This window comes from Danio rerio, chromosome 16, assembly GCF_049306965.1.
Source record: "Danio rerio strain Tuebingen ecotype United States chromosome 16, GRCz12tu, whole genome shotgun sequence".
Taxonomy (NCBI): Eukaryota; Metazoa; Chordata; class Actinopteri; order Cypriniformes; family Danionidae; genus Danio; species Danio rerio.
In genome coordinates, this window is record NC_133191.1 from 25069105 (window position 1) to 25141193 (window position 72089).

The 72089-nt window shown below is 35.2% G+C and overlaps 4 protein-coding genes across 13 annotated transcripts in view; 3 read left to right on the forward strand and 1 right to left on the reverse strand.

Moving 5' to 3' along the window:
* Window positions 1–11645: 11645 nt before the first annotated feature.
* rps27.2 (ribosomal protein S27, isoform 2) lies at window positions 11646–23574 on the reverse strand. 2 transcript variants are annotated; one of them, XM_073924728.1, is made up of 4 exons: window positions 23446–23574; window positions 19607–19715; window positions 15305–15415; window positions 11646–11923 (listed from the first exon to the last, which is right to left on the reverse strand). In XM_073924728.1, exons 2-4 carry the CDS (start codon window positions 19623–19625, stop codon window positions 11895–11897), a joined length of 159 nt encoding a protein of 52 aa, XP_073780829.1. In that variant the 5' UTR covers window positions 19626–19715; window positions 23446–23574; the 3' UTR covers window positions 11646–11894.
* On the forward strand, window positions 22777–32643 carry rab13 (RAB13, member RAS oncogene family). Its single transcript, NM_201329.1, is given in 8 exon segments — window positions 22777–23296; window positions 23860–23920; window positions 26089–26149; window positions 26291–26368; window positions 26724–26813; window positions 26986–27051; window positions 27407–27457; window positions 31871–32643. Coding segments are annotated over 8 exon segments (603 nt in total). The 5' UTR covers window positions 22777–23172; the 3' UTR covers window positions 31943–32643.
* Window positions 32644–33910: 1267 nt separating this feature from the next.
* On the forward strand, window positions 33911–58433 carry fam189b (family with sequence similarity 189 member B). 6 transcript variants are annotated; one of them, XM_005158145.5, is made up of 14 exons: window positions 33911–34813; window positions 35749–35805; window positions 35955–36062; window positions 36951–37064; window positions 39671–39778; window positions 39896–40056; window positions 42161–42260; window positions 42647–42719; window positions 44499–44778; window positions 47890–48215; window positions 48306–48374; window positions 50559–50728; window positions 54616–54750; window positions 54854–58433. In XM_005158145.5, the coding sequence occupies exons 1-14, from the start codon at window positions 34586–34588 to the stop codon at window positions 55100–55102; spliced, it is 2178 nt and encodes a 725-aa protein (XP_005158202.1). In that variant the 5' UTR covers window positions 33911–34585; the 3' UTR covers window positions 55103–58433. The 6 variants fall into 6 exon arrangements, 4 of the variants coding, with proteins under 4 accessions (XP_005158202.1, XP_009290571.1, XP_009290572.1 ...); XM_009292296.4 differs by having other exon boundaries at window positions 44550–44778; XM_009292297.5 differs by having other exon boundaries at window positions 35955–36057.
* A 2573-nt stretch (window positions 58434–61006) lies between these two features.
* nbn (nibrin) overlaps window positions 61007–72089 on the forward strand; it is a 49145-nt gene continuing 38062 nt past the window's right edge. For 3 of the 4 annotated variants that reach the window (XM_073924943.1, XM_073924944.1, XM_073924942.1), the window contains exons 1-5: window positions 61007–61130; window positions 63721–63842; window positions 69096–69223; window positions 71497–71656; window positions 71767–71870. In XM_073924943.1, the coding sequence (XP_073781044.1) occupies window positions 61100–61130; window positions 63721–63842; window positions 69096–69223; window positions 71497–71656; window positions 71767–71870 (545 nt within the window). In that variant the 5' untranslated portion in view covers window positions 61007–61099. 4 annotated transcript variants of the gene reach the window in all.

Genomic DNA, 72089 nt, shown 5'->3' on the forward strand with positions numbered 1-72089 from the left:
TTCTCATGCCTGGTTTCCAGCCTTGGGTATCAACAGTGTAGTTTGTACATCTCTTGACTGTGTCATCTGTGAAAAGTAATGGTGGAGGACTCCTTCCTGTATTCCCTGTGGGCTGGAGCATCCGTTTTAAGGCTTTCTACTACAACATGGGACAACAATTCTACTCTCATTATTTACAAGCTCTGGTCACCACTAACAGGTGATTATTTCCAGTTGTTATTTTAACTAAACGAAATAGCTGTGCAGATGCAGATAAATGCTGACTCAGCTGGCAGCATCCAGCAGTTTGAGGAAATTAAGTTATGTCTGAAAGTAGTGATCACGTCATTTTCTCCATACAGAGATGTCTTCCTCTGATCAAGATTTATTAGTGGCATGTTTGCCTATTTTTTTATAGAATATTTGTGTGCAATACTGCCCCTGGCTTGCCATTGTCCTGCGTTTTTTTTTTTTTTTTTTTTTATCTCCAATTAGCTTTTGTCCAGAATGTCATGTAGGTTTGCAGACAGGTTCAGCTGTGTTTAATTAGGGCAGGAACTAAACTCTGCAGGACACTTGCCCTACAGGGATACATCTGATTTGGAGTAGAGCAGCACACCATTAATTGTTGTTTTTTTACTAAAAATTGCGGGGAAATAACAATAGGTTTTGACTGTTTGTCATCACTTGTGCTTTATGGTGCCTCAGAAGTCTGTTTGTAATCATTTTGGTGAGGTACCTTTATGGCAAATGCTCCTTGCAAAGTATTTTAAAGGCAGTGAAGCAACAAGTCAGATGCCGCCTGATTTACACTTCTGCATTGCAGTGCAGTAATGTGTGTATCCCACAGCACGGACCTTGCACGTAGCTCAAACTCAAACCCATTCAGAGAGGCAGGAACCAGCAAACGTCCGACAACTTTAATCAGAAATAAACACAAAGCAAAAGTATTCATCTAGAGCTGGATTTTCCTCAGCAATCGAGGCTTATTGAAATTACATCGCAAAGTATGCATTAAAGCTTTTTTTATTATTATAGTTTTTGCATTTGACTATCCTTCTTTTAGGTGGGTGAGGAAAATGGAATGTGTCATTGATTCTCCAAATTAACTTCAGCAGCATTTGTGAAGAATTCTGGGACAGGCTAGAGCAGGGACAGCAAACTTTCAGAGAGGTATAAGTGCTTCTTACTTACAGTATCTTCATGTTATACAACATAACCAAAACCTTATAAGTTGCCTATGGAAGGGGACATTTTTAAGACATTCATTAGTACATCCATAAAGTTGTTATGCAAACCCCAGAGTGCACAGTGATAAGATCACTTGCTTCCAGAAAGGTGCCTCACTTTGTGCCTGATAGAATGATTGTTAGATTAGCTGATTGTTAATATAAAATTTGATGGAAGTCAAATGTAACCCAGCTAGAAAAATTCATGTGGCTCAAATCCGGCCCACACCAAACACTTACATCCGGCCCACAAAGCGCATAAAATGATGGCACTTGGGCTGTCCACTCCTGTTTGCCAGATCTGGGCCACAAATAAGCCAAAACACAATCACATATCAGCCAGAATTCAACCATATGAACCAGAATTGACCCTATTCTGGGCCACTATTCTGGGTTTGCTTTTATGTCCTTGAAGCGCTGTTGTGTGTACCCAGATAGAAACCTATATTTAGAATTCTAAAACACATGGCGCTGCATGGCGCAACGATTCGGGAGACTTCATGTTTGTGCCGCACCACAGAGAGTGTCTGGTGTGCCGTCTCGCTGCTTCAACGGCCCATCCGGTGCCTTAGTCAATGCTAATTCAATGTGCGTGGTTATTAGTCTTTGTGTACAAGCTTGGCACATAAAACTAGCACACAGTTGGCTGTAAAACTATACAAAGACACAAATGATTTTGTACTCTCTGCTTGGTCTGTGTCCGAGTCCTACATGGCTGAATGCTGGTTCTCTCACCCATGTAGCTTAGCTTCTCTCTGTCTGCCTGTCTGTTGCAAACACAGAGCATAGGAGCTCTTGGCTCCTCCCCCTTGTAACATTGAGCGGGAAACCGAAACTTATTTTCATGTGAAGCAACACACCCATAAAACAGCGAGCTGTGTACACACCCCCAAAATGACTTTTTAATACATTATAATAAAAACATCTGAACTGTGTGTTGAACTTAACCTAAACTGGGACACTCAGAAGAACCATAATATTACTATTAAATCATAAAAAAGGGTAAACTATGTGCCCTTTAAGATAACTAGGCCACATTTGCCATATCTTCTTTGGGCCGCTTTAGGTTCACAGCCACATTAGCCAGAGCTAACTATGCCAAATATTTGCAAAAAAAGTGGCCCACATGTGTTTTAGGATAACTGGGCCACATTTGCCATATCTTTTCTGGACCACTATAGGCTCAAATTCACATTAGCCAGAGTTTACTGTGCCGAATATTTGCCAAAAGTGGCCCACATATGTTTTAAGATAACTAGGCCACATTTTTCTATAGCTTCTCTGGGCCACTATAGGCCAATGGCTGCTATAGCTTGAGATTACTGTGCCGAATATTTGCAAAACTGGCTCACATATGTTTTAAAATAACTGGGCCACATTTGCCATATCTTTTCTGGACCACTATAGGCTCAAATTCACATTAGCCAGAGTTTACTCTGCCGAATATTTGCCAAAAGTGGCCCACATATGTCTTAAGATAACTGTGCCACGTTGTTCATATTTTCTCTGGGTCACTATAGGCTACCGGCTGCATTAGGCAGAGTTTACTGTGCCAAATATTTGCCAAAAGTGGCCCACATATGTCTTTAGATAACTGGGCCACATTTGCACCTCATGTGTGATACCCAGATTACCCTTAAATGACTAGGCCACATTTTTGCTAACTGAAGCCCACATTTGTCCTCCATCATTTGGACCAAATTTACCATTTTCCACATGAGCCACATTAGGCTCACATTCAGATTACATTTTGCCAGAAGTGCCAAATCTTTGCCTTAAATAGCCCATATATGAATTTGAATCCTTGACCCCCCTTTACCACTGTACAGGTGGGCCACTTCGGGCTCACAATCCTTTTGTCTGCCTAAAGTGGCCCACATTCGTATGCTATCTGGGAAAGCAAGTTTTTACCAGGTATAGCAATGGTTCCTTACACACAACTTACAAAGAGGGGTAAAAAGAGTCCTGAATATTATTGAATCATTAATATAATTACCAATACGTATAAGGAAGTAATTCTATCTGCTTATTCTATTTATTTATTAATTATATATATATATATATATATATATATATATATATATATATATATATATATATATATATATATATATATATATATATATATTTTTTTTTTTTTTGTTATTGGCGAGGCAGTGGCGTAGTAGGTAGTGCTGTCGCCTCACAGCAAGAAGGTCGCTGGTTCGAACCTTGGCTCAGTTGGCGTTTCTGTGTGGAGTTGCATGTTCTCCCTGCCTTCGCGTGGGTTTCCTCCGGGTGCTCTGGTTTCCCCCACAGTCCAAAGACATGTGGTACAGGTGAATTAGGTAGGCTAAATTTTCTGTAGTGTATGAGTGTGTATGTGAATATGTGTGTGGGTGTTCCCCAGAGATGGGTTGCGGCTGGAAGGGCATCCGCTGCGTAAAAAAAAAACTTGCTGGATAAGTTGGCAGTTCATTCCGCTGTGGCGACCCCGGATTAATAAAGGGACTAAGCTGACAAGAAAATGAATGAATGAATTTATTTTTTGTTTGTTTGTTTGTTTCAGTTTCTGTTAATAAAAATAATTTAAATGAACTCACAAAGCTCCTCACAATCTGGCCTGCATGAAGCTCCAGTATACACACAGTAGATGTTAACACCTCTGCTGCAAACACAGGCGAGTACACACACCTCCACATGGAACACCTGATACACCATTAATCCCACTGGACAAATAAGATTAAAGAATAATTAGACTGGAAGTAAAGAGATTATAACACAAATAATTTTTTCTGTCTGGAGGATCTTCAGATCCTTTTTACTCCCTTAAATGACTAATTCGTAGTCTACAATGGATTTTCAGTGCTGATTATACTAATATGTTTAATATGTGTAATTAAAATATAGTAGACTGGAAGAGATATTATCTCATCTTTTTTTTAACCTGCAGAGATCTTATTTCTGAGCAGAATATTCAAAGAGAGAGAAGGTAGAATATGAAGCTATTACTCTACTGACTCTGTGAAACAAAGTCAATGACAAAAATATTTGAAATAAAAAAGCTTGTTGAATCGCACTTACTGAAAACAAATAATCTATTGAATTAACAAAAGCTTGCATTTTAATGGCTTCAACTTCCAGAGTTTGTATTTTCAGGTATTGAAACATAACATTGCTGTTTCTGAAATATTTCTACAAAAAATATTTCACACACATCTTCATGCTTAAATTCGTTCATCGTTCATTTTCTTTGACTCAGTCCATTTATTAAGTAGGATACACCACAGCGAAATGAACCGCTAACTTTTCCAACATATGTTTTACGAAGTGGATGCCCTTCCAGCTGCAACCCATTACTGAGAAACACCTATACACTCTCATTCACACACATACACTATGATCAATTTAGCTTACTCAATTCACCTGTACCACATGTCTTTGGGCTTATGAGGGGAAACCGGAGCACCCTAAGGAAACACACCCAAACATGGGGAGAACATGCAAACTCCACACAGAATGCCAACTGACCCAGCCATGGCTCGAACCAGTGAACTTCTTGTTGTGAGACGATCATGCTACCCACTGCGCCAACGCATTGCCCATACTTAAATTCAATCCCTCGTATTTACATTCCAGAATAATTATTCTTAATGGAAATTTTACTTTTTTTAATGGCAATTTTTAAATGTAAAAATGTAATTAAATATATTGTAAATTAGCTAATTAAGGTACAAAAGCAACATCATATTTACTTTAATGTAACGGAGCAAATAGTAATGTTCTGTGCAGGTAAACCTCACTCCTCAGATCCCAAAAGGTGATCCAGCGACAGACGTTACTGTCAGCAGTCTTTAGCATCCTTGTTAGAGCATTTGTCTACCATGCCAGAATTGGCGGTTCCTGTTCTCTCTTACATGCTAACTCTGAATTCAAATCATCAATTGCAAGCAAATTAAAATGCAAGCACTTGTTGAATCATCCATTATTTTTATTTTTATTTTTTGGTTAGTGCTATTCAACAGGCTTTTAATTTCAAATACTTTTGTCATTGATTTTGTTCCATACTCTCTCTTTCTCTCACACATTCTCTCTGGTAGCTCAATGCAATCTGGACCAGTTGGTGGCCATAGAGAAAAATCTAAATCCTGAGGCAGAGCTGCTGCGTTTGCTAATCTTTGATGCCCCCTACCTAGAGATGAGAAAACTGCCGAATATATGTTCACATAACACCTTACTACAGCACAGACACTGGTGAAACAAGTTTTACATGACCCAAAATACTCTAAAGACAAGACGCTGAGGATTTTTTAATCTTTCTAATTTTTTTTTTTTAACAGAAATGCTGATATAATGCTTATTTAGTTTAAAAATTATTTTCTTTCATTTACAACCACAGTTATTTAATTTTAAAATATAATATTTTTTCAATATTGCAAACGAATTAAAAACAGTTTTTTTTTTTTAGAGGAAGTAGCATTTTTCTTTGTTTTTTTTTTTGTAATAAAATAAATTTATATTTCAGTTGAGGTATCTTTCATTTTTAAGCATTTTAATGTATTATATAATAATAATAATAATTTGATTATTTAAGTTTTAATATTAAAATTTCACTCATTTGAATTCTTTTTTGTGATTTTGAGGGTCTTGTGAGCCCTGGCTGAGAACCATTACCAAACAATACTGCATTTAAACCTTTTGCTATGTTTTAGTGTCTGGGGAAGACTTTTTTTCACAAACATAAGAAGAATCATCTTGATTTTTAATTTAGTTAACATTTCGTTATTCTTCTTCTTTGAATCTTATTAAAACAAGTTGAGTCAAAGTTAATAATAACTACAATTTGCTGCCCAAAAAAAAAAAGAAAACAGAAACACAGAAACCCCAACTGGTCCAGCAAGGACTCAAACCAGTGGCCTTCTTGCTATGAGGTGACAGTGTTTTATTTTATTTATTATTATTTATTTTTTTATATTTTATTTAATTTAATTTTATTTAATTTAATTTTATTTAATTTTATTTTATTTTTTATTTTATTTTATTTTATTTTATTTTTTATTTTAATTTATTTTATTTTATTTTATTTTACGATTCACATTTAACCTGTTGTGCATGTCTTGTTTCAGCTAAGCACAGCCTCAGTTGATCTCCATCCTCCATCTCTCTGTCTGTCTGAGTCCATCAGCCCCTGCTGTCCTTCTGTCTCTCTCTCCTTCACCTCCCTCTTTTCAATCTTCCATTTGTCTCCCGTATGTCCCAGTTTTCCACTGTCCTGTCACAGTGATCAAACTTTCCTCCTTGCTGCCTGTGGCTCAGATCACCATGTTTGGTAGCCAAGAAATGCTCAGCATGCTCAGGGTGAGAATGAGGGAAATGATGGGAGATGTAGCTCACCAAATGAACTGGATTCGGAGTGCATTTGATATTACTTTTATCAAATTGAGTCTGATGCTGCAGACCTTGTGTTATCTGATCTGGTGCGGTCAGATGAAGACTCAACCCTGCTCCTCATTTCAGTCTGTCCGTCCTCACGTTTCCTGGATCAGATGTACTGTCCACTGCACACATTACAGAGCTCTCTTCACACAGATGCACATAACAGTCACAGTCACTGTAATAGTGACTGCAGAGATGGACAAACAGGTGTCAGTCAGGTTAGAGCAGAGATGCCCAAAGTAGGGCCCACGGGACAAAGTTGGCTTATGGAACACTTTGATTTGGCCCACTATCCTCTGAGAGGAGAGTATGATGGAGAGGGCTGGGGCGGATGCCCTTAACACATAGATTGTCATTTTTAATTTGACGTAACATTTTTTGTTAGTTTTATTACTGAGCTACAAACAGCAAACTGAAATAAAATGTGCCAATTAAATGTTGTAAACAAATCTGTTTTTTGTTTAAATGTAAATACTGTCACTCGATGGATAGAGGACTATGCAGAAGACATCGGCAAGTAAATAAAGGCAAAAATGAATGTAAATTTGTTATAAATTAATTTGTTTTGTTACTGTAATACATTTATTATAAAATGTAAAACAAATCTAAAGCAATGTTTTTTAGTCAATTTTAAACATTATTAAATAAATTAGCAATTTACCCATGATATATTACTCCACCTATATTTGCACTTGTATCACTAGCCTCAAACAAGCCTTTCATAAGAAAAAAGTCTGGGCACCTCTGGGTTAGAGAGAAATAAATCTATTCTATATATCTGACATAAATACAACAATTTGGAAAGATGCTTAAAATAAGAAATGTACACTTTTATTCAGCAAGCATGTCTTGATTTCATTAAAAGTAACAGTAAAGACATTCATAATATCCCTGAAAAGAATCCTCAAAACAACACTTCCATTTCTGCGAGAAACAAAACAAACAAACAAAACAAAAAACAAAACAAATGTGTGCTACTTTTTTCAATATGATAATCAAAAATGTTTTTCTGATGAAACAATTCATTTTAATTATTCTATTTTATTGATCAACATTTGTTCATTTGTCAGTGTATTCTTTGATTGAATAAATGCAGCATTTGTGAGAATTAAGGCCTGCTCAAAAGATAAATATAGGGTGATTTAAAAAGAATACCACAACTCGAGTGTCTGGAGGGTGTCATATTGAACATCTATGAACTTGTTTTCCACTGAAAAAAATATTTTAGGTACTCTTCACATTGATGTATTACCCAAGGTTCCATCATTTTTTTATTTTTTTTTTAATAAATACAGATTTTCAAAGTTGCGGTATTCTTTTTTCACCCTGTATAATAAAAAGTCAATGTACAGTCAATGCACAATATTTTTGATTCATATTAACTCTGACAGTATACAATAAAAATTAAATTAAAGAGTTAATTTAATGTCTCTGACATGCAACGACTGATCTGTGTTTCTGTGTGTGCAATGTGGATGTGTTCTCTGAGAAAACTACAAGACCTTGAAATGCTGGCAGATAAATACAATTTTACGATGATGTCACATAAAACCAAACCCGTTTTGTCTTGAAAGTATCTGAGAAATCAAATGGAAAGGAATTGGTAGCTCATTTGCATTTAAATAAACACAAATACATGTGTGTGTTTTGCTTTTCCATTTAATTATGAGCATTTCCAGCATGATATATTCCAGGGTCAATCTGATTACGTACCCCTGTATACATTTCTGGAGAGAGCAAAATACGTGCCATTAGCTATGTTTTTTGCGAATCTGCCACAGGCTGCTGTTTATGCTTTTTGAGATCTCAAATTTCTCTTACTGGTGTCATTCGCAACTGCTTTTCTCATGTAAATCCACCAGAGGGCGCTGTTGACTAACTTACTGACTGACTAACTGACCAACCGACCAATCCCCCACCCTCCCCCTTCCCTAAACCCAACCAATAGTATTTTGAAAAGCACCTATTGATGCACCCACCCCTTCCCTAAACCCAACCGGTGTTTTGAAAAGCAATCCAGAAAACAAATGCCCCGATTTTTACCATGTTTTTAGATTTCACAACATTCTCACCCTGTTATTTACTTGTTTATTTTATTTTTTGGCTTCTGTTTTTGTCTTACCCGCTTTCTGGAACCGTTCTTCACCAGACTTGGACCCTGTTGTCGCAGTTAATAACGCTCAGCAACTCAAGTCCACTGAAGTACGTGTCGAGCTACCGGACAAACTCGTAACAGTGGGAAAGCTGTTTTTACTAAACCAATTTCCCCCAAACACAGAGTACAGCATATAGAAATAAAGGCATGAATAAACATGTTAAAATAGGCCAGTTTTGTTTTCCTATCAATATGAAACTCAAGTTGGTCACAGATTGAAATCCAAACATTCTTTCAGATTAGACCATCTTGAAAAGAAAAAAATTGCTATGGTTGATCTTTTTACCTCATTGTGTTTTGGCATGTGTTTGAGTTGTAGCTCACAATTCTGCAATGAAATGTAAATTTCCTTTTCTATATTGACTAAACATCCTTGAGCTCAGCTTGGCACAGCACACACACTCCAATCTCTTACTACTGGTTTGCAAATGTGTGTAAAAGCGTACAACGTAATGGTGACTGGATTTTGTTGAATGACTTTAACAAATATAGCAAAAGTGTTCATGAACAACACAGCCAAACATAGCTTTAGGAACCACTTTTGTAACCACAGACTTTTGAATGGTGTCTTTATTTCTGTAACAACTGCATTGTTCTTCATCTGTACATTCAGGTCGTTATAGAACATGTTGATATTCTGGCCAATTGTTGATCTCGATATTTGCCTTGTTTTCTGTGGCGTCACTTTTTAATTCAATATAGACCCATCCAGTGGTTCAGAATTAGCATGTCCCTAGAATGTTTGGTCCACAGATCTTCTCATATTGTCTTTAATGTTTTTTTTTTTTTTTTTACATTTTGACAAATATACATGACGTGATGTTCATTTATGTATATGCCAACTTGCCATTGAATAACATGAAAAATTTGGTCTCAAAATAGTAATTTCATTAGCTGTTGTACTTGTTGATAGCATTTACAATCAAACTGAATGCATTAGTTTACAGAGTTTTGGACCCGTTTGCCTTTAACGCAAAGAGTATGCCTGATTTGTTGGCATTTTGTAGATCAACCTAGATGTACATCACAGTACTTGAGAATAAATCTATTGCTACGACACTCAAAAAAAAAAAAAGTGTTAACAGTTTTTGTATTTTGTGATTCACATGCGTTTTCTGTTTATTTGCAAACTGCATTATAGAATCTTGATCTCTGCTCTGTCGTTTTTTGATATTGAAAATTTAACTCTACACTCCAACAAAATGACTGTTATGGACATTTTAGTAGTTTAAAAATAATATAATTTATAAAATGTAGAGAGAAATAAGTCTGTACAATGACTGGAAATATACTGTCAGTTTCTAACAAGGATTTTGAACCATAATACAGAACACTATCCCAGACACTTTAAACAATTAGAAATGTTAATAGAAGTAACTTTTTATAAGGTTAAAAGATGTTGGATCAATGTCCCATAATGAAATTTAAAAGCATAAATTAACGGGAAAAATAATAAAAACATGAACTAAAAAAAAACTTTACAGATATTTTTAGTGTAATGTTAAACTGCTTCTTTAAATTTCTGTTAAAGTTATCTCCCATCTAATTTCTATTTACAAATGTAAAGCTTTTCAATGAGATAAAACAAATGGGTGCATGTAATTTAACATGATTAGCATGTTTTTTAAAGTTATCAATTAAATAAAAAAAAAAAAAAAAAAAAACTTTTCTCTTCGGGGCTTACACCACTGCAGCAAACACACAAAGTTAAATGAAGACATGCAGCACTGGCTATAACAGGGTTTCTGCAGGTTTCAAGTCAAATTTAAGACTCTTTAAAGTTCATTATGAAAGAAATTTTAGACTTTAGACAGGGCTAAACACTAATCATTATTTCTAATGGCCCGGTTTGGCACAAAAAAGATGTAATTATTTATTAGTGACATGCTTTAATGCAGTGGTCACCAAACTTGTTCCTGGAGGGCCGGTGTGCAGATTTTAGCTCCAACCGAAATCAAACACACCTGAACAAGCTAATCAAGGTCTTCCTAGGTATACTTGAAACATCCAGGCAGGTGTATTGAAGCAAGTTGGAGCTAAACCCTGCAGGGACACCGGCCCTCCAGGACTAAGATTGGTGACCCCTGCTTTAAAGTGTCAAAACAATAAAATTGTAGTGGTATACAATTTTTTTCACCATATTTTTTTTTTTTTGACAAGTTTGTGTGTGTTTTCAAGCACATTAATCTACCATTTGACAACTTCAGACTTTCTTTTACACAAGTTAGGGGCCAGTAAGATTTTTGTGTCAGCAATAATTAATTAGTCAAGTATGACAATAAAGCCATTTGCATTTTTTAAAAACTTTTACAAAGCATCCAGAATTTTTTTTTTTTTTCACAAAGATTAAGAAATGTCTGTGTACATGGGATTTTTATTTCATCTTGATCATATTTTCAATGTAGAATATTAAGGGGTGGGGTTTTATTTTTGCTCTCCTCTTCCATGTTTCATCCAAGCTATCAAACTGATGTCATCAGAGAAGGTCTGACATTCCATAGCGGACATATGGTTTATTACTTATTTATATTGTGGATTCACTTGCACAAATTCATTATTCATCTTTAAGCTAACAATGGCTTCTCGCAAAATATATATTTTTTAGTTTTTTGGGGGGGAATTTAAGTACTACTTTCATAACTTTATTAAAACATTGACCAAACAGTGAATGAGCATATTTGTAATGCATGATTAAAACGGAAAACATTTTAGACTGTATTATTTCATAATATGCTTTCATGCAGCATTGACCAAAACCTTTTTAAAAATTCTGTTAATTGGCCATCTAAATAATAAACAATATTTAAAAATATATATTTATGTATTTGATCTGAATATCTGACAAATGATGTACCACCACAGACATGTAAATGAAAAAGGAACCTTTATTTAAAGTAGAGAGGGAGAGAGAGACAGGTTTGGTGATTCTACACCTCACATGCTCTGTGTTCAGACAGCACTGCGACATTTCAAGTTTTCTGCACTCTTCTCGGTTTAGCTTTCATCTCCATTGCCCCGTTATAGATCAGAAACATGGCCTGAAATCCCCGTGGAGTGGCCAATCCTGTCTCTCCTCCCGTCATCTCCCTCATCCTTGCATATTGGTTAATGAGAGACTAGTGCTGCTTTCTTCTGAACGAGCATCCTGTTTTAAGAGAACAAGAACAAAGCTTTTAGAATTCACCCTGAAATTAATTATGGATTTCGTCACACTTCATAGTAAATGGAAAATGTTGTAAAAAGCAGAGCAAGGAAAAATGGAGCCTTTGTTTAACGTTTAAAAAAGGTTATGAGGCATTGCGTTTTATGTGGGTTCTCCTGTAAGGTGTTCATTTGATGTGCTTGGCGTTTTCAACAGCACATTATTTGCGCTGTACAGTTTTTCTCTCATCTATAAATGCTAGAAATTCATGCGTTTAGTTTCATTTAATAAAACAGCTTGAAATTCATATTCCTCAAAGGGAAAGAGAGAGTGATGAACCGAGAACTCCATACATATAAGTCTAATTTTTTTTTTATACAAGTCATTTTGATTATATGAAACTTTACAAGAAACACAATGTTCACACGCTCTGACAATTACGTTTATTCTTGACATTTACATTAACTGTTAATCGAGAAAGCCAGCTTGAATTCTCTTTGTTTAATATTTATATTTTTTATTTATTTATTTGTTCCAAAACATGTTTATTTATTGTGGTGTGAAGGAAATTAAGGGTACTTTCACACCTAGAATTTTGTTTCAGACCCTGGCTCATTTGCCTCTTTAGCGTGATTTGTTTGGCATATGTGAACCCCTCAACTGATTGTAGTGAGAAAGCAATACGATCCAACAAACAAACAAATTAGGCTATATCACAGTGTATTATGAATATGTAATAGCCATTTAAAGAGCTATATGAAGAAAGAGTGATGAGAAGGGCGGGATGTCATTCCTATCGCTAAAAGTGCGTTTCATGTCGAATATGAAAGTTAAAGCATGCCAAACTATTAACGAGAGCTGTTTATCCATTAGAATAAATTGACTGAACAGCAGTCTTGGTTTATCGGTTTTTCTTGTTAAAATGTAAAACCTATAATGCAACGGCTCGGTATGAGAAAGTTTTACCTCTGATTTATAATTGGTGACTTTGACCCAATCCCAATTCTATTTTTGTACCCCTACCCACTTATAAATGAGTGTAAAGGGTATAGGCTTCAAAATTTACCCCTAAGAATTCGGACAGCACTGTGGGGGAAACCGGACCACCCAAAGGAAACCCACGCGAACGCAGGGTGAACATGCAAACTCCACACAGAAACGCCAACTGAGCAGAGGATCCAACCAGCGACCCAGAGACCTTCTTGCAGTGAGGCGACAGCACTTATTATGGATTATAGATAACAAAATTTAGCATTTATTATTTTAGCGCTTTTTTATAAAAGCATGATGGTAAAACATGAACAGGGTTATGAATATATTAAAACATATATTTGTTTGTTGTAAAGATTCGTAATAATGACAAAAAAACACTACATTTATGGATCTCCATACTTCCGGGTGCAGCTATCCTGCCATTGTAGCTGGTGTATTCTGGGAATTTTTTTTTTTACCCCTTGATTTCAACTGTGGTCCTGAAAAATCTTCATTCAAAGGGGCATTTACCCCTACCCCTTAGCCCTACGAGAATTAGGACACCCCTACCCCTTCACGGCAACATGCAAAATGTGGGGTAGGGGAAGGGCTAAGGGGAAGAATTGGGATTGGGCCTATGTCTATAGGTGTCACCATTCAAAATGAAAGCACAGTTTTTTCGCTTATATTGTCTTTTTGCTCAACGTGATATTAAAATAAGGACGCATGACAGGTGAGCGGGACTCTGACCAATGTGAGGAGAGTTTACTGAAACTGACTTGTTTTAACTATTTTGGTCCATTTACAAACATAGCCGTGTAAACGCAAACCACACCACGAACAAAAAGCAACATTGTAACGATTTAATCCCTGTTTTGGAACAAAACAATCAATCTACAGGTGTGAAAGCACACTAAAACTTTTGTAAATGTTTTGTTGAGGACATTTTAAAGCATATTTATTATTAATTAATGGAATTAGAAAATGCAATTCACATGCACATCATTTTGTTTATTTCTAAAGCCCCTAACGATGCAATTTTGACAGTGACCGGTTTTCCACAAAACAATGTTATGGTGTGTGTGTGTGTAAATATGGGAAGTAATGGTAGACTTAACATTTTAGAGATGATTCATGTGTACGTAACAAATCCTATATTTTCTGGACTATTGCAAGGATGACTCTTAGTTCTAGTCCTAGTTTCTTTGGACTTGTTATGCATATAAAATAATAATATTGATTTATTTATTTATTTAAGTTCTGCTAACATTTATTCCTAATTTCACATAACAAAAATAGTCATTTAGACCAGAAAGAAACAACTGGTGAAAATAAAATTTTGATATCTGATCTCTTCTAAAGTTAAACATTGGCACTGTGATGAAAAACTATACGTTTTAACAGCAGTTTACATTTGTTTCAATGCATGTACCTTAATTAACAAATTAATATCAATCTTTAAAACCTTAAGATTTGTATTTAAATCACTATTGTTTATTCAAACAATAAACATAGCGTGACACATAACCGTACAGGCATCTTAATTCAAGCAGCAGCAGAGCACGAGAAAACATTAGCTTCTAGTTTTTAAACAATCAAGTCAACGTCTTAAGCCTCAGTGTTTCTGTAGTATAAAAGACATAAAAAACACAATCACAAAATAAAAAAGACCTCAGGGAAATTATTCATTAGAGTAATAAGTGCAAAAACAAATGTATTGTTTCCCTTCAGTTTGTGCAGGCAATTTAATTAGTTTAATGCTTTTGTTGACTCATAATTCAATATATGAATTTAATTAATTTATTTTAGTAATTTCTTTATTAACTATCAGTTATTTTAGTTACCATTGTGAATTTTATTTCTTCAATGGAAGGGCACCAATGATTTAGTCCCCATCTGTATATATACGCACATACATATACACGAGTTTCAATTTGTGGGCAGAGAGCTAAATAATTAGATGTTGCTGAGTGAGACAGAAACAGTCTGCTTGCACCTCTGCTGAACTTTGTGCCAGCAGGACACTGGGTTTCAGAGCTTCAACCAATCATCAAGCTTTAGCTCAAGAAGAGCACAATGATCGAGTGGGAAACACTAGGGTGGCCTGCGTGGGCATGTTGCCATGGCGCCGGTACATTTACAAGCGCATGTATGTGTATCTCTAATCTATGAGTGCACTTCCAGCCATATTTCTCCCACACAGAACCATGAATTTATTACTCATCTTCTGAAGGTCGCATTTTAAGGTGCTAGAGTGACATGTTCTGACTGCTGCTTGAAGGAGGGAAAGCCCACTGTAGGATTCTGCTTGTGGAATCACATGTTTCGAAGAACAGCGCACACCGCTAGATTGACAAGTTAGGTTCTTTCAGGCTTTGGTCAACTCAAATTGGGTAAATGATGAAGTGATACCTTCTGTGAGGCGAGCCTTTCCTCCAGTGGGCTGGCAGAGAACAGTGGAGCATCCTACACACAAGACCACCGTCTGTGCGTGACTGAACACGGTAGTGATCTTATAACAGCCTGCAAAGAGAGAATGGCCCAAAGTCTCAAACATAAAGGCTTATAATTCATATGCAAGACTAGCAAATGTAATAGTGCACAAATACTAAGCAGCTTTCAATCAAAGTCCATTTTGAGTGTAAACACTAGGGGTGTAACGATTTATCGTTGTACGATTTATTGCGATACAAGAATGTCACAATATGCATTGTGGCGTCATGACGATTTGATTACGATATGACGTCCGTTTTCTCTTATTAGTTGAGCTGTTTGCACGTGAGCTACGTTCCACCTGCTGTCGCACACGAGTTCAGATTGCAGCAGCAGTAATGTTAGCAGACCAAGATGAGTGGAGCTGAAATAGAGGATGGCCCATCCTCTCAAAATCAGACATCTGGCAACATTTCGGTTGTACAGTCATTGCTTTAGACTCGTCCGCTTTTTGACACGCATACTGGGTCAAACATCCTAAGTTTTAAAGTCTTCACAGTGATTTACATACTTTGCACAGCGACAGGGATACCTCCTAATGGTGTTGAAAGAGTCACATACTGTATTTATAAGGTACAATTCACCCTAAAATATCATTCTGTCTTCATATAATGTTCCCGCCGCAAAATCACACATGACGTGAGCTGACCGAGAGCTGTTACTACAGAGGGCGGACTATGATAGACGCGCGCGTATGGCAAGCCGTTTTAGCATTTAAACCTTTGTTCTGACTATCCATAAATATATTTAGAGATATCTCTAATTATATTTTGACTAGTCATAATTATAATTCGACTATTCAGAATGACAATTAGAGATATCTGCAATTACAATTGTACTAGTACGAAATCAGATTGGAGATATCTGCAAATATATTATGACTAGTCATATTCCTCCATTGACTTCCATTATATATAAATAAATTAAAAGTACAGGGCTTGACAATAACTTTTTTGATCACCAGCCACTGTGGCTAGTAGATTTCCAACATTACTAGCCAGTTGCTATTTTCACTAGCCACAATTTTTTTGCTTGGAAAGTATATTTTTTATTAATAAATGTGACTGACATGCTAAAATGACTTGATTTAGATGTTGTGTTGTCCACATGCCTCATTTATTTCACCGTTTTTGTGTGTTGTGTATGCGCTTGCTCAATGTGCATGAGCAAATGGGTTGAGTCTAGGGCTGCTTGATTATGGGAAAAATCATAATCACAATTATTTTGGTCATAATTGTAATCACGATTATTCAAAACGATTATCAGTTGAAGTCAAAATTATTCATCCTCCTGTGAATTTTATTTTATGTATAAATATTTCCCAAATGATGTTTAACAGAGGGTTTTTTACAGTATTTCCTATAAATTTTTCTTCTTCTGGAGAAAGGCATATTTGTTTTATTTTAGCTAAAATAAAAGCAGGTTTGAATATTTTGAAACCTATAATAGCTCAATATTATTAGCCCCTTTGAGCAATATATATGTTTGATTGTGTGCAGAAGAAACTACTATTATACAATGACTTATCTATTTACCCAAATTAAGCCTTTGAATGTCACTGAATACTAGTATCTTGAAGAATATCTTCAAATATAATGTGTAAAATATAATGTGCTGTCATCATAGCAAAGATAAAAGTAATCAGTTTTTAGAATTGAGTTATTAAATCTGTTGTTTAAACTGTGCTTTAAGCATCTTCACTGTATTTTAGATTTTATTATTGAGTAATAATAAAAACAGTCGGCAGCAGCAGGAATATCGCATGCTATCGTAGAATAGTGAATAGTGCGGCTCTGATATGGTTTCTCTTTTACATGTCTTTTGATTTTCAACTTGTTAGTTTATTACACAAATGGGGGTTAATATGAATAATCACTAAACACCGCGATCTGACACAAGTGTGCATGTATTTGACCATTAAAACGCTTACTATAAGATCGCGTTAGATGTGTGTGTGTGCTCTGCTGTCCGAGGCTAAGCGTGGCACGCGCACAAACACACGCTACCTGTCCGAGGCCAGACACGGCGCGCGCACACACACAACAGCACGTGCTTTTTTACGCTTTTAAAATTATGAATGATGCGCATCCCGTGCTGCAAAAGTTACATTACAGCACATGCTTTTAGTCATTATCACGTGGAACTGAGCTTTGCAGAGGCAAAGAGTTTTCACACGTGTACAACTGGAAAGGGGGCGGTACGTGATGGAATAATCGTTTATCTCGATTAATGGTTTTTCATAATCGTTAAAAGCCAAAATCGAAATTGAAATCGGATTTTCGACTAATTGCACTGCCCTAGTTGAGTCGCATTGCTATTGGTTTTTATTTCACATGACTTTTTTAGGGCTCAAAATTAAGGATTTACCAAATTTATCTGACCACACCAAAAAGAAATAATTATTTCTTAGCCATACATTTTAAATGTGTCAAAACAAGCAAATATATAGCTGTATACATGCACTTTTTATTCAACAAAACTTTTCTTTTTTATTTGATTGACATTTAAAAAGATCTATTGTCATGTATATAAAATACATGATGCGGGTGATAACGTAAACCCCTGTATATAAATAGTAACATTTTATAGGCTAGTTATACAGACCTAATTTTTAACATTTATTTTCATGCACAACATGGTGTTCTCTACGAAAAAAAAAAAAAACATCAAATGCTTGCCGTAATCATAACTTTAAAATGTGCTATGATCATTTAAATGAGGTGCGCACTGTGGTTTCGCTTTCACTGCAGAGTGCGGCTGATGGCTGCAGTCGCTTTGAGAAAAAAACACAACCAAATTATACTCCCTGTGCAGCTCTCAAACAATCAATCTGTGCAACAATCTAAGCGTTATTTGTAACTTCATTACCTGTTGTTCACAGCCTATGCAAGTTCTGTTCACTTAAGAAGACATCATTGGCAGAAAAGCATAGTAAACAAACAGTGCATCAGCTCACTTGTGATTTCACTGCCGTGAATACATCATAACATTAAGACAGAAATCACAATTTGGGACCAATTATATCTTATAAATACAGTATGTGACTCTTGTAACACCATTTGGAGGTATCAATTTTACTGAGCAATGGATATAAAATGTAAAGACTTGAGAGGCTGCATTTAAGCTTTTCTCCTGAGTTTGAATCATAAAAAAGCAGAATTAAGATTGTGTGTAGGGTCGAACTAAGATCTTTATTCAATTAATTGTGCAGCTCTAATTCATGGGTATAATAACAGTTATATTTTTAAAAACCTGTTCTTTGAATTATTTTACATACATTTTTCTTTGAACTTTCTGGACCCTGAAATGCTATCTTTGTGTAAATGAAGGACAACACATAAAATGTTTTCTATTTTCAGTGGCATAAACACACTTTCAATAATTAATTATCCTGGTGTTGTTCTAATGCCTTACATTTCATTATTCTCAAGCCAAAAACAAAATCAATTAACTGAATCACACCATTAAAATGTACTTTATACAACAACAACGAGAAAAAAGACAAAATGCTCTGCTTTCAAGCAAATAACTTCAATCCCATGAAGCACTGCAATTGATAATCAGAACTAAATCCAAACTATTAAAAATGTTGCTTTTGTATAAAATATTTAAGAATATAAAAGATTATACATGTGAAACTTCCATTTTATTTTTTAAGAAAAAGTATCTCTTTAAAGGGTTAGTTAACCAAAACATTTAATTTGCTTACACTTTCTCACCCTCAAGTGGTTAAAATTTCATTAATAATAATAATAATAATAATATTTTATTTGTAATGTGCTTTTCTCAAGCTCAAAATGTTTCTTTCTTCGGTTGAAAGCAAAACAGTTTATTTTGAAGGAAGTTGAAAACCTATAACCATTTATTTCATGATAGGAAAAACAAATGGTATGCAAGTCAATGGTTAGAGGGTTCCAGTATACTTGAAAAATCCTGTGTGTTCAACAGTAGAAAGAAATTAAAACAGGTCTCAAGCAAGTATAGAGTGAGTAAATGATGGAATTTTTATTTTTGGGTAAACTATCTGTTTAAGGATTCTTGTACCATGGTCATTTTGACCATAGTTGGTTAGTTTCAAGGTTGGTAACTTATGTTCTTAAAAAACATACAGAAAAAACAAAGGCAGTGGAACGTTTTGTTCTGTGCCTCATGAATTTAAATAAGTATGGCTCTATGGAGAACTATTTTCTCATAGTGGTCGTGTTCATTAGCAGATGTTACCTGGGCATTTGACATCCATAAAATAAGAGTTGGGACTCTGTACGAGACGCTTCTTCTTGTGTCTTCTCTTCTCCTCCTCTGGCGTCGGGTGCAACAAATCCTTCGCGAGCTGAAAATGATGAGAAGGTAAGATGAATGTCAGTTCATCAGCTTAAGTTACGAGTTTGTGTCCTATTTTTCTTGGCATGTTATTACACAACTAAAATATGTTAACAGAACAAGCACCCATATAAGCTCACAAGGGAGTGTTCTTTAGAAAAATGACCCTTGCTTAAAAAAAATAACCAGTTTTATTTTGCGTTTATTTTTAAACCGTGGTAGCATCTAATTAATTAACCATGATTTTAATATTCAATAACCATAGGTCAACCATGATATTCTATTGTAAAAGTGGTTATATAAAGTTAGCCAATACAAATTAAGCATTTAACAACACAAACACTTGTTGTATATTTTATTTACTATAATATTTTTTATATTTTTGTAAGCGCTTCGTATGCACCATGGTAAGTTATTCCTGATCAGCTGACTGTCAAGAACAGACAACAAAAGGCACTGCCTATTCGTGACATACAGATGTGCCCCTGAGCACATCTGAGTGTGAAAACGACTAATATTCTATCTTCAACATAGTTCTTCAGTTTACCTGACATTTAACCTTTAAATCTCAACCCTATGTCATCACTTTGCGTTTTATTTGTACGAAAACCACGATACTCGCCATGCGATTTAACGCAAATGTACGCAGCCATCTTGTCGTTCCTATATACAAAGCACGCGCTTCGCTCCTTTCTACAAAGTTTAACCCTCAAAATAGATGATAATAATGAATCGTGGACGTCAGATTATAATAACAAAAACCACCTCTTTACGATCAATGCGATTTCATCCACAAAGCCGGCGTAATTACGTTTTAAATGGGCTCGGTTGTGTTAGCACGCACTTACAGGCATGTTGGCGACAGCGGAGCAGCAGCCGAAAAGGGGGGGCTACCGGAAATGCATGGCGCATATGAACGGGGCTCGAGAGCAGGGGCAGGAAATACTGTTTAATAATAATAAGAGCATTTCTACTAACTCTGGATTATTGGAAATGGACAAAATAACAAAACTTCTTATTTTATTTGGAAAGTACCACATCCACAAAACAAAATGTATGCTTACTGTACCAAATTCTTAACTATTTTTCAGTGATCTTATAAAAAATTATATAAAAAAAATTATATATATATATATATATATATATATATATATATATATATATATATATATATATATATATATATATATATATATATATATATATATATATATATATAGGATTCCATGACTTCCATACAGAGTAAAACCACAGGTATTAAGATATCATAATTGCTGAAAAAATACCTAATGTACATCATTATTTTTTGTTGTTAATTCCCTTGTATACTGTTTTATGGATAATTCTGTACTTCCCTCTTTAATCAATTAAACAAAACAAATAATTTCTTCTGACATTTCTGTGGGTATTAATGTTTAGAAAGTGTTTCATAGACACGGCTATTAGTGGTTTATAAACTAAGCCAAATAGCATACATAAAAACGACATTCAGTATTCATAATTTGTACATTATAATGTAAAATATACTATATTATTGTGATAATTTGATAATAAATTTAATTAAATTGGTCATTTCATTTCATCACAAATGTATAACAATAACTAATGTTGCATTGCTTATTAAAACTTTATTTTTTTAAATAATTGAATAAAGCATTAAATAAAAAAACTGTATTGAACTAAAATGAAATAAAAATAAAATGAAATTATTGAAATAAAATAAAATGATACATGAGTCTAAAAAATTCAAATACAATGTAAATGTTTTCCATTTCATCAAGCAATTTCAATTACTTATTGGCTAAAACTTCAGCAGTTTTAGATGGAAAACCTTACTAACTTAAAATAAGTGTTAAAATGCAAAAAAAAAAAAAGTTAAATATCAAATAGCCTATTTAAAAAGAATCGAATAGCATAAATACATAAATAAAAACTACAAAAGCTAAAAAAATACTAAATTACTAAACTGAAAAATGTAAACTAAATTGCCAAATAAAAATAGCAAAAACTATGATAAACACAAAAAACAACATTGCATTGCTATCAATTTCTTTGATGGTCTGCTCACTAGTAAAATAAGGATATAAAGCATACATTAATGTGTTAAGGCTATTAATAGGAAACAATCAAAAAGGGTCCGGTTTGAACTCAGATTTTTTTTTCATGGCCCATGGTAACCTTTAATTTGGCCCTCCATCCCATCTGTGAAGAGAGAGACAGAATGATGTGGAGGGTTTAGAGTTTGTCAATTCAAAAGTAATGTAAACCTTTGTTTGTTTTATTTTTTAAAGCTAACTAAAATGAAATGTTTCAATTAATGGTGTAAATTAATCCGATTTTGTTTAAATTGGTAAGTAAATCAAGTCAAGGACAGATTTTGCCTGCCTATTGTATTCAGCACTGAACTCCACTTATAAATGTGTTTTTTTATTGCAATAATTTGTCATTTAAAAAGTTATACTGCGTTAATTAATACAATTTAAAGTAATGTTTTTAATTTATTTTATTAGTAAATAAATTAAGAAATTACCTATACCTTCGGCCCACAGCTTTTATAATATTAATAATAATATAATAAAAATATAATATTATAATATATATATATATATATATTTTTTTATTATTATTATTATTTTTTTTTTGCCTTTCATATTAATCATTTTGGGCACCCCTGCTTTAAATGTGCTATTTAAAAATGAGTATTTTAACATTATTATTTGTTTTTTGAGAAGGCCTCAAAAAGAATATAACATCTATGATATTTAGAATCTCTTATCTAAAAATAAGCTATATTTAAAATAGTAAAAATAGCAATAATGATTTATCTGTGTGTTCAGACATTCGGAAGACAAAGCCAGCTGACGTCACAAAGCCAGCTTCCAATTTCAAAAACAAACCAAAAATGACCTAAAAACAAAATTGATGTGTTTTTTCAGTTGGGTTCAATGAGTGCTTCTTTTCAGCATATCGTGTGCCAACGTCGCCCCCTGTTGACCACCGCTGATAGCGGTTTTCCTCAGCACTGCTTTATTAAACCTCTCCCTCCATCGACGTCAGCTTTTGGGAACTCGGACAAGGGAAAGTTTAGGGAGAAAAAAAAACTCTGCTGTTGTCTATGTATGGATGAATACTGAAAGCCTCTCATACAGGAGCGAAAACTAGCGCAGAGGAGCCCGAAATGGCAAATGCGTGGCATCCGCAATGAAACAAACTGCAGACGCGTTTTAAAGCGTTCTGGGCAAACCGTTCCACTTTTGGTTTCTTGGATTTTTAAAAAACTCTCATCCTTTCGGACAGAGACCGCTAAGCAGAAACTAAGTTCACCGGCGAAAGTTTTCCAGAGGAAAGAAACTCATGAAGGACATTTACCACACGGAAGGATTTTAAAACGCCGCTCGTATCTGTGAAAGAACAAAACAGCGGAGAAGTATTTTAAAACTCGCTTAAACACCCAGTCGAAACGAACAATGGCAAAGAAGTACGACTTCCTCTTTAAATTATTGCTTATCGGCGATAGCGGTGTTGGCAAGACATGTTTGATCATCCGTTTCGCAGAGGACAATTTTAATTCAACGTACATCTCAACCATCGGTAAGTGTGCAGAATGAGTTTTCTGTTGGTGTCTGATAACGTAACAGAGCGGCGTTTCTCTGTGCTGCCAAGTTTCTAGCTTGTAAAACAAGTGCTACCCCAAGTGTTTGTTCATGTCAGTACTAGTCTTAACGTCATCTCATTCCAACCTTCCCCAGTCGAGCTCAATCAGTCCTGCGGATCGTCCCGTGTTTTCCTCCTCCTCCTCCTGACTGCATTTCCGGGCCTTTACTCCTGCCAGCCACAGCCTGCTATCCCCCCCACCCCACTCCTCTCTCATTTTTGCAGTCTATCCCACCCCCCTAAAATGAATTTAGTTATTCAACCAGATCCCAAAATGACCTCCTCCTCCCCTTTCCCCTGGAAAAACATGCCAGGGTGTTTATTAAATCTTTAGTGCAGTGATTGTATCTCAGTATGGCCGCCACTGTGTTTCTGAATGTAGTAGACAAATTCAATAAATGTTCCTTTATTGTCTCTCTTGGGGTTAAAACATGATCACCCTTTCCTTCCTGCCCCTCCTGCTTTATCTCTCGCTTTCCTTTTTGTCTTTTTTTTTCTAGGTATTGACTTCAAAGTGAAGACTATTGAGGTGGAAGGAAAGAAAGTGAAGCTGCAAGTCTGGTAAACAAAGATTCTATAATGTATATGACAGTATGAAATATGAGCAATTCCAGCATTATGGAATTGACATTTGCATTAAAAACTGAACACATGAGCAGTTCCATGCAAATGTCAACCTTGAAGTTTCCACCAAAATATGGAAACCGTTTCTACATTTTTTGTGTGTAAGCAAGTATTTTACAGCACTTTAAAAATACTCAAAAATGTTTTCAAACTATTATATTTGATTTACCAAAGTCATACAAGTGCCAATTACTCATCGGTCACATTCATAACGAAGAGACGTCACATCCATAACGGCACTTTTTCCTCATAAGTGCAAAAATGTCAAATAAAATAAAATCCATCATTTTTTTTTTATAGACAGACATATTTTATCCATTTTTGCTCACATCCATAACACATGTTTATTTTCCTCATTTAAAGTACAAAGCATCTTTACAGACTGATATTTTTCTGGTCCCTTAACTCTGTGGTTAGTTGTTCTGGAAAATATAAACAGATGTTTCAATATAATGTTAACATATACTTTCTCTGTGAATTTATGTTTTGAGTTTTTACTGCAAATGTCACATCCATAAGGCTGGAATTGCTCACATAAATTCACAGAGTAAGTATGTTAACATTATATTGAAACATATGTTTACACAATTAACCACAGAGTTTTGTGATTAGAAAAATATCAGTCTGTAAACATGTTTTGTACTTTAAATGAGGAAAATAAACATGCGTTATGGATGTGGCCAAAAAAAGTCTGCGAGTTTACAATATATAACAAGCTCTGAAAAAATTCTCTGAATTGAACTGCACAACCCAAAAGAAACAATCATAATCAAAAGGATAGTTGGCTCTCTATTGAACAAAATTAGCTTTATTTTATTTATGATTTTTGCATTTATGAGGAAAAAGCAATGGATGTGACAGATGTGAAATTGGTAAATCAAATACAATAGTTTAAAAACATTGACAGACATTTTTGAGAATTTTTAAAGTACTGTAAAATACTTGCTTACAAAAGAAAACCTGGTTTTAAAAAGATTAAAAATGAAAATTGTTTAATTGTAAATTATATTTTTCTAAATTGTTATTTAATTTTTAAAGTAAAATAATTAATTTCATTATTGTTTTTATTTCCGTGGCTCTGCCGGTTGGAGCACATTTTTGAATTTCCATTGCCTTTCTTAAACCAATTGGAATTGTAATTGTTATTGTTTTGGTTCAATTTGAATTTCCACAACCATCACAGAGCCCTGGGGAGTGGAAAGAGACTGGCTTGGCCTCCCCCTGATTCTGATGTAAGCTAGTTAAAATATAGTAATCTGCCACATTTTTTTTTTTTTTTTTTTTGTAAAAACCATGAGACCTGTGACTTATGTCAGCATCATTTATTGAACAGAATAGTTGTTTAGATGTTTAGAGTACCAGCATGTACGTAAAACACGTCTTTTGTGAAATTATAAATTTCTTCACTTTCTTTACTTTCATTTCATAATTATTGCTGTCAGTTTCCTCAAAGATATGAAGCAGCACAACTGTTTTCGAAGTTGATAATAATCAGAAATGTTTACTGTGCAACAAAGCACATCACATTTCTTTGGAATTGTGACACTGGAATTGTGACACCTGTAGTAATGATGCTGAAATATTAGATTTGAATCACCGGAATTAATTGCATTTAAAAATATATTTGATTAGAAAAAAGTTGTTTAAAAATAATATTTAACAGTATTATTATATAGGCATTATTATATATATTTTTTACATTTTTTTATTGTGTGTTTTATATTTTTATAATTAATTTATTTTTTGGCTGAAACCCTGCTTATTTGATAAATCAGAGCAATGAAATTGTCCTTTATTAAATCCATTCAGGGAAAACTCTTTACAAGTGTACACAATGTCTGTGTAAATATGCTGTGTACACAAAGAAACAAGACATGTCTTCAGCTTCTGCTTCTGTGAAATCTGTAAGCCCAGTGTTAATATGCCAAAGGTGGAGTCCAACAGCGCCGAGAGCCGGAAGTGCAAAGTCCATCTGATATAAAACATGCAAATTACACATAATCGACTGAACGTTGTTAAATAAGTCATCTATCATACCTTTCTCTCCAAACAGTCCTCCATTGTGCTGAAAATGTCTTATGTTTGCAACTGCTTATATTTATTAGGGACACAGCAGGACAGGAGAGGTTTAAGACCATCACCACTGCATACTACAGAGGGGCCATGGTGAGACAACAAGCAGATATAATACTTTATAATCTAAACCTACATAATATGTGATTACTGTGAAAGCAGTATTAATATGGCATTAGTATGGCATGCATGCACATGCTAGCAATGGGGTTTTATTTTAACAATCTCTTTCAGGGCATCATTCTCGTGTATGACATAACTGATGAAAAATCCTATGAGAATATTCAGAACTGGATGAAGAGCATCAAAGAAGTAAGAGTAAAAAAAGTGATGTCTAGTTTTTTATGATTGAATACATTTTCTTCCTCGCAAGTAAAGCTTGATAATAACATACATTTACGATGGATTTAACTTTTGCTTTCTTGCACATTTATTTATTTATTATCTGCAACACAACTAAAAGCAAATACTACCAGGTTCCACCACCAAAAAGATATTTAAAACGAAACGGGTTTAATAAAGCGAGTTTCAGTTCTTTATATACGATGCCATAGAAAGCACAACAGAGGTGCATTGTAAATACAAATGGGGCCTTTTTTAAAAAAAAAACAAGTCTCAGTTATGAGGAAAATAAGGAAGTGAGTGCATTTTTGTCTTCTGTTTCCAGAATGCATCAGCGGGTGTAAGTCGAATGTTACTGGGTAACAAGTGTGACATTGAGGCCAAGAGGAAAGTCTCAAAAGAGACTGGTGAGAAGGTGAGTATATGAAGGTTCACAGCACATGCCTTCCTCTCTAATTTCGCTATGTGGACATTTGACATGTGAAATGGGTTAAATATCATACAACATTTTTTTCATACAACAAGTTTAAAGCAAACACAATTTCTATTTTTATGAAAAGTTATCGTTATCTTTTCATTCATTGTAGCTCGCAAAGGAACATGGTATTCGATTCTTTGAGACTAGTGCCAAATCGAGCATCAACGTTGAGGAGGTATGGACATCAGATATATTCACAAAGTAATGGCCTTTTCTAGTTTCAGTTTTCTAGTTTCAGTATACAGTAGTTGACATTTGAAACGGATCAAAAACATTTTTCAAAATTGTCCTAAGACAAGAATGGGTGTTGTTTAACAGGTTTAGGACAAATTGGATGAAAGGTTTTGTTCCATTTCTAATGTTGACCACTGTAGTTTGTGAATTCTATTGCATGTTTTTACAGTATTCATAGGCATTTTTTAAATTGAGATATTTTAAATTGAGAGTTTTACATCAAGAGTTTTGTGCATTTTAATGTTACATTTTAAGTTTGGTCAACAGTTTGACAAGACTTCTCTTTCTCTCTGTAGTCTTTTACTTCTCTTGCTCGAGACATTTTGCTGAAGTCAAATAAGAAGCCGGTGAGTTTTACATGATTCTATATGTACAGTAGATCAAATTGAAAATTAATCTTGATATTTTGTTTGCTATACTTTAACTAGGTTCATAAGTCATACATAGCTCCACACAGATTCTGCGTGTGCAGAATTCTGCAGATTTTTTGCAGATTTTCTGCAGATTTTTAGCCCATCATAATTCTGTTTATTTACTTGAGTAAATGTGTGTAAATCTATATTTATTCAGTTTGTAAATTAATTTCAGTAATATTACTGACTAATATGGGAATGTTCATCTGATTTAAGTACAATGCCGTTTGTACAGAAATATTTTCTGACTTTTGTTTGTTGATTGTTTACCATATAAAGTGAATCTAATTGGATTTACATTTTAAACATTACATAAAAGTTAAAATATATTATTTTATATTATTTTATATTATTTTACATATTAAGGTTTTAGTTATGATACTCCCACAATAATTCCATAGAAATCTTCAGATCTTTACCAAAATTCTCCGCAGAAATAGCAAAAAACATCCACAGATTCCGTCTTGCCCTAGTCATATATTACTGTATTACAAGCATTACTGTAACATTATGGCATCATTCATGCAAACCAGGCTTTAATGTGACCATTTTCAATTTCATGAGCATCGTTTTGCAGCATCGATGTTGTGATATAATTAAAATGTAATCAGTTAAATAGACTTATGCATCCATTTGTTTGTTAAAGAGTAAAAAGTGATGTAAGGTGCAATTATTAAATGCAGGCGCCATGATTAGCCGTATGCTAGTGCAGAAATTCCATTGAAAAAACTGGGGTAAAATTAATTTCCATATTTTTAAGACATGGTGTAGAAAAATATAATTTAATACAGTGCTTCTTGTTTGGTCTGATACCCACTTTATAATGAATTTCAGCCAGGCAGTGAAGATTGCTGTTTTTTTTTTTGTTTTTTTTTTTTTTTTGGAAATAAGATCACTGCAGTTTTGTACGGAATGACAATTAACCAGAAACCCTGGGGCTGGCTGACTGAAATTAAAAGTCTGTGTGCATATACTCCATTGTAAAAAGGTTCTCGTATGGGACTTGGAATGCTAGTAGGTATATAGAAATGTCTACTCCGATCATAAAAATCTGTTTTAGAAATATTTTTTATGGAGACTAAGATGGGAATTTACTCCCTGATTGTTTTTTCTTTTTTTTTCAATTTATGAAAGACACTGGATGCAGTTATTTTTGATCTAGAAGCTGCACTGCAAATTGTCATACATTATAATCTGTGTCAGTATGTCATAAATAGAACAAGATCAGTTTAGTCTTAGAGGTTTGTTGCTTGCCCTGCATCAAGTTTAGACTGAAATGCTCATTATTGCCCTTATTCTGCAACATGGAAGTGCACTCTTCTCTGCGATTTGTTTTAGAATTTCCTATTCTTTTGACTTTGATGAAATGACTTTGATGAACAATAAATGACAGAAATGATCCTTGCTACAACAATTGCATTTATGACTATTCATTATAAATATGATAAGAATATAAAAGTTTGCAACATCAAGCAGTATAACAAAATGTCTTTATGGCTGTGGAAGTGTACGAGACTGAAAGTTTGGAGCCAATAAGGTTCTAATGGCTGTGCTCGTCTTTACCTGAAAGATTAACAACAATTAAGGTGATTTGTTATTTTATGAAGATATCAGCCAATATAAGGGTTTACCAAAACTGTTTTTAGGATTTACTATAATAGGATATTATTATCCACATTATCTTGTGGGCTTTTTGAGAATTTTAGGGGGAGAAGAGACAACAACATCCAGCACAGACATGCATAGTATACTTAATTTTGCTGCAATTAGTTTAATTAATATTATGTAACATTACAGCCATCAGTGCACAAATTAAACATGTTGCATAAATGCCTGATTTGTCATTTATGCTGCATGGATTCAAGAAATAGAGATAAGCCTGCAGAGTCATGAAAAAAAAATTCCTCAAATATAATCTCCCAATAAAGATGTAACTTAATGCGAATTAAATAATACAGCCATGAGTGAGCGTGTGTTGAAAATAAAAGCACTTGATTTCATTATTCTCTGAGTTGTTTATGCTCATCATTAGTCTTGTGAAGTGGCTCTCGAATTGCTGTTCATTCACTTGATGCTCAGGAAATGCATCGCATGTTGCATTTTAGCAAGATTCAATTGTTTAAAACATGTTAAATTAGATTAATAATTACTATTTAAATTATTTTAAAAGTAATGTTTTGCTAATATTTAAATAAACACAGCTCTGTGGAAATGCATAATTTTTCTCCATGGTTTAATTTCAGACCAGTTTTTTTGTAAAAGCATAGATGTGAATTGCTTATCTGGTAGACTAAAATGAAGTGTATTTGTTTGGGAGTGAAAGCAGTGCAGAGCGAGCTAAACGGTGGATGTGTGTGAGCAATAAATAAGAGTGGTTTTGTATGGAACAATGAAGTTGTTTGCACAAATGAAATGGTAGTTTAAAAAAAAGTATTTTGTGGCATCATGTTGTACTTTGAAAGTGCTTTTTATTCTTCAACGAGAATCACCCAAAAATGACAATTCTTATGATTTACTTACTCTTATTTAGTTACCAGTTTTTTTTTTTTTTGAACCCAAAATAAGATATTCTGAAGAATGTTGGAAACCTTTAACCATTCATTTGTATAGTATTTGTATTTCTTACTATACAAGTCAATGGTTACAGTCTTCAAACATTCTACATTATATCTTATTTTGTGTTACTTGCATTGGGAAGTTTGGAAGGGTCAGTAAATAACATAAATGTAACTTTTTAGTATCTCAATTATTTCTCTTCTAAACCTTACTCTCACTTAATAATTGCCTAATAATCTCCTTATATCATTCAACTCATCTTTATTTCTATAGCGCTTTTACAATGTAGATTGTGTCAAAGCAGCTTAACATAGTTGTAGTAAATTGAAATTGAGTGTCAGTCCAGTTTTTAGAGTAGAAGATCAGTTAAGTTCAGTTCAGTGTGGTTTAACTTTGCTGCTGAAACACTGTCCATACACTGAAAAGCAAATCCATTGATGCACAGTTCCATAAGCCCCAAACCAAGCAAGCCAGTGGCGACAGTGTTATAATATATTTTCTTATCATATTTATTATTATACAGTGTTATCATAAATCATGTTGAAATGTCGTACACTGTAAAAAATGCAGGGTTCCACACAATTCCTTCATGTTGTCCCAACACAAATCGATTAAATTAACACTTTTAACAAATTTATGTGAATTGAACATAAAAACAATTAAGCTGTCCCAATGAAATCTCAAGAATTGTGTTGTTTTAGCTCATTTATTTATATAGATAAGCATATAAGCAGAGCATTTAACTATTACCCTACCATCATTTAAAAAAAAAAAAAAAAAAAAGGTTGTCAGCCACTCTCAGCATTTTTGATTTCACCCTAAATTTCTGGATCTTCTGAATATTTTTTGATGTGATTATATAGCTATATTATATATCAAATTAAAGAACCAAGCCTCAGCTTTTAGACAAATCGGCATGTTATTCAGTCTTTACGTGTTCATATTTTATTAACTTTTTTTTTTTGACAAATAATGAAAACATAATTGTTGTTAAAGTAGATCTGTTTCAAGATGTATGTGAAAACATACATGTGTAACCCTGTGTTCGCGTGAGTTTACTCCGGGTGCTCTGGTTTCCCTTGCATTCCAAACATGTGCTATAAATGAATTGGGTAAACAAAATTGGCCAATGTATAAATGTTAGAGGGTATGGGTGTTTCCCAGTGTTGGGTTGTGGCTGGAAGGGTATCCGCTGCGTAAAATGTGCTGGAATAGTTTGCGGTTCATTCCGTTGTGGCGACCACTGATAAATAAGGGACTAAGCCGAAGAAAAATGAATGAATTATGATTTCTAATGTATTTTAAGATACTAGCATTCAGCTTAAAGTGTAATTTAGGGTAGTTAGCCAAATTATTGTATAACTTTTTTGTTCAGTAGACAATCAAAAAATATTGCTTAAGAGGGCTAATAATATTGATCTAAAATTTTTTTTATTTTTTTAAACTGCTTTTATTATAGCTACTGTAAAATAAAAATAATCCAGAGGATGGCAAATACTTTTTACTGTATCTATATAAAACTTTGTCCGGATTGACAGGGCCGGATAATTTTGCTGTGACGAGCCATGATCACTCATCAAGTGCATCCAGAAATACATTTAATCACTTTTTTTTTTGTTTTTTACATATTTACACACTGTGCTGATGTGATTAACGTCTTGCAGATTTATCTTGACTAGTCTCAAATGGTTTGTTTTTAAGCAGACGTACCTAAAAATGAAGTTAACAAGAACACCATACACCTGAGAGGTTTCATACTTCATATTAGCTTTTGATTTGCTGTTTTTACAGGGTCCATCTGGACGAGAGGTCAAACTTACCAGCACAGAGAAAAAGTCCTCCTCCAAATGTCTTCTTCTTTAGGCGAACCATTTTCCAGAGGACAGGCTTCATTGCACACACTTTCAGTACATACAGGAGCACTGCAGTGTTAATGCCAGATGGTCATTTACTAAGTGAACATGAGAGGTTATTAGAAAGTGGTTTTATAAGGAATGATGGCACGAGTAAGATATGAAAAATCAATCAGGGTACAGCTTTCATGTAGTTGGAGGAAAATCAATTTTTCTTAATGTCTATATTTTTGCACTACACAACAAAAACAGTGACTAGGCTACAGTGTTGGTTTTGCTTGCACAAGATGTTTTCAGCATTTAGCATTATTTCAGATGATGATGTCAACAGAAAAAAAAAAAACTTTCAAATTGGTTAAACAAATCTGAAAGGCAACTTTAGGTAAAAATGAACAAAAATACATTCCAGTATGTCAGCCAATCAGCACTTTGTGATAAATGATTTGTATGTTCGCTGCTATTAAAGGTGACTAGCTTCAAAAATGAGGATGGATGCAAGAGTTAAGGAGGTCAGATGAGTGGTGTGAGAAAGTAATTGGTGGATTATTAATGAGGAAATTATAATGTTCTACTGAAAGTTCACAGTGTTTCTGGATTTTTGCAACAACTTTCTGTATATCTACTTGTTTCACTTTTCTATAATCTTTTTCACATCATAATTTTCCAGAATTTGTACAACAAACTGCTTTGAATAAATTAGAAAATGTTAAACATTGTGTGTGCATTTGGTCCAAAAAGATCCTGTTTTTCTCCATATCAAATTAAATTTATAGTGACTTTACATAAAAAAGCATTTAAGATGCAAGTGTCAATTGAAATAACTTTTATAATGTTTTATTTATACATTGTGAAACACATAACAGAAAAATACAAAAAGGACAACATAAACGTAACAATAAACAAATACACTTTTTTGAGCAAAAAAATAAATAAATAAATGACACTAATGCAATCGTACATACAGAAAATACAGGTTTACAATGTGCTGAAGAATTACCTAGCCAGAAGGTTTAAAAAGGCTCTACAAAATGACAGGGTGAAGTGTGGCCGGTTGGGAGAACCCCAATTAGACCAATAATTGGACATGGTGGAATATCAACAGTGATAATAGCAGTCAACGAGAGGAAAATTTGCCTCTTAAAAGGAAGCAATGTAGGACAGGACCAAAACAGCTAAAGCAGAATGGCATGTCGCACTCAGGGTCAATAGACAGGTTTTGAAATAACTTAAAAAAAAAAAAGAAAATATGGATAAAATAATGTTTCATTGTAACTGAAAAATAAACCGTCTTATACAAAACTGTTTATATTTTAAATTATTAAATGCTTGATATCAAATCTCTAAAGGATGGGGACCCCGTATCGATGGGGACACCGTATAAAGAAAGATATATGATAATTTAGTATTTTTTTACCAACATTATGATCCTTAAATAGTCTTTTAAAGTCAAAAAAGTATTCTTGTTTCTAATTTGCCAGGTGTATAACTACTAAATAGCTTTTTAGTGGATCCTAGTGTAAATCAGTGTCAAATCTGCAGAACGTTTTTGTATTGATGCACAAAAGGCCATTTTCGTCTTTGATTCATTATTTTGTGGCAGACCCATGCTGTTTTGGGTAATAATCATAAAGCCAATAGCCTTTATTTCTTATAAGAACGTCTTTCGGTTATTGTCAATGAGTGTCACACACCGAAGTCATATCTTATGCGCGTGCGCAAAAAGGTCGCCAACCGTTGAGACTGTCGAAGTGGGTTGCCATGCAACCGCCCATCCAGCGCAGCATCATCAGCACCTACACTGTAACTACCTCTCGGTGCCGCATTGAATAAATAGCTTATTATGGACACGTGCTCTATGATGCCTCTATCCTTTTTTTCTTTTTAAAATGTAAATGCCATCGGGTAACGTTCACATGACGTCAGGAATTACACCCGTAGGCATACGTTAATATACACTTCAGGTCTGGCGCGATTACGTAGTGATGCTCATGTCCGGGATACGGACGGGAAGGGAGCCTCGTGACTGCGGGAGGAAAAAGAGGAGACCGGATCTAAGATAAAGCTCCCTCAACAGGGAACACCTTGGCTTTATGATTATTACCCAAAACAGCATGACATTATTACCTTAAGGAATTCTGCTCCACAAACTACTTCCGCGCGTCTGTTTTCGTTTCCCATTCCTGTCGATTGTTTCCTTTTTTCTGTTTTGCTTCATGAAACGGCTTTTCCGGGCTCAGGTGGGAGCCGAAAGGCTCTCTAGTGGAAACCCGTGGAAGAGACAGTTGGATGTGAGCTGGACTGGGATTGTTTGTTTTGACCTGCTCCGCGCGGAGTAGCCTGAAGGCCGAGGTATCGGATGCTGAAGCCGCTCGGCCTGCTGAGGCTCCGGGTACCGCAATGCCGCGGGGATGTGGAGAGAGAGACGGCAGGTGGGCGATGGAACGAGCGGGATCAGGGGATATTGGAAAATGCAGATGTACTACGCCAAGAATAAATGTTGACACAACATAAGTGCATCGAGTTCAGGTTTAACAGCTCTGGGCTTAATGTTGCACAGATCCTAACCACATATTTAAAATAGTATCTTTCACAAGATAGCCTGTATATATTTTGAACTGAGTCTAATAACCGAGTTAGTCTTTGATTGGCTATCATGCCCTCTCCGTCGGACTCCAGCAGCGTGGCCTCGATGTCCGGCTCTCGGGCTCTGTCTGGGAGCCGCAGAGGAATGTCTGGCAGGACCAGCGCGCGGGTGCTGCTGTACCTCGGCTTGTGTCACCTTGCGCTCGGGGCAATGGTTCTGGCCTTCAGCTTCACCAGCCTCGCCTTCACCTCATCACCCCGGGTCAGACAGTCTTGCCCTTTTTGGGCTGGCTTTTTTGTAAGTTTGTTTTAACTGTTTGTTTGGTGATATATTCATATGAGCAGTAATGTCAGCTGTGCCCTCCTGTATATGTAGGCTAATCTTTAAAGGTGATATAAAATAGTTAATTTAATGAATAAAGGCTATGCCATGTGTTAGAAAGAGGTAAACTATTATATATTAAAATTAATACATTTCATATTTATTTTAAATATTAGACTAAAAATGTACAGAAAATCTGCCTTTTTGTAAATGTCTTTTTTAAAACGTTGAATGCATTAATGAGCTACAAGCAATAGATATTTATAGCGCATCAAGCTCATATTGTTGATCTGAAAATCTCAGAACATTGACATTTTCTTTCAATTCAAATTTTGTCAAAAAGCTTTTCCATTTGATCAGTTTAATGACTAAATCATTTAATATTTGTGAGTAAATCAAATTTGGCAGTGAAACAAAGAGCGATATTAAGATTTTTAAATAATACTTGTTTACGTTTTCTTTTGTTGTATGCCTTCAGTATTGTATCAGTGATGCATCACTTTTCTTATTAAATGCTTAAGAAAGGTGATTTACACTTATTTTAAGATATCAGCTAATAACATTGTTGCACAAAAACAACTATCAACCCCATAACCTATATGTAATAATGTTTTAATAAATAGATCGTGTAATGAAAAGAAGTTGGAAGTCGAATTTCAAAGCATGCATGGTAGCACGAGTGGTAAGATAATAAATGATCTCCTGCTTCACCCAAGGCAAGCATTTAATGGTTCATAAAATATCAGCAATTTTTTCTATTTACTTCATAAATATGCTGTAATCCTCCAAATGGGGAATGACAAACTAAAACACAATAAAACTACTGTGATGTGAAAGTGCTTAATGCAGCATTTAATCAAAGTGTTTTGAATCCATTTAGTAAATGTTTTTTCTATCTCTCTGTCAAACAGGTAGTGGCGTCAGGAGTAGTAGGTGTGATATCATGGAGGAGGCCCTTCACTCTTGTCGTATGTGCTTTCATCATCTTTCAGGATGTATTGAGTGTGTGTGTGTGTGTGTGTGTGTGTGTGTGTGTGTGTGTGTGTGTGTGTGTGTGTGTGTGTGTGTGTGTGCTCCTCGTAGTTTCTGCAGTGATGCTGTTTTTTGATTTGTTCAGGTGTCGCTGTTCATGCTGCTCTCTGCAGTGTGTGTGATTCTCAGTCTGGCTGGCTCCATGCTCTCATGTCAGAATGCACAGATGGTCAAATCTTATGTTGACTGTAAGGTACACTCTGCTCTCTCTTCTCTTCTCTTCTCTTCTCTTCTCTTCTCTTCTCTTCTCTTCTCTTCTCTTCTCTTCTCTTCTCTTCTCTTCTCCCTGTGTTCCCACAAGTCTGAAATTTCTGGAATATTGTGGATTTTTAGTCTATTTTAGATGTTGAAAATCTGATTTTTTTAGTCCAATTAAAAATGTGTATCGTTTTCCTTTTAAGTTATAGTTATTCATTCATTCATTTTCTTTTTGACTTAGTCCCTTTATTAATCCGGGGTCGCCAGAGCGGAATGAACTGCCAACTTATCCTGCACGTTTTAGCGGATGGCCTCCCAGCCACAACCCATCTCTGGGATAAATAGTTAGTTAATGAGTTATGAGTTAGTTTAATATCATGAGTAGGCTAATTTCAGCACTATTTTATGCCTTTCACTCTCATCAACTGCATTTTGACAAGGGCAATCCCTTAATGCAGTCATCAAACTGGACCTTTTAATCAAGGCTATCAAGCATTGGCTTCAAAATGACCATTTTAAAGAATGGGAGTTTAAAAGTAAATGGCAGAAAAGGTAAATGTAAATTTTTAAACCTGCTATTGAGCATTTAAATATGGATCATGAAGCACTTCGCAGATACGTAAACATTTTTTTTTAAATTCTGAGGTAAATTATCTATTGTTGTTTTAATAATGGCTATTAAAGTCATCCAATGTTATATTCAAGGTAAAACCATTTTCTTATGATGCAAACAGAAGCTTATTTTCCATCCATTTGATTGTATAGAAGTTCAGTGGTAATAAGGAAAATGTTAGGCAATTTGATATTTGGCTTAAAGTGGGAATGGTGCTCGTCTTCTTGTTCTTTTTCTTGTCATAAAGTATTATCTGTGTGTTTGTTCCAGGTGGAGAATCGTCTGTGTCTTTGCTGTGAGCCTAAGTCATGCTCTCTAAAGGAAGATGATACTCTAGTGCTCTACCAACATAAAGACTGCCATGCTGTGCGACACCAGCTTAAGGTTTGTGCTTTGACCTGTGTGTTTGGCCGACGCAATGAGTTTACTTGAAACCCTGTTTACTTGAGCATGTTGCAGAGCCTACGTGGGAAAATATTCAGCCATCTCTAACATTTCTTTTTGTTGTAGAAATTATGTTTGGAAGTTTTGGTTTTTAATTATGACAGGAATGCATGTTGACAGGAAACACAGTTAGAGAGACAGGATTGGGAAAGTCCTGCGAGTCAGGATTCAAACTTTTTGATGCTTGCAGCACAGTTCTGCTATATGTGGATGTACTGACCACTATGCTGCTGGGGCTGACGTTTGCAAGTGCAACCAAAACATTGAAATCGACGTGGAATTTTTAGTTGAGTATATGAAATATATTCAACTATATCATCATATCATCAATACAGTCTAATAAATCAAGATTCTTATTATTTTATTTTAAACACACTCCTGTTTTTGTTTCACAGTTCCAAATGTTTTGTATGCCAAACTGTGTGTAGAGTTTTTTTGTTTTTATGGGGATATCTTAACTTTTTTCATACCATACATCAGGGATAGGCGACGCAGTGGCACAGTAGGTAGTGCTGTCGCCTCACAGCAAGAAGGTCGCTGGTTCGAGTTTCGGCTGGGTCAGTTAGCATTTCTGTGTGGAGTTTGCATGTTCTCCCTGCGTTTGCGTGGGTTTTCTTCAGGTGCTCCAGTTTCCCCCACAGTCCAAAGACATGTGGTACAGGTGAATTGGGTAGGCTAAATTGTCCGTAGTGTATGTGTGTGATTGAGTGTGTGTGGATGTTTCCCAGAGATGGGTTGCGGCTGGAAGGGCATCCGCTGCGTAAAAATGTGCTGGATAAGTTGGCGGTTCATTCCGCTGGGGTAACCCCGGATTAATAAAGGGATTAAGCTGAAAAGAAAATGAATGATTGAATGACACCAGGGATTCTCAACCAGTGGGCCTCAGCAATCCTGCCAGGTAGGGCATGAAATAGCTTAAAATTAACTTAAATATTATACTATAATTATTTGATTTTATAATTATTCATTCATTTTCTTGTCGGCTTAGTCCCTTTATTAATCCAGGGTTGCCACAGCGAAATGAACCGACTAACTTATACAGGAGGTTTTAAGGCAGCGGATGCCCTTCCAGCCGCAACCTATCTCTGGGAAACATCCACACACACACATACACTACAAAAAATTTAACCTACCCAATTCACCTGTACCGCATATACCGCTGTGGGGGAAACTGGAGCTTCCGGAGGAGCAATCAGAGAGAACATGCAAACTTCACACAGAAACGCCAACTGAGCTGAGGTTCAAACCAGCGACCCAGCGACCTTCTTGCTGTGAGGTGACAGCACTACCAAATGCGCCACTGCGTTGCCCGATTTTATTATTAAATATGTCATATTAAAATTATAGTAGTAATGACTGTGGATTAAATTTCCAACCATTGAGCGTCATCCGGGACTATGTTCTCATTTATGTAACAAAACAGTCACGCAAATGTAAAGGTAACGATGATTAGAGTTATAATAACCAGCTCACGCGTGCCTCTCGTCTAACTCATACTGTATCAGAGTCACACAAGTTGATTCACAAACTACTGTATGCATGTTCTCTTTGTTTTAACACTTTAAAAATATCTGTATAGTTGTCCAAATTAACGTTTTGCAAGGGTTTTATAACGGACATGCGTCCATACAGGAGGATCTAGCGAGACTCGGTGGTGTTTCAGTAGTGAACAACTGTTCACTGTTCCTGTCAGCGAACTCAAATAATGTCCAGCTACAAACCAAACCACCTTCACATTGATGTGCTTCATCAGATTTAGAGGATTTTTACTGTATTTTACATTTGGGCTTGGGGATAGGTTGTTTATTTGAATGGATATATATTAATAGATATATATATAAGTGAAAAGTGTCTGAATATGCTTGAGTTTAAAGGGATTGTTCACCTAAAAATTACTATTAGGTCAGAAATTTTAAGTCCAATTCCATGATCCAAGAAAGAGGGATAGTTTTTCTTAAGTAGATCATTAAAGGGCTCATATTTTACCCCTTTTGCAAGTTGTAAGATAAGTCTTTGTTGTCTCCAGATTTTGTTTGTAAAGTTTTAGCTCTAAATACTTACCAGATTATTTATTATACAATGCAGAAATCATGAATTTTAGCCTCAGAACAGTATAGCTGTTTTTTAGCCTGTGCCTTTAAATGCAAATGAGCTGGTTTTCCCCGCCCACCTTTCCCACATGTCTGCTTCTCCTGCATTACATCAGTTACAGAGACAAACATTGATGAAGGAGAAACCTTGCTCATTAGTTAAAAATACCAAGTTAGTTTATTTGATGTATTTGTGGTGGAGTTAAGTCAAGCCTTTCTGAAACAATGAGTCACACACAAATGCAGTTACAATGTTTGTAGTACACACACATATGCATTTACTGACACTAATGCGGTTGTGGTGATTCCATTGGTCTCTGAAAAAATTCACTTACATGGCCTGGGGGTGAGATAGAATTAACAGCAAGTTTTCATTTTTGACTGAACCAGCCCTTCAAACATTATTAACTATTATCATTCATTATTATTAATATGAACTATTGTGCATTTGTGCAGGATCTGCTGTTTAGCGCATGTGGCCTGAGTATTCTGTCCACCATTATCTGCACTCTGTCCACGGTCACCTGCAGCATTCATATCTTCTCTCTTGACCTGCTGCATCTGGTGAGACAAAATACAAAACACTGAAATAGTATTTTCCTTTCATATGTTACAGTGCATAGATACACTCTTCACCCATTCTCTCATTCCGCTCTATTTTTTATTCTTATTTTTTTGTAGCTGGCTCCTCATCGCTCTCGCTCCGTCAACCCAGAATGCACAACACCTCAAGATGCATTTCTCAGTAACATGATGGATTTCGAGGAATTTGTTCCACCCATTCCTCCACCACCTTACTACCCTCCTGAATACACTTGCAGCTCTGAGACTGATGCACAGAGGTGAAAACACACGCACACACAAAAATGTTTGAATTTTTTTCATAATGTTGGGATATGTCTTTAAGCTGAACACAAATTAGGATTTTGTAAGAAAGCATTCCAGGAGTTTTTATATAATTTATTGAGTTTTTCTATGATATTTGCAATATAAAACATTTATACAGTTCCAAATCCATATTTGGCAGCTTCCGAGTAATCTGCACAAACCCAGCAGACAAATAAGGTCTTCTCTAGTGTAGTAATCAGTGATTTTCACTGTTCACAAGTTTCTGAAGTTCTCATCTTGGTCCAGCCATGTCATGCAAGTTTTTTAAGATGCAAGGTGTGGAGAAAGAATGTTGTAACATTTACATGGACACCAAAAATCCGATTTCAATACGATTAAGTCAATACTCTGATTAAGAGTCTACCATGTAAACAGAGATTTTTGATTAATTTAATCTGATTAAGGTTATAATCGAACTAAACAGAAATCGAATTAAGACATGTGTGGTATGCCGATTTTAGTTACATTATTGAAGTACAGTACCAACAAATAAACACTGCAATCAAACTATTACCATCATGTAGGATGTTTCTCCACGGTTTGTAACAGGATAGATACACACACAGCTGTTTGACACTATTTTCTGCACCTACTGAGTCGGTAAAGAATCACAGACAGGTTTTTTTTTCACATTCGGCATGTGGTATCAAATTCCATTAAAACAACACACTTTTACCAGACCTTACTTTGTACTCACTTCCAATACCTCAGTTTGTCACGGTGGCATGAATGATATGTTCCTATATGTAAGTGAAACTGTCAAATGCAAGGATACTGATACTGAAACACCCGAAATTACATGATACTCTGGAGGAAATGTGGATAGCGCAGTGATGCAATGTCAATACTCAATCTTTGTGCTAAAACATGTCAAATAATGTAATAATAAATTATGGATTTATTAATTATAAAAACAAAAAGCAACAAAAACAACCCAGAGGGAGAAAACATTAGCAAAAAATTAAGGGCACACTAAAAAGACAAAACAAGACAAAACAAGACAAAAACAGACTAGACTGGGCTGGCAGGGAAGAGCAGGGCTGGACAAAATCAGAAAAGGCAATAATCAACGACAAACTGGCACAGGACAACGGACATGAGGACACTATAAAGAAGATATAATTAATTAACAGACAGGTAACAGGATATATTGATAATACTTCAACAAAAAGTAGACTAGTAAATAGACAGGAGAACACATGACTCACAGACACAACACAAGCCATGTGCTCACATAAAACAGGACTAGAACATGCAGTCAACTCCGTTACCGTGTTTACATGAAACACAACACTAAAGCACACGGCACATGTAAACATGAAACTACGTGCTAAACACAACACCAACAGAATACTGAATGTATGAGTACACAATAAATAAAAAACTCATTATGCAACCACACATGCAACGTGAATGTTCCATCCCAGCACCAACTAGACTGAGACTCTGAGAATCATTGAGCACGCTGCAGACAGAACTGACACAAACACCAGGACAAGACGGCACTTGTACAAAGACGAATACAATGACAGAAAATGAGTGCTTGACCCAAGAATACTCGAGCCGAGCACAACATGTTAGACAAGACAGGACTAGTGTCTGGATTCCACCAAAAAAAAGAATTAACAAGATCGAAGTGACAGAATCCTGACAATACCATGTAGAACAGGATCATGAAAGGAATATTCAAAAAGCAACTCATGTAAACACCTTAATTATACCATTGTCCTAATGATCATTGAGTGGTAATTGCTCTATACGTTGTCAGTGTTTGAGTCAATATAACAGATTGCCTGGAAATAAGAAGGTACCTTCAAAGATAACCCTTTTTAAATTTGTATTTGCTCCTTACTTACTAAAGATTCTCTGACAGATTATTTGATGACAATATAGTGGTATGGTTATAGGATGCAGTAGGAGCTGTTTTAAAGCAAAACAGTTCCTGTCTCAGCTAGAATGTAATTGGCGATTTCTGGTTTGTGCAAAAAGCGTCCTGCTGAATTCAATATTATGTCTCCTGTTGTTTTTCATGGCTGATTTTTCTGGGTGTTTCTGCAGTGTCACATATAATGGATCAATGGAGAGTCCAGTGCCTCTCTATCCAACCGACTGCCCTCCTCCTTATGAGGCAGTGATGGGTCAAAGGGCTCCTAGCCAGGTACATGTGTTGTGATTAATTATGATAATTGATGATGATTATTAATATTATTAATAATGATAATTATTAATATTAAGACATATTTAAATGATAGAATATAATGAGTGCTGGAAACCATGACTAAATTTTAATTATTTTTCAATGAATAGACAGGAAGTTTACGCAGCAGTTATGTGAAATACAAATGTTGGGTAGCATTAGTTGTGGTTGCTGTCACTTTTGATTAACCTTGTTGAATAAAAGTGTTAATTTCCTAAAAACAGAAGCATTGAGCCTCTTCAAACCTTTCAAATGTTGTATAAACACTGATCAGATTTTGTTTTGTTTTATAATCATCATCATTTGTAATACTGTGATCATCATGTTAACACTAACACTGTTCGTAGGCCACAGTGTATGACACTCAGGCTGGTGAGCTTTCTGGAGAGAGAGGAACTTCCACAGCTTTTAGTGGTGAAGGTTAGTATTTCCTGTTTCCATCTGGCTTTAAAGGGCACCTATTTTACTCCCTGTTTGAGTGTTAGGATGAGTCTTTTGTGTCTCCAGAATTTGTCTGTAAAGTTTCAGCTCAAAACACCCATCAGATTTTTTAATTATACCTTTCAGAATATTGAAAATTACTGCTTTGAACACATTGTGGCTGTTTTTGTCACCTGTGCCTTTAATGCTAGTTCTTCCCGCCCACAATTCCCACGTCCCTGTCAGTGTCAGTGTCTTCATTTTCGTCAGATAAACAGCACAGTGACAGACATGTAGGAAGCAGATCTCACGTAACGTTTGTGAGAAGTGACCTCAAAATAGGAGGTGCCATTTAAGATGTGAATTTAGGATATCTGATCACAAGGGGTATGGTATTACTGTGCATTTCAAATATTCAATTCACTTTAGTTCATCTTTAATCCTAAAATGCGTTCTACAATGTAGATTGTTTCAAAGCAGCTTAACATAGATGAAGAAGGAAGTAAAAGCCATCATTTTTCACATTGTGGAACATTCCAGCAATTCCGGCAGACAGAAAAGTAGTGTAGAATGCCGATGTAGTTCTAGTTTAAGCAAAACTGATTCAGTTTAATTTGGTGTAAATGTCATTGCTGTTCAAGTTCAGTTTAGTTCAGATCAGTATAATCCAAATGTCACTGCTAAAGACAATTCACTTAAGGCTGATTTATACTTCTCCATCAAGCATACGTGTAGGGTCCGGTGCAGCCTCTGTGTAGTCGAGTAGCCCTCGCCATGGCTGACACCAATGCTGATACTCACCTCACAAAAAATTGAAACGACTCATAACGCAAGCTCTGTGATTGGTCATCTTGGTACCAGTTATGAGCGTGGACGGTGCTGGGAGCTACTGTGCAAGCCTGATGAGTCCCGTGAAAGGAGCTCCAGATGGAAACTTTTGTTTTGTGTTTACCTTATTATTAAAGTTGTTTCATGTTTACCGGTTTCAAAAACAAAAAAACAAAATACCTGTGAAGAAACCCGACACAGAGAAACATAAAAACCTACTGCCAGCTAGCATTTCAGAAGTGTTATTGCAGAGCAACACAAAAAGCACGCTTAACTATAAATGCACAGCTACACGCAAGGCTTGTGCTGTGAGTTCCGCCGATCACTCAACGCAGAAGTATAAGTCAACCTTTAAGAGGAACTACACTGATGCGCAGCTGCATTATTCCAAACAGGCTCTGATGTTTGCAACTAGTTTCCCCTGGCCAAATGTCCTGGGCAGAGCTGCAATCTGGATGTTGGAGGCTTGAAAATAGTGGACATCATTTGTGAAAAAGGTGCAGGTTCAAATTGGTTACTTGGGTGGGTGTTTAAACTAGTTGATGGCATCGATGTGGAGACTTGTCTGTCAATTGGGTCTTTGCAGGAATCAGTTTTACACTCTAAATTCATTCACAATAGCCATCTGCTCAGTATAAAGGCTGGATTAATGATCATGTGGACCTAAGCAGAAACAGACATATGAAAATGAGCATAGATGCTGCTCAAATTGCAATGTCTTTTTGGGAAGTTCCAAGTTTCTGGCTCTGGTTACCAAGATTAATGCAGCCTAACAATCCTTTGCAGGATTTATATTCCAAACATATGAGGTTGTGTTATAAGTCTCTTGTAATCACTAATGTTCAGATTTTATGTAACATCTTACATCAGGTATTGTCAAGTTTATATGAGTACGGCTGAATGTACGAATCTGTGTGTATATGTGTATATTTTGTATATTCTTTCTCTCAGTGTCAATGGACAGTGGCTCTCTGTTGATGTCTGAGATTGTGGATATTCCAGATGACAGCTCCCCGTCTGAGGACTCCTGCCTCATGGAGGTTGGCGTTGGTGTTCGGGCCCGATCGCGGGGGGCCAGCGAGGGAGGGGAGGGGGGAGAGTGTGCCAACTTCCGCTCTTCCCCACAACATCCTGAAGGTATGGTGGCAGCTGCTACCGGACGACGCTGTTTCAGAGGCGAGAGATCCAACTCCTGCTCCTCCCCGAGCACATACAACACCTCTACCTACAGGTGGGAACAACTTCCGTGTTAGATCAGATCACTAAATCTGATGTGTTTTCCCTTAATTGAGCTGATGACTGCATAGACCAAATAGGTGCTGCTAAACTTGTTAGTAAATTTGGCCTATTGAAAGGATACTGGCCTACACTGGTCTCACAGTTCGGTTTGGTTACAGTTATGTCATTGCTTCAGTTCAATTTGATATCATGATGGATTGAAAATGCACTGCATCCCCAGAATTCAAATTTACTTTACATCCATACAATTTTGACATTAAAAACAAGCAGTCAGCTATATGAACTAAACATTTCATTTTACCTGCTCATGCTTCTATATTTGATCAAATATCAAATAAGTAATAATGACATGATCAGTTTTTTGCTGCTCAGTGAGTAGAAGAGATGTAGGTTTTTACAGTGTGCCCTTAACAGTGACACAAGAGATCTTGGGTTCTACTGTACCTTCAGTGTCAGCTAAAGACATGTGTTTTGTAAACATTTTTATCCCTCCTGTCTTGTTCACCTCCCGTCCCTTACTTTAGTGTTCATGGTCAACATTGACTGGTCAGTTTTAACTGCTCCTAAATTAGCACAAAAAAAAAATTCAAATCCCATTTTTTTTAACATTCTTTAGCTGTGAACAATGTCTCAGAATAGTGTTTTAACATGAATTTATAGAATTAGACCTAAAATAACTGCAGTAAATATACAAATAGTGAGTAAGTTTGGGTGGTGTACAGTATATGGGGATGTTTTCTGCCTGGTGGATGAATTTAGTCTGGATACCCATTCGTTACATCACAGGTGTAACAAGGTTGACTAAAACACTCAAAATTCAATGACAAAGGTAATCATCACTTTTACATGTTCAAGTGCAAAGCATAGAGGTTATCATAAGGCCTTGAGGTAATCAGATGTAAAACACAATATTTGAGATTGCTTTAAGTTGTAAATCGGTCAGATTTGACCCAAACACGACAGGAAAGTAATTACTCAAACTTGCGTATCCATGGCTTGACATTTGCACCCGCCAAATACTGGTAGATTTCAGCGGTGGCAGGTAGGACAGATACTCCCATTAGCCACTTTGGCTGGTTGAAATATGACCTTTAGCCAGGACAGATTACTGTGCATATGTTTTGTAAAATAAAAAGTATTAGTATACAGCTATATTTTGCTTGTTTCGGCACATTTAAAATTTGTGGCTAAGAAATAATTAATTGTTTATGTTTGGTGTGGTCAGGAGATAAATCCTTCAGTTTGAACTCTGAAAATTATGTAAAATAAAAACTAATTGTAATACTATATAAATTTTTTTTTTATGTTTTTTACTATAATTGTAATACTTTTATTGAGCAAGCTCATACAAGAAACACAAAAAGTGAAATTAATGAGGAGATAACACAAAATCTAAATCAAGTAATTTTATCATGTCAGAGTCATATTTGTGTGTATAAAATATATTTTCCCAACTATAAAATTGTGGCTAGTAAAAATGGCGATTGCCTAGTAATGTTGGAAAACTACTAGCAACAGTGGCTGGTGATCAAAAAAGTTAAAGTCAAGCCCTGTGCGTAGCGCCTTTCCCAAAATAGTATGATACTTTTACTTGCATCTCGTCTCGCAAGATGCTACTCGGTTGTGCATCTTGCCTTTCACGCCATTGTATTTTACCACAACAAAGTACTTCAGAAAACTGTTGCATCATAACCGGTTATGGTTTGTTTCTAAACCAATACCAAATTATCCTCTACTGCATTACAATGCACAATCGAATTTATTATTTTGACACTCCAACAAGAGATCATTGGTTTTGTTACATCTTTCAGATAATTTTTTTTTTATTCTGTTATGAATTTCGGATTAATAAATGCACTGGTGACTTTCAGAGGATGATAAACCAGGTTGTGGCAGAACTTTCAGGTTGTAGAATCTATTTTGATGAGGTAGATGTTTGTAGTGATACTTGGTAACAGCACAGGGAGTTATTTCGATAGAGACACAGCTTATAATGCACAATATAATCTATTAATTTTGACACTCCTACATGAGATCGTTGATTTTGTTGCATCTTTCAGATTATTTTCTTATTCTGTAATGAATTTTGGATTAAGAAATGCACCAGTGACTATTTTGGTGAAGTAGAAGTTTGTAGGGATACTTGGGGGCATAGAGTTATTTCGATAGAGACAAACCGTAAAGTTGACTGAGTTTGTGAAAGCAACTGTTGTATCTGGGAAGGGAAGTGAGACATTGGTAATGTACTCCCATTACAAGAATCAGTACATGATATTGATTGATTCCCTTTTCTGTCAAATTCAATAGCTTTGCTTGGGATGAATTTGCCCCAGTTAGTTTTCTGTCTTTAGCCCAATAAATAAACTTGTTGAAAGTGTCTGTTCCATTAGTTTGTCTTTTGGTCTTCTGCCAACAAGCTTTTGAAAATGTGAATCTTTTTCTTTGCTCTGTTCTGGTTTTAACAGCGCCACAATTGGTAAGCATCAATACAGTCAGCATGAAACAGAAGCTGCTATACTCTTTTCTTCCCTTTTGTGACAGTTATATGGAAGTAAATGGCTTCCGCACAAGAAACAAATGTAGGGCAATTTGATATTGTCCATCGAAAACTGATTTGAGCATTTTAGCTTGCATTTGCCTAAGCTGAACAGATGTCCCTGTTTTATGAGGGTAATCCTGGTTTCTGGTGTCCTGTTCTTCGCATGAGCTGTGCCTGGAAAGGTTCCTGCCAACAAAGCCTGCTGGTAAACAAGAGTAACCACATAGTTAGAATTTTAACAAACAGAAGGCTCCATGAACTGATTGTTAGTTGCTCCTTGAGGGGTGTTTTTTTCCCAAAAGCATTGTTAGCCAACTGTGTTACCACCTATAGTTGCATCATAACCAACATAGTTGAAAGACATGAATTTTCCATTACCAGGCAAGTGTCGATTTAGTATGTTCAATCGGTGAAAAGGAGCTTAGACAGATGCCAACAGACAGTGCTGACACAGTGGTAACATAGGGTAAACCGTTGGTTTAATGTCTGTTTGCTGTCTGTGGGTGTTTGTTGGTTATAAATAAAATAAGTATAAATAAATTAGCTTCATTGTTTCCACCACAGGTCTCCAGTCCTACGACGTCAAGCCCTGTTGGCTAGTAGCTGCTCTCAGTTAGAGTTCTTAACAGTATCTCAGCATTCTTCCATCCCTGAAATCAGAGTTCGCCCCTGCACACCCTCCCGACGAGGCTCCTCGTCCGTATTCAGTAACCCACCTTCCACAGCCCCATCAGGTCCAGCTCAGGACCGTCCAGACCTCACAGTACAGGCAAACCCTCCACGGCCTGTTTTCCGTGAGCAGATTGTGCGGGATCGAAAAAACAGCGATGGCTTCTTACCTCTTCTTAGGTCACACAGTGAACCAGGACTAAGCTCTTCCACAGACACAGGTAGGAAATAACCATATGCATTGTCTGGGATTTATAAGAGCCTGCAAGCCAAGGTGACATCAGCTGTGTTTTTGCATCTTCTTTTCTCAGGGGATTTCAGTCTCTCAGGAGGCAGTAAAGGAGTCAGTGAGGGGGGATCGCAGACCTCATCAGAAACAGGTAAGTGTTTAGTGTTATGATTAACTCTTTCCTCACGATCATTTATCACACAACTCGTTTCTGCCATTGACAAAGGGGTGGTATTGTGTGTCTTTTGAAGTAGTACAGAATCTTTGCATCCAAAATTCAAGTCAAGGAGCAGCAGAATTTATTCATTCATTCGTTTTAGTAGCTGATTTATGAGGGCTTGCCCCAGCAGAATTAACCCCCAACTACTCTGGCTTATGTTTTACGCAGCGGATGCCCTTCCAGCTGCAATACAATGCTGGGAAAGATCAGAGTAAAAACATTAAGTGCTTGTAAGCTAACTTGACCATCAGACCTTTGACAGAATGTACATAAATATGTACAAAACATGAAGTTGTCCAGCCAAAATGTTGATCTGACAAAGAGGTACATGGCTATGTGAGTTTTAGGAGGGCGGATACTCTATATCTGTTTCACCTATGTTTTGCTAATTGTTCTGAGTCTAATCTAATAGAAACGGCACACTCACATTAGGTACAGTTGCCTTGAACCGTGCCAAAGCGTGATTGTCTCCCATCCCCTCTCCCCTTGGCCTGCACTCACACTGCATTTTTACCAACCAAACCTGAGCACGCTTACGTCATCGATGGTGTGACTGTTCAGTTTAACAGGAAGAGAAGCGATCTTGCTCATCACAGTGGAGATTGTTTTAATTATATTTTTTTATAATTTTTAGTCGTTTGGGATGCATTGAAATGCAGTCAAACACTTTGCTGAACAGATCCACCACTTTTGATGCTCATAAATGATCATAATTGTCCTCGTGCTGCAGGTATTGGGAGGTTTCTTGAAGATGCTGCTGACGTGCAGTGAGGGGTTTGCGTTTTAATAAAATACAACAGTTTGCGTTCATTGAAAATTAAGAATGATTAATAAATCCAGATGAAACAGTCCCCTAAAAGTGTCGCCGCATCTTTAGTTTCAGGCTTTGCACTCACACTACAAGCATACCACTCCAAATCCCAAGTGAACCGTGATCTGGAACACCTCTTCCAACCGGGAAAGAGCCAGTCAACTGAACCACACCTAAGCCTGATTCAGAGCACTCACACTTCTCAAATGAATCAGGAAACGCGCCTGGGCACGGTTCGGATAGCATAGTCTGAGTGCACCCTAATGCTTGCCAAAGAGCTGTTTTTCACATACAGATGCTGATAAAATTTACACTTAAAGAAAATCAGTTTGGAAAGAGTAATTAAAAGTGCTCTTCATTTTTATTTATATTAGGGGTGTAACAATATACAAACTGTGATGCATAAGCAAACTGTGATACTGTGATACCACATCAAATCTTGACAAATAGGTTCATTTAAAGTTCAAAATGTTGCTTTCAATTGAGTGTTTATGGAGTTGTTGTGAAATCTCCAGGCTTCTGAGCTTAAAATTTACCAGCTGCATTTCTGTCCACCCACATTTATGTGTCAGCAACTGCTATTCCCGTTTAGCAACTTCTCACTCAGTCACAGTGAAGTTGTCAGGTGGAAGTTCGATAAATGTTATAATTTCTGAACAACAGAAGAGCAGTGAGAAGTTCTTTTTTTATTTTGGCTGTGAAGCACCAGCAGAACTGCATCTTTCTGAACACAGCTTGTGTTACAAATAACCATTGATTTTTAGCATTGTTTTTAACTAAATCCCTGATCAATTGAATATTTTCAAAGCTGTTATGCTGGCATGACAAAAAGGCTGATGTTGAAAAATGGAGCAGATAAAAACTACTGGATGAAACTCTCAACAACAAACCTGCCTCCCAGACGAGGGATTTCATCTCTCATGCAATATTTTTAAAGAGACAGTATCAAAAAAGACAACACTTCACAACAAAGTTGCATTTCTTAATATCAGCTAACTATAATAGTTAATACTAGTAATAGTAATAATTACAATAAATGTATTTCGCTTTGTAGTATTCTTTAATGGACCTGATCTAAAGTGAACTAATAAATGGTTCATTGTTTTATTAACTAACATTAACAAAGATTAAAAAATGCTGAGACTAATTACAGTTAATGGATTAAAATGTTAACAATTCTGACTTATGCAATTATCAAACATTTTGTAACAATTTATTTATTTATTTATTTATTTATTTATTTACGAACTAACCTGAATCCCTATTTCTATAATTGAATTCTTTGGTTTATTTGTGTCACTCAGGAGTATTGTCTGGAGCTGGTTTGCTGCCTCGCTCCTCTCTGGCACTTCCTGCTTCCCTGCCCAGAAAGGGTAGCATAAAAGCTTTGAGTAGCCGGTTGCCCATCAAACAGGTTCCTGCTACATCGCTGCGTTTGCCCAAAGACTGTGCACGCTCTCTTGGAGACCTCAAGGTTAGTCTTTTAATTTCATGGATGCATACATCTGAAGATCCCTTATGCCCAATAATACAGTAGGGCTTCCCCCTAGTAGTCGACTAACCATTAGTGAACTAGAAGAGGCTTGATCAACCAAACTTTTATTAACTACTTAGCATTAGTCAGTTAGATTAATCACTTAGAATTTTTATTTGAATCCACTTGATATGGTGATGAGGTGAATCAGGCTATCAAGTTTTCATTTTTAAGTTGTACAGAAATTACATAAACCATCTCTCTGCTTGCAGTTATTGTGAATTGAAGAAGAGACAAACCAGGAGAAATTTAGGGTATTTTCAAAGCAGAATCCTTTAATAAGAACTGGCCTTGAACTGTGTTGTTCAAATCTCGACTACTGCAGCTGACATTCAGTTAAATACACAAATTAAGTGGCCAGTGCTTATTATAGAAACAAAAACAGTAGAAAATCTTGTTTTCTTATTATTTGAACCTAAATCTTGTTATTTGTTAGACAAAAGACACAGCTGTGCCTGGAACTCACAATATGCATTACTTTGGAGACATGATACTGTATTTCACACATAGGGAGTCAGATCTGATGTGCCTAAAACTTAGAATTTGCATTATTTTGAAGAAACGACAGTCTCTTGCCCATAGGCAGTCAAACCTGATCCCTCAAAATGCATCTTACAATATAGAAAACATCCTAGGAAACATCCATACACTCTCATTCACACTCATACACTACGGACTGTTTAGCTTACCCAATTCATCTGTATCGCATGTCTGAGGAAACCCATGCAAACGCGGGGAGAACATGCAAACTCCACCCATAAATGCCTGCTGACCCAGCTGAGGCTCGAACCAGCAACCTTTTTGCAGTGAGGCAGCGCTACCCTCTGCACCCCAGCATCACCATCTTCGAATATGTAATTAATATTAAAATTACAGGCACATCCTGTACTGTGGAGATGACGAATCAGTGTAAGTGACTTCATCTCTTAAGCTTGAATTGATTTGATTTTTTATTAGATTTATTTATTTTCGAACAAAAATATCATACATAAAATATCATTAACAAAAAATACATTTCAACATGGTCGAAAATGGAGTGGGATGAAGCACAAGCTGATTATTTTCCTACCCCATTAACACATACAGTTGAAGTCAGAATTATTAGCCCCCTTCGAAGTTTTTTTTGTTTTTTAAATATTTTCCCAAAGATGTTTAACAGAGCAAGTAAATTTTCACAGTATGTCTGATAATATTTTTTCTTCTGGAGAAAGTCTTATTTGTTTTATTTCGGCTAGAATAAAAGCAGCTTTTAATTTTTAAACACAATTTTAGGGACAAAATTATTAGCCCCCTTAAGCTATATTTTTTCTCGATAATCTACAGACCAAACTACTGTTATACAATAACTTGCCTGATTACCCTAACCTGCCTAAGTAACCTAATTAACCCAGTGAAGCCTTTAAATGTCACTTTAAGCTGTATAGAAGTGTCTTAAAATATCTAGTAAAATATTATTTACTGTCATCATGATAAAAATAAAATAAATCCATTATTAGAAATGAGTTATTAAAACTATTATGTTTAGAAATGTGTTGAAAAAAATCTTTTCTCCGTTAAACAGAAATTGAGGGAAAAATAAACAAGCGGTCTAAAAATTCAGGGGGGCTAATAATTCTGACTTCAACTGTACATCATTCGTCTATTACTTAAACTTATTTCTTCTTTTACTTATCTCTTCTTTTTACATGAGACATATTTTATCCTTTTGGAATGTTTGACATATTAGATGCTTGAATCCATTTGTACATTTACATTTTGTAACAGACCAAAAAAAAAAAAAAAACATAGTACTGCAAATAGCCATTAATTAAAGTTTCATCATACCTTTCTCATTTTATCCTTTTTCAGTCACCTCTATTTATCATTATATTACATTAATAATATGTATTTTTACAACTTTTTAAACTGATTATTATCCTGACATTGTTTGAGAGTATGATCTAGACTGTTCCATAGTTTTACACCACAGACAGACATACACAAACTTTTCAAAGTTGTCCTTGTTTTCAACCTCTTAAAATTTAGTTCTTCTCTCAGATTATATCCCCCTTGTCTTTCTTCAAAAAAACTTTTGTATACATTTTGGAAGTAATTTATTCCTAGCTTTAAACATAAATTGTGTTGTTTTAAATTTAACCAAATCATTGAACTTGAGTATCTTTATCCTTATCATTGAAAAAATAAAGGTATTGTATGCTCCAACTACTCCACACCTTCTATCAGTCTGATTACTTTTTTCTGCATTGTACTTATGGATTGTAAATTAGATTTATATGTATTCCCCCAAATTTCAACACAATAACTCATATAAGGCAACATAAGTGTGTTATATAATATATACAATGATTTATTGTCCAGGATAAGTCTTGCATTATAAACTTTTGCTACAGTTTTTACTAATTTTGATAACACATTATTTATTTGCCGTTTCCAACTAATTTTATGATCCAATACAGCAATAAGAAACTTAATTGCATATACTATAATTATAACTTCATTATCAATATGTAAAACTATATTATGAAAACTTTTTATTTTCCCAAATAGCATAACCTTTGTTTTGCTTATATTTAATGGCAATTTGTTCAAACATCAAACCATAAATTCAATTTAATCATTTCTGTTTTAATCAACTCCCTAAGTTTTGGTAAATTATCCCCAGAACAAAAGATACTCGTATCATCTGCAAATAAAATGAAAACAACTCTGATATCTTACACATATCATTATTATAAATTATAAACACTATTAGACCTAAAACTGATCCTTGTGGTATGCCACACTTTACATTTAGATATGATTTGATAGGAGCTGAAAACAAAGAAAGAACTAGTTTATCAATGGATTCTTTTCCCAAGAATGTTATGATGTATTTAGCAGTCATCATAATTTTAAATCCTTGACAGTTTTTAATATATTTATATATATTTTAAAAAAAAAAAAACATTTGAACATTTAAATGCAAACATGTATGTAGTATATCATCTTTGAGTCATTACAAACAAAAAACAAATTACCGCTAATGTGAGGTGTTTCTAATGCATCGTCTATGGGGCAGGGAATAAATTTGACATTATTCTCTCCTGTGGCTGCTGTCATCAGTCTCACACTATTTTTTCCTTTTTCTGAAAATCTTGATAGCACCATTATGGAGTTTTTCTTGCATCATTTCAGTAATTAGGATTTTAATAAATGTATTTGTTGTATTGTCCCGTTCACTGCGCGCTAAGTTTACCTAACTATGACGCCTTTCGCTATTGAGAAACCCGGAAATGTGAAATAGTCTAGAAGTTATTCAAATGTTAATGTTAAAATGTCCATATGGGTTTTCCCTTACACATTCACAATTATTACTTCTGCCAGTGTACTATGACAATCTTTATGTGTGCCCTTGGATGCTTATTAGGTTATGAAGATAATTAAATGCTTACTATTTTGATTTAAATTATGGTTTATTAACAAACATCCATTTAGTTGACAGATGACTTGATGTAAATTACCTAGTCCAGTGTTTCTCAACCACGTTCCTGGAGGCACACCAGCTCTGCACATTTTCCAGGTATCCTTAACCAAACACGCCAGGTTCAGATCATCGGCTTATTAGCAGAGACTGAAAGACCTGTAATGAGCGTGACAGACAAAGGGGACATCCAAAACATGCAGTGTTGGTTGTCTTCCAGGAACGTGGTTGAGAAACACTGACCTAATCAACCCGATTTTCAAAATCTTTAGTCGAGGGCGATTCTACCAAAAACACATTTCAGTTCAGTTCAGATTTGTAATGCACTGACTGATTTTATTATTTGTTTTTTCGATTTTCCTCACAGGTCACTCGAGTTTTAGTGCAGCGTTTCCTGCAGAGATCTAAACGTAACTTAGCCCCTGCTTCTGACCATACTGCAAACTGTACTCAGGGGCCTAAAAGGAGGACTGGAGGAGAGAGCAGTCTGCCTTTAGAACAGGTGAAACATTGGCAGATCTAAAAAATAAAAACTTTTAAGTTCAGCTGGAATTTAGTGTAGTCTTACAAAAAATAACCCACTACATGTCTGTGCTTCAATGTAGGTGCTTCGTAACTCTATGGGAGCCAATAGGGGGCAGCAGCAGCACGTCCACCACCACTGCCGTGGACATCACCACTCTCATAGTGACAGTCGCCATAATGCCCGTCGCCATGACGATGACCCTGCAAGAGCCAGAGGAATCCACCTGCGCAGCTGCGGAGACCTAAGCTCCACATCTGTGGTCTCACTGCGCCGGCTTCACCCACCACACGGGTCATCAGGAGCTTTTTATTCAGAATCTGCCCTCTGAAACAGGGCGAGTGAATCTGGAATAAATCCCTGAAGAAAAGATAACAGGTGGGAAATAGATTTGAGATGAGGAATTCATCTTGCAGAAAGCAAAAGCAGATGTGCTTTTCGAAATCTAAAAAGTTTTTAGCTGTTCTTGCCATAGTAAAAAGACTCCACATTGCATAACAATAACATTTCAGACCCACTGCTGTCTGTACCAGACAAGATCCTTCTGTTTTTTTCTTTTCTTTTAATTTAGGGCTTCTTTTTCTCACTCACTGTTTACGTAGATTTGGAAAGAATGCAGCACCTCTGACACTGCTGCTTATCTTCACAGCTCATTACAAAGCACTTATGAAAATACAAACAAGCAAAGCCGTAAGCATGTCTTGAACACTGAGTGGAGGAGGGGCTTTTTCATCTTATTATCTAATGTTGGGCTCACATTACAGGAGTTTTTCAATCCTAAATGATTAAGAAATCTGGTTCCAACACACACTTAAAGAGAACTTACTCAACTTTTCTTCCCATTTTGATGGAGTTAATAAGATTTCCATTCCAGAGGCAGTGATTTGTGAAGTAGAATAGTGCAGAAAAATGTAAACAAAAGGGAAATTGTAACAAGATAATTTATATCAGGATCAACACAAGCATCTACTGTACATCGAAGTTAACCAGGAAACAGTGACACAGTGTTTATTTTATTAGACACTTACACTTAGACACTTACACTCACTGGCCACTTTATTAGGTACATCTGTCCAACCGCTCGTTAACGCAAATTTCTAATGAGTCTGATAAGTCCTAATTTCTGCTTTGACATTCGTATGGTAGGGTCAGGATTTGGCATCAACAACATGAAAGCATGGATCCATCCTGTCTTGTATCAGTGGTTCAAGCTGGTGGTGGTGCTGTAGTGGTATGGGGGATTTTTTCTTGGCACACTTTAGGCTTATTAGTACCAGTTGAGCATTGTGTCAACACTACAGCCTACCTGAGTATTGTTGCTGACCATGTCGATCTCTTAATGACCACAGTGTACCCATTCTCTTGATGGCTTCTTCCAGCAGAATAACGCACCATGCCATAAAGCGCGAATCATCTCAGACTGGTTTCTTGAACATGACAATGAGTTTACTGTACTCAAATGGCCTCCACGGTCACCAGAACTCAATCCAATAGAGCACATTTTGGACGTGGTGGAATGGGAGATTCGCATCATGTATGTGCTGCTGACAAATCTACAGCAACTGCATTAAGCAATCATGTCAATATGGACCAAAATCTCTAAGGAATTATTCCAATACCTTCTTGAATCTATGCCATGAATGTTTAAGGCAGTTCTGAATGAAAACGGGGTCCAACCCGGGTAGTAGTAAGGTGTACCTAATGAAGTGGCCGGTGAGTGTACATAGCAATAGTCACTGATGCACCAACAGTTAATGTGTACATTTGCTAGCCTAGCACACTGGCAGTTAATGTATTCACATGGTACATGTGCAAGGCTGGTGTCCTGCATAGTTTACCTCCAACTTCCTTCCACACACCTCTTTGGAAGTTTCTAGTTTACCTAGAAAGAGCTTGATTAGCTTGTTCAGGTGTGTTTAATTGGAGTTGGAACTAAAATATGAAGGACATCGGCCCTCCAGGAATGAGTTGTCCTGCTTTAGGTAAACAATTAATCCATGCAAGTTAATCTACTGAAAAAAAAAAATGTTTGTTTAAACTCTTCTTCTGAATCTTCTGAAAAGACTGAGCATTTGCTCTTGCATTTGGATTGGCTGTCCTTCTCTTTTGACATCAGTTTGGTGCCTTCAGCCAAACTATTCTAAACCACGCCCCTTTTACCATTAGTTTTCAATAAGGGAATGATGTGCAAAAAGAACCCCCCCAACACACTCAATATTCAGGTTCAGTTCTTCAGGTTCAGACAGACTAATTGTTAGCTAAAATTCTTAACTAAAAACTAAAGCATTGTGCTGCAATCCATGTTTGATCATTGCAATACAACAATACTATAACAATACAACTCCACATCACCTTTCATTTGGCCAGTAAAAAACATTTTACAGGTCATCTTGTGAATGTAACAGTTGTTTAGCATTTTGTAATCCTAAAATAAAATAAATAAATAAAAATAGAGAACACAATATCTAATATTGGAGGGTGACAATTGTGCTATTTTAATTACATGGTAATTACACAACTTCCACATGCAAAATGCATGACCACACAGTCAGTTGTGGTTCTAACTCCTTTACCACTAAACTCTTTCACTAACTGACTACACTGCGCAGAACAGTTTAATAACCCAAACATCATCTTGCATATATAATATTGATGTTTTTTAACCTCAAATTTACAAAAATGCTGAGGTTTATACCGCAGTGACGTATTTGGATTCATTGGCTTTTTTCCTAGAAGTGCATGATTTTTCTAAAATGACTAATTCGATTGAAAATTAGATTTTTTTGTGTCTGTCTGTCTCTTATGATGGAGTCCAACTTCCCAGTCTGTGTAATAATACTTTCCTACAGAATGCCTCTGCATGCATTAAGAAGGCTTGTTTTCTCTTTTTGCACAAACACGAACACACACACACACACACACACACAGCTACACAAACATGCTTGTGACAAAGCTAGATGTCACTAATGCAAAGACACGTGTGAGGGAATTTGGGATTTTGTAATAAAGTCGATTCTCTGGCAATAAACACTTGTACAGTTACTGTATGTAGACCTTGAAATGTTAAAGGAAACTGGGACCTTGTATTGGTTGGAAGTTACCTGCAAATCTGAACGAACTATCAAACTGCAACGTTCAAGAATGTGAACAATGTTCTGGAGGGTTCTGCTCAACACGCTGGAAAGACAGCCATGGACTTCTGTTGTGTTCTGGAAATGCATGAACATCTGAAGGAATCACTGCAGTTGTCATTTGTTTGGAAGTGCTTTGAAATGCTAGTTATTGGCTTTGAATTGGTAGCAATGTTGCTAAATTCTTTTAATACAGTTGCTGCATATGTAAATATCATTGATGCACGGACCGTTATGCTCACACACATTCTGCATCTTTTTGAAGCACTGAAACCAAGTCTGAACAAGAGCTTGATATTCTACCTCTTACAATGCATACACTGACATGTTATGGCCTAGTGAAATATTTGAATAATTTAAAGGATTTAATGGGCTACTAATGAAACTGACTGATAAAGAAATACTGTTATTCTGGGATTATGATGCCTAAAAAGAACATTTAAAAATGGCTCTACTTTATGAACTTTAAATGCAAGTAATGTAAAATATGGAGAAAAAAAACGTGAATAAAATGTATACACTTCAAAATGATTTGAAAAGAACTAAAATCATTTCTCACTTTTCACCTTCTTGTGTTGTATTATGCAGTCTCCACTTTTTCATTGTATTATTTGCCTCCAGAAAATGACTATTAAGCTGTTTGTGTTTCCAAAAAATATTTTTATTTAATTGTTTATGTGTTTGCCGAATCACTTTTATACATTATGAAGTACCTCATGATACTATTAGTTACTATTTCAGAAATTTAATGACAAAAAGACAAATGTAAAATGTAACTTAGTAAACTGCTTTACTTACAATTCACAAAACACATAAACAAACACACACACACACACACACACAAGTCTAATAATGACACGGGTGTATATATATATATATGTGTGTGTGGGTGTGTGTGTGTGAGTGAGTGAGTGTGTGTGTGGTTCTGTCGGTTCTGGAATTTGATTGGCTGATAGCCATGTGATATTCAGCACTCGTACAGTCTCATCACTCTTATGTATTACTCCGCCCACACTGAGTGACAGCAGATCAATAAACTCACTACAGTTTCACAAATATTGCTGCTGTTGGACAACATTATGTACTTTTGAGGCTTTTTGGGTGAGAATTTAATTGTTTAGATTGCAACTATGCAGTTCATTTATAAGGACAGTGCCTATTTTAAATATGTATAATTTCACAGATACAGCACATCGGCTTGCATTAGCCTGTCATTGAGCTGAGCAAAGATGTTTGATGTTCTGCCACAAGATGGTGACAGAGACCACATAGTAGTGATGCGGGGATCCGCTGAAATGACACCCGAATCCGCGGCTTCACCTGATATATATATATATATATATATATATATATATATATATATATATATATATATATATATATATATATATATATATATATATATATATATATATATATCACTTTAATAATTCTAATTCTTTGTTTTAGGTATGATGATGATCTCCGTGGATATTAACAGCAGATTCGGTGAGCTAATCTCCGCATCTCTGATAGTAAAATAATACACTACGTTAATCGTAAATGTTTTTAAATAAATATTTATTCGGAAAACAAAAGTTTGTCTTTGGACAAGATTTTCTTCATTTTTAAATGCAGAAAGTAAAAATAAGACGTTTGAGCTTTTACAGACACAGGAACAAGATAACACAAAGGGTGCCACTTCAGCCTAATGGGCAGCTGTGTTGTGTTTACTTCGCCTTTTTCTTTGCACTGTGCAAAAACAGAAAAGCATCTACTGTGCCCAAATTCGGGCGATTCCGCCTCGCCTCCAAAGCTTGGCTAGCTGCACTGAATAAGCATTTGCTTTCACCGTTTGTTGTAGGAATGGAAAAGATTCTCCTGGCAAGGCGCTGCAGTCGTGTAAATAAGCGATCTTGTTTCTCCCAGAATGATAGCAGATTTTCCCCTGATGACTCCTCTTAACTGAAACTTTGAACATTTCATCCATTATTTTGGGCGTCTCAACTTCTCATTCTGCAAAGCCCACTCTCTGCTTTTTTAATGCTGCCATGTCCTGACATCCACCCACAACCCACCCGCAATTAATCATAATGTATTTTTTATTAACGAACCTGCCAGACCCGCGGATTATCCACGCGTCACTACCGCATAGTAAGCCCTTAGAGGAGTAAAACCCAGAGTAATGTCAAACTACAGCTGATCAAATCATTATAAAACTGATAAGTAAAATTCTAATTCTAATTTTGTATGTTGTAGTGCTGTATTTATACCATTGTAATCTGTTGATGTTTGCTTTGCTTTGGCTTTTTGAGGGTTAATTATTATTGTAATATCCCAATTGCAGCAGAGAAATACTGGGAAATCTCATAAGACTGAAGATGCTGTTCGGTCTTATGATCTTAAAATGTCTGCAAAATAATCAATTTTGTCATCACTTTAGATATTACGCTAGAGAATTCAAATCTCTAAAGTGACGTTAGTGAGCAATGGTTTCTGCTATTTTGCCAGATGTGAATAAATGGTGGAAGAAAGTTGTTCCTCATTCAAATGGATTTTTAGACTCTCCATGTGTTATTTTCTTTTTTTGTATACACATTGAACTGTTGTATAAACACAATTTATTGTATTAAATTTATTTATTATTTAGTTTGCTCACACATCCTATTGTTTGTCCACCAGGTGGCGATCAAAAAAACATTTAATTCACCTTTCAGGACGTGCTTTACACTCGCTTTTACTTCATTTCTGCAATATTATAATTAATGAATTAAAGACCAATGCATCTGAAGTATAGGCTATGTTGTTTACATTAAAATAATGTGCAGAAATTTATTTTCTTTGGAATAGCTACATTATTCGAGTAATTCAGATATTCAATTATCGAATATTTATGATAATTTAGTATGAGTATTTTATTAAAGTTTACTTATTCAAATGAAACTTTTTAAATAAACAAGGCATAGATACTTGCAGGTCTTCTCTATGACATTTTACATTTGGAAATATATTTGTTGTTGTTGTTGATGATCATACAGACACATACTCACAGGTAGATCGATAGCGCTTTGTGACTTTTATTTCTGCCTTAGGACTTTTATTTTTATACGGAAGTTTATTACGTCGCATATGAAGATGTAAAAGTGGCGCGCCAGTTCGTCGGTATCTTAGGATAAGACAAGTCACTTCCATATTTCATAGTAAACACAAGTATTGAAATGTGGAAACTGCAGCCAACCGAATCTGGAGGTAATCTTCTCTGTGTAAATCGAGTCGTGTATTCCGCGTTTTAGTGGACTGACTTTACTACTTCTTTATCATCCAGTTTAATCGTAAACTATACGAGCAATAACATGTCTTCCTGTTCACGGAACGACTACTAAAAATTTAAACAACACTTTATCAAATTTGTCTGACGATGCGTTATATTATTTAGCTAACGTAAACAATGTTTATACAGCATTTAACTTCACAGATAGGCACATAATTTTAGCGAAATGTTTTATTGATGTCATTACATTTTATGTTATAAAACCAAATTTACTTCTTCAATTTTAACAAGTGTATTAAACTCTTTGCCACTGAAGCAACCTCTCTGACTAATTGAGGTTAAGTTTGTTTTATATTCAGTCATTCGTTCAGTGACAACTTGTGACATGTTTACCATGGTATTTTGAATGTTTGCACTGAAATCACATGTAAATATGACTTCAAAACAACATTAGCACAATTTATTTGACTAAACAATGTTATGCATTGATAAAAATTGGCTGCTGATATAATTTATCTATTTAGAGTTCTGAAATTATATTATTAGGGTGAAAATCCGAATGTGTGAATATAAACCAACTTTACCTCAGTTTCTGACCTTCCTGAAGGTCAATCTGGTTAGGATAGAGCAGTCAGAGACTAGTTCACTCACTGCTAATTTTCTAAGACATGTAACATAGGTTGTCTTTTATTGTGTATGAGTGTCTTAAAGGAGCTCTAGATTTGACACTTTTCTCCCAAATGTCACTACTCACGTTTACATGTTTTTGGTCATGATTTATATTAGACCGATACAGACTGTAATCTTGAGGTAAAGTTGGTTTTATATTCGCACGTTTGTTCATTTTTGAACAGTGACTTGTAACACGGTCTCTATATTGTTTACCAGGCTATATTGTTTACCACACTACCCTATATTGTTTATCACGACGAACATTTGATCTCTCATTGCATGCAAGTATGACTTCAAAACAACATTAGCTGACTATTTAATTGACAGTGAACAGTGTTGTACTTTGATAGTCATAGGCTGCTAATATGATTTCTCTATTTAGAATTGGCAAATAATACTTTTCTGAAATTATATTATTAAGGATAAAGTCTGAATATGTGAATATAAAACCTCAATCTGTAATATGTACCACTAGATGTGCCAATATTCATGAATACAGTATGTTGTGAAAATCAACATGCATGTGGGCACTTCAAAATGCTTTAAATAAATAATCACAGGATCAAATGCTTGTAGCAATACATATCCTGTTTTTTTTAATACACAAACGATTTTACAAGTTAATCTGGCCCATGAAGTACCCATGATATTGATTAAAAATGTTTTACAATAGAAAATGCTTTACAATAAGACATTATTTGTGGTTAGCATTGGTTAGTTAAAAAATACAAATGATAAAAATCTTTGGTTATGCTGCTTTCTTAGTTAATGTTAACTAACTCATTAAAGCAAAAAAGTGTTAGAACTGTTTTATTTAAAGGTATAGTTCACAAAAAAGAAAATGTGTCACCATTGACTTCCACTTGTTGTAAATCTGTTTGATTTTTTTCTTCTGTTGAACACAAAGGCAGATATTTTGAAGAATGCTGAAAAAAATCAGCCACTTACTTTATGTAAGGTTTTTGTTTCTTCTATGGATGTTAATATCTGTATTTTTACATCATTCTAGAGAATATCTTAATTTGTGTTCAACAAAATAAAAAATCATTAAAGTTTAAAATCATTTGAATGTGAGGTACATGGTGAGGGATTTGTCATTTTTGGGTGCATTATTTCCTTCATGGTGCTAATGGTGTTTTAATTTGTTGTTGTTGAAGCTTATATGAACAATAAAGCAATACAGAATACATGTACAGTTCCTCCTGTTACTACACTGTAAAAATGCAGGGGTTTCACACAATTCATTCATGTTGTCCCAATACAAATTGATTAAGTTAACACTTTTAACAAATTTATGTGGATTAAACATAAAACAATTAAGTTCATGTTCCAATGAAATCTCAAAAAATGTCTTGTTCCAGCTCATTTTAATTAAGTAGTTTGAACAAGTAAAAAAAAAAAAAAAAACAATTTATTAGTGTATGTAACATTTTTTGTAACCCATGATATTATGATAAAAGCAAATGTCAATTACAGAATTAAGGAAAATTGACATTGTCATGCTTATATACTCAAAAATTTATTTTTTTCTGCTTGTTCAGACTTATTTAAAACAAGCTAAATCAACACAATTCTTGCATTTTTTTAGGACAACTTAATTGTTTTATGTTCAATCCACTTAAATTTGTAAAACAATTAAGTTAACTTGATCGATTTGTGTTGGGATAACATGAAAACATTGGGTGGGACACAGCATTTTTTTACAGTGTACCTCAGAATTTAGATGTACAGGTATATGTGTATTATTTTTTGGTGCTTTGATCACAAATGAGATTGGATAATGGGGATTTCAAGATATTGTTGTTCTGCAAGGAGAGAAGACTTTTCAACTTTCTGTTGATTATTTGTTTGGGATATTTTAATTCACTACTGAATGCTCTGTGTTTGTTTCTGAAGGGGAAAGTGTCATTCTGCTGGCTGGACAGGAGTATGTGGTTGGCCGTAAGAATTGTGAGATCCTGCTGACCAATGATCAGTCCATCAGCCGTGTTCATGCTGTCCTCACTGTCACTGAGCAGGTAAGAGACTCTCATTGGAAGTGATAGTTTTAAAGCCCTATAGTAACTAATAACTACTATTAGTAACTACTGTAGTAATATAGTTTTCCATATCTATTTCTATATATCTCTTCCTGTCATTTCTAGTGCAATTAAAGACAGTGCGTCTCATTTTGATGTCCACAAATAAAATGTACTTTATGTAGATGTAAATTAAATGTGATTTTATAGACGAGGAAATTAAAGGCATAGCTCAACCAAAACTGAGAAAATTCTGTCCTTATTTATTCATTATTTCAGTTTTCTTTCTTCAAGAGTTTATTTTTACTTTTGAACACTCACACAAAGCACTTGTAAAAACCTATAAACCATGGACTTGGTTACCAATGGTTACCAATTTTTAGCTTTCTTCAAAATACCTCATTTTGTGCTCAACAGAAGAAAGAAACTCATAATGGTTTGGAACCATAGTGGTTAAATTTCCCTTTAAATTCCAGTGAATGGTAACTTTTGTTTTTTAACTAAAATTTAAAAATATGGATGAAATAATTGTCCATGGATCATTTAACGTCAAAGATAATTATGAAAATTTTAATAAACCTTTAGAATAAAAAATAAATAAATACATTTCTGTGTGCAAAAATGGGTAAGGCCTAGTGATTTAACGTACAGTAGCAAAGTATAAATACATATTAAAAAATACAATTAATTGTTTTTTTGAGGCTGCACTGTGGTCCATCGAATCTTTTAATATGCCATCAGATTAATCTTGTTCTAAATATGTCTGACAGAGATTTCTTTAAGAACTATTGCTACACTGGACTGGAGTGTCCAGTGTCCATTCAGGAAATCATGCAATCATTTTGTGTTTGTCCCTAGCTTCTGTTCACCTCTGTTACTTGACGATCCTTAAAGCAATGATAGAAAAGGCGATTTCACGTCCTCTAGAACAGTGGTTCTCAAAGTGGGGGTCGGGACCCCTTGAGGGGTCGCAGAACAATGAAGGGGGGTCGCCTGGTGATTTCCAAAAATCTACTTATTATTATTAGGCCATAAGAATGACCATATTTTATCCATAACCAACTGAAGAGAAAAAAACAGTCGTTTATAGTTAATATAGTAGCTTATTTACTTGTTCTATTGGATTGTGACCCCTGGGGTAAATACATTATATTAAAGACAGCAATAGCGTCAGATGCAGCAGATTGATTTTATGACACCAGGTTAAACTTTCTGGCCCATTTACAGCACTGACATACATAAAAAAATTTAACGAAGAATAGACTTTGGTCTATTGGTGTGTGTGTGTGCGCCATTGCATGCACGTTTTCTGTATTTATAACCACCTCAGAGGATATTGGGGGTCGCGAGTCACTGGCATTGTTATTTTAGGGGTCGCGTGCTGAAAAGTTTGGGAACCCCTGCTCTAGAAGGCTTTGAGGCATGTCATTATTCTTCTGTTACTATATGAGAATTTCAAAGCATTCAGGCTTAAGACATTGTACCTTTAATAACATTAATAATGATGGATTTAATTAAATTATTTATTACTATTATTATTATTATTATTATTATTATTATTATATTTAATTACTAGTATTATTAAATTATTATTTTTAGTCTTCAATTACTGCACCTGAATGCTGTGAGTCAGAAAATGATTAAACACTGTTTATTTTTTATTATTGTATTTATCTATGCTTTTAATTTGTTTATTATATTTTAAGCAGATGTACACACCTACAGAATCATCTTAGTCTATCCAAAATAATAAATTCTTTCAAAAATAGAGATGTTCAAATTGTCTATCACAAAATATATCGCAAACTAAGAAAATATTACAATGTTTGATTTTTCTAATATCATGCAGCCCTAATTGTGATTTTTTTACTAACCCATCATTGTTTTTTTTTTTAAGTGAATGAGATCTCAAATTCAGTTTTAATTAGATTTTTTGTCTTGTTTCTAGTCCAAATATCTATAAATTCTTAAATCAAGAAGCATTTTCTAGACAAGCAAAGCATATTTTCTTGTTTTAAGCAATACTATGCCAAAATGAATTGAGTTTTTCCTTAAATCAAGCTAAATAATCTGCCAATGGGGTAAGAAAATAATCTTATTTTTCGATTTGTGATAAGATTATTTTGCTTATTCCATTGGCAGATTATTTAGCTAGAAGCAAGACAAAAAATCTAAGTGAGAAAAGCTTTTTTTTTTGTTGCAGTGTATGGTTTGAGGTTAGCAACTTGAACTAAAGCACAAAATGGTGGAAAATATTTAGGCTCTGTGTTATGGTCTGTGTTATTGTCTACTCTGTGAGTGGTTTAAAGTTTAACAATAAATTAAACAAAAAAAAGTAATAGAATCATATTTTTCCAATCACATTTAAGTAATTATTTTACATTAATAATGCATTCATTCATCCATTTTTTTCGGCTTAGTCCCTTTATTAATCTAAGGCCACCACAGAGGAATGAACCGCCAACTTATCCAGCATATGTTTTTTTGGCAACCCATCTCTGGGAAACATCCATACACACTCATTCACGCTCATACACTACAGACAATTTAGCCTACCCAATTCACATGTAACGCATGTCTTTGGACTGTGGGGGAAATCGGAGAACCGGAGGAAACCCACGCAGGGAGAACATGCAAACTCCACACAGAAATGCTAACTGACCCAGCTGAGTCTCAAACCAGCGACCTTCTTGCTGTGAGGCGACAGCACTACCATATGCGCCACCATGTCACCAATAATGCATTCAGTTTACTATAAATATATAATATTATCATTCCAGTTCAAGTAAAATGAATGGAAAATGCCTGAAATGTACCCGCAATTCTGGAATGAGTCATACATTACATTTATTTAAACATCCCTTCGACTTTTAGATTGTAACAAAATAATGTTGCAACTTTCTTTCCGCATACATAGATCCTCTGAGCTTTCTTTTCCCCTTGGCTTTCATAAATTTCTTGCGTAGCTGCTTAATAAGACCTTCTTTAAGGCAACACTACAGAGAGCAAGTAATCAAATCTTAATTTACTAATTGTCTTTTTTGTTTTGCTAATTACTCTGCCGAGCAGTAATCGCGTGCGTCATTATTTCCCTTAGTCACACTTACTGTGAAGCCAGGATGCAATAAATTATATATTTAATTATGTATTTCAAGTAATTATTAAGACAATAAAGTACACTCACATTGTTGCAAATGGCTCTGACGTTTCTTCTGTGTAGATGCAGATTATGTACTCTGCCTCTTTTGTTGTTATAGTTAATAATGGCTTAAGCTTTTAAAGGTATTTTACAGTCTTGTGCACTTATTGTTTGGTGGTGTACAGTTCATGCGAAGGTGAGCTTATACATTCACTGATGAAGTTGAATTTGAGAATTAGGTAAGGTTGATTTTAGTACAATTTATTTAAAGCAGTGTTTCTCAACCATGTTCCTGGAGGACCACCAGCTCTGCACATTTCAATGGTTGCGTCCAAAATCTCTTTTTTAGAATTTAAACTAAGGATATATCTAAAACATATAGTGTTGGTTGTCCTCCAGGAATGTGGTTAAGAAACAAAGAGTTAAAGGAGCACTCCACCTTTTTTGAAAAAGGCTCGTTTTAACCTTGGATTCACATGGGGCTTCAGAGTCAATGCTTGACCGAGGACATGTTTGAAGTTCATTCAGCATCAGCCAATGAAATTAGTCCTCAATCGGCTGCTGTCTGAGCTGAAATGTTTGCGTAAAGCGATCTGATTGGCTGGCGCTTTAGTTGGCACTTGAAAAGTTGAGAAATCCCTACCTTCTGCAACGAGAAATGCCGCTGAAGCAGTGCAGATGGACCCACAATTCAGTTTGGCAACGCTTGACATCACCCATTCAAAGTGAATGGGAAGAGTTGACGATGAATGGGGCGTAAGTGTCCTAGAGTGAAACAGATGACTGTTAAACAGTTGACCTTTTTTTCATCCATTCAGCCGATTTCTTGTTTTGGCGAGGTCATTTTTAGCTTAGCAGAATGAATTGAATCGGATTTGACCATTAGCATTTCATTCAAGAAATTAAAAAAAGGAGTTAAAATTTACATTCTGTAATAAAATTACAGTTTTCTAGGCAAATATTAATAGGAACTATACTCTCATTCTGGCGTAATAATCTCATGTCTTCATTGTTTTAAGACACCCTCTAAAATAGCCTGTTCTCATGCGCTATGTAAAATCACTCTGCCTGGTGCAGCCATGATACAGCAGCAGAGTTTCTAGACTTTTAAGCCAGAATGAGAGAACACTTCCTAGCAATATTAGCCTAAGGCTAATGGTAAAAAGGTAAAAGTGATCCAGCCAGAACAAGAAATCAGCTAAATGGTTAAACTCTAACTCTGTGATACTTGTTAAGTGAGCCATGTAAAATGAACCTTTTTCAAAATAGGTTTAAATGTTAAACTGATTAATCTGATGTTGATTACCATATTTTACAGAAAACACATCACCCTGACAGCATTGTTTTATTAAGCGAAAAACTTACAAGTGTAGAAAAATAAATTTCTGTATCACAATATCACACAGACTGGAAAAGATTGACATTTATTATCATAAGCAGCTATTAGAGGCAAAAAGCTGATTTTATTTAATTTCTGAATTAATTAATTGCTCTGATAAATGGGTCGGCACTTTTTACACAACTGAATGGGTTGTATTTTACATGTTGTTACACAGTGTTATAAATATCACTGCATACATATTGTGAATATTTGTAAAAAGCACTCAAAAAGTTTGAATAATAAATACGTATTCACTGTATTATGAATTGCCTAGGATATCAATATTGTACGTCTTCATTATCATGACATAGTCAATTATTGACTATCAGCATACAGTCTGATATGCACACAAAGCATATAGTAATTTTCAGCTAATATCTAAATTTCAGAGGTGACACAGGCCAAAAAAAAAATTCCCCAAACTAACCGGGCTTTTTCTGTTAGTGCCACCTTCTGTGAGAAAGTGAATTTGCATTTTTATTGATCTTTATAGGTGCAGTCAGTGTTGTACATTTTTACTCCTTTATGGGAAAGAAGCTGATGTGTGTTTATGTTCCAAAGTCTCTTAAAATATTATGTAAATGCGTGCTTGCAGAAGTCATGCCCTAGATGGCCCTGTCTCCATTTCTACCATAGTTTGGATTTTTTTTTTTTTTTTTTTTTTTTTTTGTTCAAAGTGGTTTCTGGTTCATTTTGCTGAGCAAATATTTTGTTGTTTTGATTGTGTTGTCAGGCAGTCACTCTGAAGGACAGCTCTAAATATGGAACTTTTGTCAATGGTGAGAAGCTTGAGTCTGGCTCCACAAAGACCTTGCAGACGGGATACAAAATCACATTTGGAGTCTTCCAGAGCAAATTCAGGTTTGTGTGTACCAATTCTTGATTGAGGTGAGGTGTTGTGCCAATCATGGTGTTTCAAATGCCTGTGACAGTAATTCTGTATTCTACTAATGGAGAACCTTTGAGTTATGTTCTGGTGAGTCTTTTCCATGTACTACAATGAATCCCTACTGGAGCTTTTATGCTTCAAAAGGTTCATGCAGGCCAAAAATGTACTGCAGTTATTTTTTAGAACCAGATCAGTTTGAGGTCCTGTTTACACATGATATTAAGATTTAAAAATCTGCTTGCAGAACTAACTAACTAGATACATAAATGCATGCATGCTTTATGTTTTAGGTAAGATTTATACAAATTCTTTAAGGCTTAAAAATAATAATAACTATTTAGATTTTTTTGCCATACACATTTACAACATATTTTGTATATAACATATCAGAAAACATTGTGTACATTGTAAAGAAGAGAAAATCAAAACAATAACCAAATGGAGCAAAATTCCAGCAAATCCTAGAGACGTTTTTATACGAGAAATTTCAGAGAAATGTTTTTATAGGATTTAATTTAATTAAATTTTTTCTTAATAATTAAATTATTGTTCTAGAGATTTTTTTGGTCCCACTTTATATTAAGTGTCTTTTAAGTACTGTGTTTTTGCATTTATTACAATTATTATGTTTTTACTCTGCACTTATATTTGAACATTTATCTGCATGTAATTACATTTATAATACATTTCTGTAATCACATTTATAACTGTTGACTCCTCATATAAACCTTGACCCACCTTTAAAGCTACCCATATCACCAAACCTGTCTCTAACCTCACCCATATCCCACCTCAGTAGGACTATAAGAGTTGCAATATGATATAAACTCAATAACTATATTTCATTTTTTTGTAATTATTAGGTAGCTTATTTATTATTAGAATTTGTTCAAGCCTTAAAACAATCCAGAAAGAGTATAAAAGGGAATATGGGAAAATGTATAATTATTCTGTAATGTCTAATAATAAGTAATATTTTGTGTGAATATTTGTCCCAGCCAAAACCAGACCATGTTCTAGGGCTCCTCGATTGTGGGAAAAATCATATTTTGGTCATAATTGTAATCACGATTGTTCAGAACGATTATCAGTTGAAGTCAAAATTATTAGCTCTGCTGTCAATTTTTTTATTTTGTTTATAAATATTTCCCAAGCAATTTTTTACAGTATTTCCTATAAAAAAATTTCTTCTGGAGAAAGGCTTATTTGTTTTATTTTGGCTAGAATAACTATGACTTGCCTAATTACCCTAATAAAGCCCTTGAATCGTACTTTGAATCTGAATGCTTGTATTTTGAAAAATATTATGTGCTGTCATCATAGCAAAGATAAAAGAAATCAGTTATTAGAAATTAATTATTAAAACTATTATGTTTACAAAATGGGCTGAAAAAAATCTTTCCATTAAATAGAAATAGGGGAAAAGGAGGGCTAATCATTCTAACTTCAACTGCATATATACAGTTATTTTTCTCCCTGCAAAGGAAAGGGTAATAAATACAATAGACTAAAAATGCCAAACAAACTGTGCTTTAAGCATCTTCACTGTTAGAAAACACTTTAGCTACAAAAGTCCTTCAGTCAGGAGCAGTGAGGGATTTTCTCCTTTTGTTGTTTGATAAATAATGATAAAAACCGGCGGCAGCAGGAATATCACGTGCTGTCACTTGATTCTCAACTCGTTTGTTTATTACATAAATGAGGATTAATTTCAATAATTACTAAACACTGTGTTGTGACACCTCTTTGACCATTAAAACGCTCCCATTAAGATGACTTTAGATGTGTGTTCTCTGCTTGTCTTTGAGGTTGAGCGCACAGTGTGCGAATGACACCGAATGTTGACTGCATGCTGTGTGTGTGCGCCACAGCATGCGGTCTTATTCGCGCTTTTAAAAACATAAATGATTCAAATGTACATGGATGAATGGTGCACATTCTGTGCTGCAGATGTTACATTACAGTACATTCTTTTAGTCATTTTCATGTGAAACTGAGCTTTGCAGAGCAACAAATGTGTACAACTAGAAAGGGGTCGCTATATGGTGCAATAATCGTTTTATCTCGATTAATGTTTTTTCATAATCATTAAAAGCCGAAACCGAATGTTTAATTAATTCTTCAGCCCTACCATGTTCCTTTGAATTTTTTTTTTATTAATATTGTATTGGTTTATTCCATTTTGAACAAATGAATGCATATTGTATAAGGTCATTAAGAATAATCACTGTATTCTTTCTGGCAGTCTGGAGAAAGAGTGTATTGTGGTTTGCTCCTCGTGTGTGGATAATGAAGGGAAAGTCACCCTGTCTCAAGATATTCGCTCTGTTGGAGGACGACTTGTCAGTTCCTGGACCTCTGACTGCACACATCTAGTCATGCCCACTGTAAAAGTCACCATAAAGGTAAAAAAAATTTATAAAACATCTTTTATTCTGAATTCATTTAGTTCCCTGATTAACTGCCAGTGACAGTACAGTTAAACATCAGCTGAATCAATGTGCCTCTCTTTCAGACGATCTGTGCGTTGCTGTGCTGTCGACCCATAGTAAAACCTGCGTTCTTCAGTGCGCTTAGCAAAGCTGTGCAGCAGAAACTGCCACTGCCTAAAGCTGAGAGGTACATGTAAAGACTTTTACATTTAGTCATTTAGCAGATGATTTTGTCTAAAGACGAGGAATTCACCAATTCAACAAGAAGCAATATATACAAGAAGTGCTAGTTATACAAAGGAAAAGAAACATTTTGTTTAATCTAAAAAGTGAGCTTATGATGACACTATTTCGAATTGACGTTATCAGGTCTTAAAAAGTGTTGATTTGCCCTTGCACAAATGAA

Coding starts and splice junctions, on each gene's coding strand:
- rps27.2 (XM_073924728.1), bottom strand. Junction 11,924..15,304: donor AAAGGCTCGCCTCACAGAAG/GTATCACTTCAT, acceptor CTCTTAAAACAG/GATGCTCGTTCAGAAGAAAG.
- fam189b (XM_005158145.5), top strand. CDS start 34,586: ATGCCCTCTCCGTCGGACTCCAGCAGCGTGGCCTCGATGTCCGGCTCT. Junction 42,720..44,498: donor CACAGCTTTTAGTGGTGAAG/GTTAGTATTTCC, acceptor TCTTTCTCTCAG/TGTCAATGGACAGTGGCTCT. Junction 44,779..47,889: donor TACAACACCTCTACCTACAG/GTGGGAACAACT, acceptor TTTCCACCACAG/GTCTCCAGTCCTACGACGTC.